Source organism: Saimiri boliviensis, chromosome 3 (genome assembly GCF_048565385.1).
Source record: "Saimiri boliviensis isolate mSaiBol1 chromosome 3, mSaiBol1.pri, whole genome shotgun sequence".
Lineage (NCBI taxonomy): Eukaryota > Metazoa > Chordata > Mammalia > Primates > Cebidae > Saimiri > Saimiri boliviensis.
Window position 1 is genome coordinate 53,592,433 of NC_133451.1, and position 72,089 is coordinate 53,664,521.

Below are 72,089 nucleotides of genomic sequence, written 5' to 3' on the forward strand. Positions count from 1 at the left end.
AATAAAATGTTTTCTTCATACTTTACTTTCTAACATTCTAAACTAATTGCATTATTCAGATTAAGCACTTTAGGATTGGCTCTACTTAAAATCCCATTGCATTACATGCTTTACTATTAAAAAGTTCCACTATTAGTTCAAGTACAGTGGGGAAGCTTTTATGTCATTTTCTTACCTGGCATTTCCTTTGAAGTCCCCTTGTATATTTAAAAAATTCTACTTTTACCCCAAATCTGCAATATTAATACAGGAAATCCTTTATATAATAGACACATAATTAGTAAGAGAAAATCATGAAGAGAAATACATTCATTTGTTCACACAGCTTTGTTTTAACTTACTTTACATCCTCACACAGACTCATCTACTTACTCAATATTTCCTTTGACAAACATTGAGTAAGCACACCATGTGGGTTTTAACATAGAGATAAACACACAGAAGTTGTCCATAGGAAAAAGAATGTTACATGGACATCTGTGGAGGAAACTGTGGGAGACAGAGAATCTCTCTTTCTGTCTCTTTATTTTATTTTATTTTTTTTAAGAGATAGGAGTATTGCTATGTTACCAAAGTTATCCTTCTGGCCTCAAGTTATCCTCCTGCCTGAGCCACCAGAGTAGCTGTGAAAGACTGGCTAATTTATAATAAAGATAAATTAATTCAGCTTATGGTTCTGGAGGCTAGGGAGTTCAAGAACATGGTGCTGGCATCAGGTGAAGTCATCATGGGGCATCAATTCTTGGCAGAAAGCAGGAAGGCAAGAGAGGATGAGATCTTATTAGGAAATGGCTATCACCAGTTTTAGGTGTTTTCTATGTAATGGGAGACTGCCTTTCTCTGGAGCCAGCTGTGACTAATTACTATTTTAGAGACACAGTTAATAACCATCTGACCATCACCTGATGATCACCTGACATCCTGGGGTGTGTGTGTGGAGGTGGGCCCTTTCCTGCCCAGCTCATGCCTGATTAGCTATCTACTGTAACAAAGCTTTGACTCCATTTCAATATTTTTATTATCATTTCAGTGGAATGAAAAAAATGAATTAAATAAGTAACATGACAAGTATTTTAATGCTTCTGTCAATTAATATATTTTTAAGGTTTTGTAAGAATGATAGACTTCTTTCCAGTATGTCAGTTATATGTTTTACCTATCAAACTCTGTATAATCACCGCTGCATTACAGTTTCTATCAGGTTTATTAAACAGGTGGCTAAGTGAGAAGGAAAGCTCTTAGATGAGATCCACTATTTCTTTCTATGTCTTTCATTAGAAGTAGATTAGAGCATGTTTTACTGAAAAAGCATTGCCGTACTCAAAGGCAGATTTCCTTGTGATATGATTTGGTTTCAATTAAACCCATACTACATTTTTTTTTTTAATTTCTGATTTCGATATCCTTTTTAAAAACTTTTAAGTTTTTTTTTTTATTAAGCACAGATGCAGGTTTGTTACATAGGTAAACGCCCATGTGTCATGAAGGTTTGTTGTGATTATTTCATCATCTAGGTATTAAGCCTTGTACCCATTAGTTATTTTTCTTGATTCTCTCCCTCCTCCTCTGAAAGATCCCAGTGTGTGTTGTTCCTCATGTGGATGTGTTCTCATCATTTAGCTTCCATTCATAAGTAATAACATGTGGTATTTGGTTGTATAGCTTCTTAAAACTGCTGATATTAACAATGTATTTTTATTTATATGTACATATACACACACACATATATATATATATATACATATATATGTATATATATATGAAAGTATGAAAAATATGTGCAGGTGATTTTCTGTGTGCCAATCATGGTCCTGTCTATAGACAGCATGCACTGCTGAAAGTAGAATCAAATCACAGTAAGAAAATATAAAATTTCTAACAGTCCTAAATTGTACAATGTTTTTCTTTGTTATTCTGTAAGTGTGCCTATCTAAATAAAGAAATGATGGCATAGAACTATATTTAGGAATTCTTAGTTTTTTTCTTTTTTTAACCTGAGCCTATTTCTAAACTCTGTGTCTTCCAGTTTTAATAGTAAGTCATTTTCACTGTATACACTTCTGTGTCACCTTCCATAGCCTTATTAGTCTCTGAGTTGCTTTCTATTTGCAGAAGACATTCACTGTTTTAACGTTCAGTACTTGATTCCTTTCTTTTCTCTATGGAAAACAGACCACCTGTCATTTATTGAGCAACTCTTTTTTTTTTTTTTTTTTTTTTTTTTGAGCTGGGGTATCGCTCTGCCGCCCAGGCTGGAGTGCAAGGGCCCCATCTTGGCTCACTGCAACCTCCACCTCCCGAGTTAAAGCAATTCCCTGCCTTAGTCCCCCAAGTAACTTAGATTACAGGAACCTGCCACCACACCTGGCTAATTTTTAGTAGGTACAGGGTTTCAGCATCTTGGCCAGGCTGGTCTTGAACTCCTGACCTCATGATCCACCTGGCTAGGCCTCCCAAAGTGCTGAGATTACAGGTATGAGCCATCATGCCTGGCCTGAGCAAAAATTCTATTTCTAGTAGTGAGCTAAATTACATTTTATTCAGCATATTATTTAATCCTCACAGCAACTCTGAGTTTGCTATTATTTTAACTAATTGACTTAGAAGATAAATGGTAATGGACCGAAGTGTCTGACTACATAAGTAGGTGTCAGAACCAGGATTTGCATTCAGACCTAGACTCATATGAATGCAAAGCATTTACACTTAACCTCTTTTAAACTATGCAACTTTTCAATATCTCTTGACTGTCAAGGGTAAGACTCTTAGATTGAGTCAATATTCTGTTCAAGTTTGCATTCAGTGATACTCAGAGAATTTGAAAGTGGGTCCATCAGAAATCTATTTATATAATACATCTTTGGTAATTAGTTATACTAAGGAAAAAGTCAAAATTCATGCATCTGGGTTCAGAGCAATAGGTAAATATAGAAAAACATTATCGTTAAGATAGGTGTATAACTTGGTTCTGTAAGAAGCTCCTATAAATACAAAAGGGGCTTAAAGGGAAATGAACTTTACTTCTCTATACATTTTGGTAGATAATGCAAACAGAATTCTCAAGTAGTTCTGGTAAAGGTAATAATGGCTGGAGTCATTTTGGAAATGCTATTGGTTATGGTATTCCTGAAGGATATCAAATCTGGCAGCGGGAGCACTGGCAGTTGTCAGGCAAAGAACAGCAGGTGGCTAAGAACAATGTCAGGCTAAGCCTTTGGTAGCTCATTTAGCATTTGTATCACTGGACACGGGTATTGTTGGATAAACACTGCAGTTGTGCGGTTTTCAACTTCTATGACCATTCTTGAAATTGCTGCCTCCTTTGACTAAGTTTGCCTACAAGGGTCATCTAATTTTTCTCGAATTTCTCTCTTTTTACTTCATTTATGTTCCTTTTTTTTCTTATGTCTACCCTTACTTGGATAGGAGACACAAGGAACAATATCATTCCTGCTTTTAAGAACTTAGAGCTGAGAATATGCCAGAAGTCAAATTCAAAGTCATGATTTCAGCCCTATTAACTAAACTCAACTCATTCTAAGATAAAGTACAATGCTGCCTATTGGGCAAAGGTCTACCCTACCATTCAGTAAATATTAGGATCAATTTTTAATAATGCCAGGGGAACTCTCTGGATGCTACTTCCTTTGATTGCAGCTCACTTATTAGCTTTTTCACCACAAAATTTGGGAAACATGCTATACGCATAATGCCATGCAAGGCCATGTATCCCAAAAGTGCTACTATTAATCTTTTGTTTGTTTTATTTTTAAAAATTATCATATTTCTGTCATCTCAATTCTGGATATCACCATACATTTTTAACTCATCACATTCTGTACAATGTCCCTGCACAAACATTAAATCTAGAGAATCAACCATGTTTAATCCACTAAGAATCACTGATTCTTTTCTGGCTGTATTTTTATTTTTTCTGGCCATATTTCTGTATTAAAAATCTTAAAGTTTACTTTGCCACGCCTTAGTATCCATATTGAAGATGAAGGTAAAGTTTCTAAAACTGGGATTGAAGGCACTTCACAACAGGCGACTGATGACTAACTTTTAAATCATATTCTTTTCTATTGTTTTCATTAACTTTCAAGTAAGTAAGTTCTTAAAGAAGACTTGATAAATTGCCATCTCCAGCCATTTGATGTTACCATTTTCTCACCAACTGGCCATTTTTCACTTTTAATTTAACATGCAGTCTAAGATTGATCTCCTCTACAAAGTCTTTCTCTAGTCCACAATTACCTTCCTCCTTCACTTCTGCAATTCTTCTCACATTTTATGTTGGCCATTCTTTCAAGACTTAAATAATCTGCAAGTGTCATATGTGTACTTTTCCATGTCTCCTATAACACCTCAATAGTACTCATATATAGTAGATTTTCATTTTATGTTTATTGGTTGATTGACTAGTTGATTTACAAAAGCAATATGAGTACTATGTACTGATCTTTAAGAGCAACTATACTATTATACTACTGCATTTTTTTTTTTTTTTTGCTGGATGTTTCTCAAGGGATATACAAGTATTCTTATGATAATTCATAGGGTGAGTCATGGTTAACACGCAGAATCTTTTTCCCTCAAAATGAAAGTGTTACTCTATAGTAGCCACCAGAGTTTTCTCTGCTTTTGTATTATGTTCTAAAGAAATGCAGATAAATAATATATCAACTTGGAGAAGATGAGACTTCTTTTAAGATCTTGAGGAATTTAAAAGGACACAGAGGAAAAAGAAGGGATTCTAGGTGGTGAGATCCCCAAAATAAAAAACTGAGACTAATTCATGAATAGTCTATATTTAGGGTATTATAAGGAAGGTAATCTGGTGTTAATACAGCTTTCTGAGTTGGCATGATGGGACAGAAGCCTGGGGAAGTCAGGTTGGGACAGATCCATATACTGCTTCCATCAAAGACATGTAAAACGGGACTACTTAACTTGTAAAGATGAAGGAATAAAAGGGAAAGATTATTTCTTGGTCACAGTGCTGCTGCCACTTAGGGAAAAAAAAAGCTTCAGAAATCATTGTGTGGCTCTCTGCTTTGCAAGTCTGCTATATGTGGGTTTTATATGCCTCTCAATATAATTTTAACAGTCAGATTTCTTTTCTTTTTCTCTATTGAAGTTCTCCAACTTAAAAAAATTCACAACTTATTTTAGAACGTACACAATATATCAAAGTTTCCCAGAATTGACTCAAGGAAAGCTCTGAACATGACTTCAGATAAAAGAGAAAAATTTCAAATATTTTATAAATGCTTGCTATATCACCGATATCAGTAACACAGCTGGAGAAAATTACTGCAGACACAGGGTAAGACCTGGTGGTACAGTGAATGGTCTGAAGCTGATCGTCCAATAGTTCATGCAAGTCATATCATCTATGCCAGGATGAACTTGCAGTGGTAAGAAGAATATTATTGAATGCCAACAAACTTGTTATATCCATTTCTGTGAAAAATGGAATATTCAGATGTGGGGCCCATCAGGAATGGCTAAAAACTGAAACATGAAGTTTGCCTCCTAAAGCTGCTTACTGACCAAATATGAATAAAAATATTGAAAAGGTGGCAGGCTTTACTGATGCCATGACTTAAACAGTAACACATTCAATGGGCAGAATTCGTTAAATCATTTTCACAATTTTACTTCCTTAGAGAGAAAGAAAAGATCTATGTTTTCAGATAAATAAACATTTGTTAATATTCGTTGAGTAAATGTTTTTGTGCTCATGTAATGCCTGAGGAATATCAGTGCTTCTTAGATTGCTCTAAGGAAATGCTTAAAAGAAAATTCTCTTTGAAAAAGAAGATAAAATTGTACATTTAGTTTCTTTGCCTAAGCATGTCCCTCTTCAATTTACTTGCTTTCCCCAAATGGTTGTTCACAGCATCCAAGCACAGTTAATCTCTCTGTTTAGTGAGCATGGCTATTTTTGCAGTGCCTTAAGAGTTTTGTTGGTTGCCAGATCATTAATGGGCTATGAATTATGCAATAAACTTCTCCTGCACCAATAAAGAAGAAGCCAGCAGTGAAGTCTGGCCTGAGAATAGATGAAATAGAACAATAAAAACCATAAACACATTTTTTCATTTGGAAGTCCTATTAAGAATTAGAAATAATTCATGTTCAAATGGTTTTGTATGGCAGAGATGCTGCAGTGAAAGAGTTTGCAGGACTTTTACAAAATTAAGAAAAAAGAGAAGATCCCTGGACTTGAAACAGAGGCTGTGACTAGGAATGGGGGACTTCACTATCTTTGTTTCCTTCTTCCTATTCAAGTTTCAGGCTAGTAAAAGTTACATCTGTATCACAAGATTATGAGGCGATATGCAATGTACCAGGCAGTTATTCTTCAGGAAGAAAATAACCACTTTCTGTTTTATAAAGCACTTTCATGTAATGTAATTTTAAATTCATGTTAAAGATCTAAAACTGTTTTTTGTGTTTGAAACTACTTCTCTTAATAATAAATATAGTTCTTCCTAGGTCTGAGAGTAAAGCATGAGAAGTGAACAGCATTTCTTCCTTAGAAAAATAACAATTAGGGATGCTTTAGCTAGGAGTTGCAGTTTATTTTAAGTGTGTCTGGCATTATGTGAAATTTGGTTATTTACTTTGGGTTTTATGTAGTGGAAAAGGTACTTAAAATAAGTATGTATAGGGTTTAGAAGCATGACATAAAATGTGAGACATGCATGGTTCATGTACTCTGGTTTTCCCTTTTCCTAATTGAGCATGGGAGAAACGAGTCTTTTTTATTTCATTTTTATTTTTTTGGACTCCCCTTACTCTCCCAATATGGTTGGAATGTCCCTGTTCTCCCAATCATTTGCTTTTAATCAATTATTTGTTTTAACCCCCAGCACTACACAATGTGACTTTACTTCCAAACAGGATTAGTGGGGATGTCAATAGTTAAGATTAAGTGATGAGGGTGGGCCCTAATATAAATTCTGCCATTATAAAAGGGGGAAATTTGAATATAGAAACAAAATACAATCTTCCAGTTTGGAAAACCTCTTCACAGAGGCAGTAGGGAAAGGAAACAGTTTTATTATTGAATAAGCATTTAGCCAGAATGTGATATATGTAACAGGCAATCTGCTAATACATTTCAAAGATAAAAATAAATCTTAACCTTTTACATAGCCAATGACGTAGAACCGATTACACGTATGTTCTCAAGGAAAACAGTAACTGGTGCTCAAGAGAACTTGACAGCACTGTTTGACGTACGTAATTCATTCTACTTTTACCTGGTATTTGGGATGACCATCTGTGTTAACTAATTGGCTTTATCTGTGGAAAAAAACAAATTTCTCAGGTCTTTATGGGAGAAGGTAGTTTTGCAGCCTGGAGCAAGGTACTCACTGAAGTTAAGCCCTTTCCCTCTCACAGAAAGTGGGAGACAGACAGGGGTGCTCTTTCTTTTTTTGGGGGGTGTGGGGGACGGAGTTTCGCTCTTGTTACCCAGGCTGGAGTGCAATGGCGCGATCTCGGCTCACCGCAACCTCCGCCTCCTGGGTTCAGGCAAATTCTCCTGCCTCAGCCTCCTGAGTAGCTGGGATTACAGGCACGTGCCACCATGCCCAGCTATTTTTTTTTTTTTTTTTTTTGTATTTTTAGTAGAGACGGGGTTTCACCATGTTGACCAGGATGCTCTTGATCTCTTGACCTCGTGATCCACCCGCCTCGGCCTCCCAAAGTGCTGGGATTACAGGCTTGAGCCACCGCGCCCGGCGGGTGCTCTTTCTTTACATTTACATTTTAGAGGGATGGCTCTGTTGTCCTTAAGAAAGATATTGCTGAGTGAAGAGAGTTGACAAATTGCCTATATAGTTTTCAAAAGGATTTATACAGCCTTCAAAGAGAGGGTAAATGAAAAGTTTTCTAAGGTCGGTGCCCTAAGAAACAGGAAGAGAGGGAAATTATCTATTTCAATATAGAAAATAAAATTCTTATTTTAAATATGTATTTTTCCCTTTGACTTGCAAACTGGAAGAACACCCTGTGAAGAGGAAGGCAGAGAATGGAATGATATAGAAGCTAAAGAATGCCAGATTGCCAGAAAACCACCAGAAGCTAGGAGAGAGGCATGAAATTCCCCTTCATAGTCCTTGTAAGGAGCCAACCGTGCGGCACCTTTATCTCAAATGTCCAGCTTCCAGAACTGCAACACAGTACATTTCTACTGCTTAAGACACTCAGGTTTTGGTACTTCGTTAAAGCAGCCCTAGCAAACTAGTGTATCCTTAATATCTCATTTTCCTCTTGGGGTGAGTGGAATTTGGGAAGGCATAGGAACTGTAAAATGAATATTGTAATGTTGTCTACTTCAGAGAGTTATTAAGAAAATTAAATAAGTGAGGGAAGTGGTCTCTAACCTTTTTGGCACCAGGGACTGGTTTAGTGGAATAAAATTTCTCCACGGAGCGTCATGGGGGAGTGGTTTCAGAATGATTCAGTGCATTACATTTATCATGCACTTTATTATTCTTGTACTGTGATATATAATGAAATAATTATACAACTCACCATAATGTATAATCAGTGGGAGCCCTGAACTTGTTTACATGAAACTAGACAGTCCCACCTGGGGGTGATGGAAGACATGACAACTTATCAGGCATTAGATTCTCATAAGGAGAGTACAACCTAGATTTCTTTCATGTGCAGCTCGCAATAGGGTTCAGGTTCCTATGAGAATCTAATGCTGCCACTGATCTGACTAGAGGTGGAGTTCAGATGGTAATGCAGGTGGCGGGGAGTGGATGTGGATACGAGTGAAACTTCCCTAGCTCGATCGCCAGTCACCTCCTTCTGTGAGGCCCAGTTCCTAACAAGCCACTGACCAGTACCAGTGTATGGCTTGGGGGTTGGGGACCCCTGACTTAAAGCACATAAAGTGCTTGGTAAAACGTCTGGAGCATAATACTCAATATGTCTTAGTTGTCATTACTATTATTTTTCCATTGAACAAGTTACATGGTGTTTTTGGATCTAAAATCAGAGGGTTAGACAAAAGCCTCCCACATCCTTTCTTTCTCAGAAATTCAATTATTCCATTTTTTTTTTCTATTTTAAGATTATAAAACTCTTTCATTCATGTCACTACAAATCAATCCATAAAACTATATTACCTTCCATTCAATTCAACAAAGCACAGGAGAGGGAGAAATCAAATCTAGAGAAAAGATGAAAAATTGAAGACTTCACAGCCTACATCATGGCTGGAGTAAAATTTGGAGGTTGAATTTATCACCCAGGAAAGAGCAGAGATAACCATTCCAGGCCTTGAAAGCACCAGCACACACACACACACACACACACACAAATACAGTTAAGATAGAATGTTGCTTGTTGCTGCAAATATTTCTGGAGCCTAAAATTATAGGGTAAGCAAAAGGAGATATAGATAACAGGAAAGATATGGGCCAGATTATGCCAGAACAAATGGAGACCATTGAGTTAGAGATGAAAGCTTCAAAGAAGAACAGAGAAAAATGCAATATGTAATATAATTTTGAATTCTAATGATCTGTAACATGTAACGAGAGCTTACCATTTGCCAGGCCCTATTCTAAATACTTTTACATATATCAAATTTAAAACTCATGGAAACACCATTAGATGAATAGTATTTTAGCTTCACTTTACAAGAATAGAAACTCTGGCACTTAGAGCTCAAGTAAGATTTGAAAGATTGTATAAACTAGTAACCAAGCTATAGTTTGATATAGTTTCGATATAGTTTTATAGTTGCGTGTAGTTTGGGTTCCAAAAACTAAACATGTGTTCACATCCATTATGCTACAGCAAAGTTTATCAGGTACTAAATACAGGCTAGATGGGGGGACGTATATCAGAGCAGACACTAATTACAATGTAGGAATCCTATACTGTGTTTTTCATTTTACAGTTCAAATGCCACATTTGTTTTGAAATTTTTTTCCCCAATACCCTCACCAGAAGTAATCTCCCCTCTTGTATATTCATTTACTATGTTTTTTGGTGAATAGTGTATAGTTTATATCGTTTTTGAAATTTGTACCGGGAAGGACTCCACTACCTTAACTTTTAAACTTTTTTACGTGGGCTAACATTTTAATGTTGAAACTGTATATAAACAGTGTTTTGTAAATAAGAAGTGCAAAACAAGCATCGAATGAATGATTACCAAGAAAGAAGAGAATGTATGATAACAGTGATATATTTTTGGAAGTCAGTAGTCAACAAAAGAGATGATAACTGAGTGACCTGAAGCAATTTCTAAATCAGCAAAGAAAGGTGGAAAGTGAACTGTTTCTAGGAAACATTTTCTAAAGATTTAGACACTGGTAGCCTTGGGTTTTGGGATTAAGGAAGGATGGCTACAGTAGGCAGGGAAGACAAGGTCCAGTAGCTTATACCTGACATCTTACTATCTAGATTATTCTGTTCTCATATTCCTATAAAGAAATACCCGAGATTGGGTAATTTATAAAGGAAAGGGGTTTAACTGACTCACAGTTCCCCAGGCTGTACAGGAAACTGCCTGGACATCTGCTCAGCTTTTATAAAGGCCTCGGGAATCTTACAAACATGGCAGAAGGCCCAGTGGAAGCAGACTTGTCTTACATGGTGTGGGCAGGAGGAAGACTGAGGGGGAAGGTGCAACACAATTTTAAAACAGCACTGAGGGGAACGATGCTAACCCACTCATGAGAACTCTGCCCCCATGATCCAGTCACCTCCCACCAGGTCCCACCTCCAACACCGGGGACTGCAATTCGACCTGAGATTTGGTAGGGAAACACATCCAAACCATATTCCTATCCTTTGCTAAAAATCTAAATGTCTCATTTTGCTGGAAACCGTGTATTGACATTTCCATAGCACATTTTTGGGTACCACATTGTTTAGCTTCATCCCAGGTTAGCAATTCAGTCTAAGCATTTAAGGTGCATAGAGTCCTTGGTCTCACTTCTCCTTGGTACACTGTCCTGTATTCCCACATTTGGTCTTCACTAGTACAATCGTTCCTGTTATCTGCATCTTCTACAGAACTTGACCCAAATTGTAAAAAGAAATCTTGTATGTGAGATGATACTGACCAAATTTGCTTTATATGAAAAAACAGTTCAAGATGCTTACATAACTTGGGATTTCTACTTACCATTTCCTTATTTTATAATTCAATTTTAATGATATAAACGAAGCCCTTGAGAAAATTCACTGAGTGACTCTTTCCCAATTAAACAAAATACACTATCAGATCTGCATCCTCAATGGTCAAATAAAACCTATCCCTTAACTAGGGGGTTTTATTCTTTTTTTTTTTTTTTTTTTTTTTTTTTTTGAGACGGAGTTTCGCTCTTGTTACCCAGGCTGGAGTGCAATGGCGTGATCTCGGCTCACCGCAACCTCTGCCTCCTGGGTTCAGGCAATTCTCCTGCCTCAGCCTCCTGAGTAGCTGGGATTATAGGCACGCACCACCATGCCCAGCTGATTTTTTGTATTTTTAGTAGAGACGGGGTTTCACCATGTTGACCATGGTTGGTCTCGATCTATCGACCTCGTGATCCACCCGCCTCGGCCTCCCAAAGTGCTGGGATTACAGGCTTGAGCCACCGCGCCCGGCCAAGGGGTTTTTATTCTTTACCTCTCCTTAGCTATACTTAAAAGAATTTCCTGGTGTTCACACATTTCTTTCCTAAGTTCTATTTTTGAAGGTTTTTTTTTTTTTCTTGGCTGTTATTTTATTTGAAAAAATGAGAATGAAATTGAAGAAAATATTATTATATATTTGAATTGAACCATTATTTTAATTTAAAACTTTTCAATATCAAAATAAACTCATACAAAGGAAAGGTATAGAATTATCATTTTTCATATGCTAGCTGCTTTATGACTATTATCTAGTAAATCAGCATCTCTATAAGGTACTTTGTACTTTATGTCTCTACAGATAAAGAAGCTGAGAGTGATAGAGATTAAATTGTGTATTCTGTTCAAAGCTATCCAAGTAAGTGGCATGGGTATATTTTGGACTCAATTTTGTCTGACTTCAAAGCTATGTTGTTGTTTTTTTTTAATAGTATACCATCTTGCTTTTGTTTTAATGAAGAATAATGACCAGTATTCACAGGTACTGTTGTAAAAGGGAATTTGATGGCTATTGTATTAGAAGAATTTTAAGCTATTGAAAATGTCATGAAGTTAGAAGATTTGGTTTTATATAATTTCCTTCTCCATTACCAACATTGGTGTGACCTTGAACAATGTATTTTGTTATAAAATAAAAATAGTATTAATACATGTTCTTTTGATGTAAAAATTTAATAAGGGGATGCATATAATCATGGTTTATAAATTCTAAGGTGTTATAGGAATTGAAATAACATGATTTATAAATTATAAGGTGTTATATGAATTGTAATGTCATGATTTATAAATTATAAGGTATTATATGAATCATAATTTTTACCATTATTGTACATATTTTAATATAGGATAATTCTGAGAAAATCAAACTATAATAATAAAAGATGTAAAAATTTATATTTAAATCTGATTATAATTTATGCTCTATTCAAACAATCATGAAACACGTGATTTCAAATCGCTCTTGCTATACTTTAGAACTCTTCCCTACAACTTTTTTTAAAGTATTACTATAAGAATTTTACTATATCTTGAGGTATGTGTTTATGTTTTGCACACATTTTCTCATTTTGAATTTATATTTTCTTTTTCTCAATTAGAGACAATTAAATGCTTAATGTTTTCAGTATTTTTCAATTTAATTTAGGCAATGGATGTACAGGATAAATTTTAATGAATATAATAAAAATAGTTTTAGTTAATATCATTGCACTTTAGGTACTGGTCAATCCATTTTTTCAGGAATAGGTGATGACCAAGAAATAACCCATAAAGGATAATGCACTGTGTCATCTATACATAAGAATAATGTTAAATGAGCTTCTATTGCACTGGCAGAGGAATCTTCATTGGAAAATAATTTTCAAAGCAAAATGGGAAGGAAAGCAATGAAGAGAGGTGGCTATTTTGGTCATGTTCAATGTACTGTTTAAAACTATCAGAGACCCATACAGATAATGTCTTGTTTCAAGTATATTCTTTGTTATAACTAATTCTTTGTACCACAGGGAACCACTCAGGTTTTATTGATAGTATTTTTCAAATAAACTTATGGTCATTTTATTATGCCAGCCCTTAGGCCCTCTGAGTTTGGCTTAAACTTTTGGGTTTTCATCTAGCATACAAAATACTATATGCTGGCATATGCTTCCAACAGCTACTTCCAGTCCGGGGTCACTAGTACAATCTTCAAACTTTATCATTAATTACATTTAGACATAATTGGCACTTTTATTTATAATGCAAAATATCTCCAATAAAAAAATGAAAAGCAAAAATCATAAAAAGTGGGATTAGAAAAATATCTTTATGTAGTTTACCATTTATTGGTATAAAGCAAAACATAGTAGCATAGAAAAAAATGACACTGGCTGAATCTCTGCCTTTCTGAGAAACTGATTTTGTGTTAACTCATTTATGTTCATTTACGTTAATAGTGAGTTATAGAGAACTAGAAGATATTTCTGAGAAATATAATTTCTTTCTTATTTTCTAACATATTTTTAAATAATTGTTAGGCTAGATTCAGAATAATTTGGAAAAATGAGACTGAGAGAGTGAAAGTCATTATCTCCAAGGCCCTCTTTTGACTAGTTTTGAAAACTGGTCAAAATAATAACTTTTATCCTGATGGTTTTAACCAACTCTAGAAACAATAGTGTTTCCTGACATAGACATTCTGATCTTATTCTTTCAATCTGAGATTAATAGATGAATTCAATTAACTTAGTTTTTTGGGAGATTACTGTACAATAAAGTTCAAAATTCTGCATAGACTTGGTGTGTTAACTATCTCTGTAATGCTTCTGAATTGAGATATTTTAGGGTGGAGTGAGACACCTGCCAAAAGCTCCTATTTCTGCCTCATCGCATCTCTTGGGTTTTATCCACCTATCTCAGTTGTGACTTTTGTATAATGTCACAGAGTTTCTGTTTGCTAGAGTTCACTGGCACTATGGTATACAAAAATTTTCTTTTAAAAGGGTAATAGAAGTAATCATCTGTGAGAGCCGTTAAGATCCAAATTATTAATATTTTAAATTTTCATCTCATATCTTTTTTGTTACCAAATTCTTTTTTCATCATGTGCAGTTTTTGTTAGATGAATTGATAATGTGATTTTTAGTTTAATCATTTATGAAATTTAATCAGTTTAAGATTTTCATAGCTCAGGAAGATGCTGATGTTTAAATTTATTTATTCATGAATAATATGGTTAATACCATTTTACTATTAATCAATATTGCTTATTTTCTCTGTACAATATGCCATGCATTGAATCAGATATACATTGCTTTTAATTCTTATGTCTGTACTGTGAGATAGGTATTACTATATTCCCTAACTCATTTCACATATTAGATAACTGAGGCTGAGTGAGGGAAAAGAACTTTCACACTTAATTAATTTTCTGATGACCGGGTAGGTATAAGAACTTGGGGATATATTTAGTGCTTAGGTTATGCTACTACAAACAAGACATCATGCCAATATTCAAAGATCTGAAACTTTTTTTTCACTGTTCTGAAGGAGCAGCTAAGATGTTTGAATCTTTACTTTTGTTACCTGCAAATGTCTATGTTGTCTACTTTAAAAACAGTATTAGTTTCCTTTCAGTTGAAGTAACAGAAATCCAGCTCATTCTATTTAAGGAAGAAAGAAAATAAATAGATTCCAGTTGTATTTGAAGACTCTTGGAACTGTTCAGATAATTGAAAGAAGAATTATAGAAACCTGGAAAATTGTGAGGCCAGGAAGCTATTGATAAGCAAGAAGTAGGCTTATAACGACATACACGAGTCAGTAGTTAAGGGTCTTCTCTGAATTCAGGATACTTTCTGAACTCAAATATCAATCCTGACTCAAAAATGTCTTTTTTTTTCCTGTAGAATTAAATGGATTCAATGATAAGAAGCAGTAAAAAGGAAGCCACACAAAATATATACGTAACATGGTACATTATCATTGTATCTCAAAAAAATAAATGAGCTCTCCACTCTGGCAAAATATTAAGTCACCTACAAAGGGAAAGAGTTTAAGTTAGTTTCAAGGCTTCTATACAGCAGCTATCACATACTAGAGTATGATTACCACCATATCTAAAAAAAGTCTTTAAGGAAAGAAAGTATGGTGTATTTAATAAAAGATAAGAAATAGGCCAGGTATGGTGGCTCACGCTTGTAATTCCAGCACTCTGAGAGGTTGAGATCACTCTGAGTCTAGGAGTTTGAGACCAGCCTGGGCAACATGGTGAAATCCTTTCTTTACTAAAAATGTAAAAAGTAGCTGGGCTTAATGGCACATGTCTGTAATCCCAGCTACTTGGGAGGCTAAGGCTGGAGAGTTACTTGAACCCTGGAGGTGGAGATTGTAGTGAGCTGAGATCAGACCACTGCACTCCAGTCTGTGTAACAGAGCAAGATTCTGTGTCAAAAAAAAAAAAGAAAGAAAGAAAGAAAGAAAAAGAAAAAGAAAAAGAAAAGAAAGGAAATAATAAGAAATGAAAACTTATTTAGAGTAGACATTCTAATACAAACCAATTCATCAGGACTTAGATGAAATACTTTATAGTAGATAGAGAATCTTTTCCTCGTTGCCTTTTTTTTGGTCAGGCTTGTTGAAGATCAGATGGCTGTAGGTGTGAGGTTGTATTTCTGGGTTCTCTGTTCTGTTCCATTGGTCTATGCATCTTTTCTTGTGTGAGTACCATGCTGTTTTGGTTACTGTAGCCCTAGCATGTAGTTTGAAGTCAGGTAACATGATGCCTCCAGCTTTGTTATTTTTGCTTGGAATTTCCTTGGATATAAGGACTCTTTTGTGGTTCCACATGGATTTCAAAATTGTTTTTCTAATTATTTGAAGAATGTTAATGGTAGTTTACTAAAATACCATTGAATCTATAAATTGCTTTGGGCAGTATGGTCATTTTCACAATATTGATTCTTCTTATCTGTGAGCATGGAATGTTTTTCCATTTGTTTGTGTCCTCTCTGATTTCTTTGAACAGTGGTTTGTAGTTCTTTGTGAAGAGCTCTTTCATTTTCCTTGTTTGCTGTATTTCTATGTATTTTATTCTTTTTGTGGCAATTGTGAATAAGAATTCACTTGTGATTTGGCTCTTAGCTTGCCTCTCGTTGGTGTACATGAATCACAGTAATTTTTGCACATTGATTTTGTACCTGAGATTTTGCTAAAGTTGCTCATCAGCTTAAGAAGCTTTTGGACTGAAGTCATGGGTTTTCTTGATGTAGGATCATGTCATCTGCAAACAGAGATATTTGACATCCTTTCTTCCTATTTGAATATTCTTTATTTCTTTCTCTTGCCTTACTGCACTGACCAGAACTTCCAATACTATGTTGAATAGGAGTGGTGAGAGAGGGCAATTTTGCCTTTTGCTAGTTTTCCTGGGAAATTCTAGCTTTTGCCCAGTCAGTACAATGTGGGCTGTGGGTTTGTCACAGATGGGTCTTATTATTTTTAGGTACATTCCTTCAATACATAGTTTATTGAGACTTTTTAATATGAAAGAATGTTAAATTTTACCGAAGGCCTTTTCTGCATTTATTGAGATAATCATATAGTTTTTGTCCTTAGTTCTGTTTATGTAACAAATTACATTTATTGATTTGCATATGTTGAACCAACAACTAACCTTGCATCCAAAGGATGAAACCTACTTGATCGTGGTGGATAAGCTTTCGGATATGCTGCTGGATTTGGTTTGCCAGTATTTTGTTGAGGATTTTTGCATCAATGTTCATCAAGGATATTGACCTGAAATTTTCTTTTCTTTCATTGTTGTTGTTGTTGTTGTTGTTATTGTTGTTATTGTTGTTCATCTCTACCAGGTTTTGGTATCAGGATGATCCTGCCATTTTATAACGAATTTGGGAGGAGTCTCTCATTTTCAATTTTTTCGAAAAGTTTTAGTAGGAATGGTGCTAGCTCCTCTTTGTAACTCTTGCAGAATTCAACTGTGAGTCTGTCTGGTTGTGGGCTTTTTTTGTTGGCAGGATATTTATTACTGCCTCAATTTGAGAACTCAATTCAAGGTCTATTCAAGGACTCAATTTCTTCCTGGTCCAGTTATGGGAGGTAATATGTGTTCAGGAATGTAACCATTTTTCTAGATTTTCTATTTTATGTGCATAGAGGTGTTTTTAGTATTCTCTGATGGTTGTTTGAATTTCTTCAATTTGACAAGTCAGATGAAAACTAGCCTACAATGGCTGTAGTAGGTCGCTGATCAGTGTATGTCTCATAGTCAAACACTTCATCTCTACTGGGACATTAACGTGGCAGAAACAGTTTCTCAAATGCTGTGTTGAAGATGCCCTGTCCTTGTTCCAAGGTTCCATAGACTTGCATTGTGATTCTCCTACTGGGGCTTGCCATAGGTCCACAAGACATCTTTTCCCACTACTGCCACCGCCAATCCATAGGGACTGCTAGATTGTATAACTCAAGCAATAAAGTTGCTTGTAACACAGTCTGAATTTGTTGCACAGTCTTATCCTCTGGGACTGACTCAAAGTAGTCCAGTACATGGTCTTGCTTATTATGTATGAATATAAAATGTGTTAACTTCAGAAGTCAAAGACTGTTATGCTTCCCTAACTGTGGTAGGAAATGAATGACACGACAACTTTTCTTTTCCTTTGTCATGTACCTGATGATCGAACCTCTAAAACCTTCACAAGAGTGGCATGTCTTGAGCATTCGTGGGATTTATTTTTTACCCTCCAGTGTGCATTTGACTTTTAAACCTTCCACATCCTGGCCACCTCTTCCTCATTTTATCATTGATTGTGATATTGATGTAATGAGTCAGCATGATGTTTTCTTGAATGTTCAGACTGTCTAGGTTTCTTCATAGTATATTATGACTACAGGGCAGGAGAGTTAAAAAGCCCTAAGCCAAATATGTAAATAAATATTGTTTGCTGACATATTGGATACAAAGTTTTTCAGACTCTCTCTTTTAATTGGAATGGAAAAGAATGCATTCACTAAATCAATAGCCATATGCCACTTATCTAAAGTCAAATTAATCTACTCTAGTGATGATACTACACTTAGCAAAGCAGCTATAATAGGGGCTACTATGTGGTATAGTCTGAGATAGTCCGCAATCATTTTTCAGGATCCATTCAGTTTGCTAAAGGGTCAGGCTTTTTATCTACCATATTCCAGAGCAACTCGAATATTTAAGGTTTTCTGAATGTTTCCTATCATTTTGCTGTGTTTCTAAGTCATTCTAGAAGTGAGTTAGGCCCATTCCCTGATATCCTTGCTGTTAAATTCTGTGTCCTAAGAAAATGCCCTAATCAATGAACCCTTATCCAATCTGATATTCCAAACAGCTTGATCAAGCACTCTAGAAATTTACTCCTAGAAATACTTCCTTGGGTCCTGCTGGTACAAGCCACTTAGTTTCAACAATTATTTTTGGTTTATAGGCTATTTTCTTTCTTATCAATCACAGAATGCCTCAGCCATTTTCTGCTGTTATTTAATCACTTTTATTGGTCTGACAGCTAAGAAAGAAGGTAGAGGTAGCTTCTGAGAGGCCATGTGCAGCATTCTAAGGTAGAGGCCTCTGTAGTGACTTCCAGAACAGTGGAAATGCTGTGTCTCACTAGGGAAGTGGGGCTAACTCTGCAAGCCTCAAGAGTTTGAGGGGTGACAATGCAGAGTCAACGTATAAAGGGAAATGCAACCTCTTCTCATGACCAGGGTTCTGGGCTTTCTTCACCAGGGTCCCAGCCTTTGTATAACAGGTCTGCTTTGTTTGAGAATTTAAATGTCTGCAGCTTCGAGATGCTAACAAGTAGATCAATGGCCTGTGTCTCAAATGGGTCTGTCCTCCTACCAGAGGAGATAAAGACCTGTATAAAACTTACAGCAAAGACCCTCCGGCTGTTGTCTGGAGATAATGCTTCATCAGTTTTGACACTTATAGGAGTGGAACAGTGGATCCACAAGAATTGCAGAAGGCCCTGACAATAATGGGACTTAGGTTGAGTCCCCAAACTGTGAATTCAATTGCAAAATGATACACTACAAACAGAAAGATCACCTTCGATGACTATATTGCCTGCTGTGTCAAGTTCAGGGCTCTGACAGACAGCTTTGGAAGATGGAATACTGCTCAGGAAGGTATTGTAATTTCCCATATGGTGATTTCATTCAATGTGTCATGAGTGTTTAAATCAAGAGGAAGCCACATGAACGTAATCAACATTCCAACTGGAGCTCTCCTTTGCTCTTCCTTTTTGCCTTCAGTAATGTTTGTAAACTGACATCACCACTTTCCTTCAACAGTTATTATAAAGGTTTATTACTTTATGTACAACTGAAGTTTGGTTTTTAGTTTTGATAATAAAGTCTTTGGAACTTTGATTAAAAATCTGTAATTCCTAGAAATATCTCCTTGAATCCTGCTGGTACATGCCACTTAATTCTTAATTAGTTGCTCACACTGAGCGCCCAGTTACATTTTAGAATGTATTGGCCACTGTGGGTCGGTCCAAAATCCCCATCTAACTGCATGTTTTCTCTGACCTCTCTGGGTACACATATGATAGTTTAAGTCTGAGTTGTAAACAACAAGACAGCATCAGACATGGAAGATATTTATTAGGGGAAATGACCATGAAATAGAAGGGGAAGTGACACAAGGGAGGCTGGTGGAGCCATCAGACTAGACTGCCTTATGTGTCTGACCCTTAGGAAGAAGAGAAGGAAGGAAAAAGCTCTTGGGGAGGATGAGTCTTAAATTTCAGCACAGTCCTAAGGAAATTCAGCAAGGTCCATGGGGAGTCTGAGAGAAAATCACTTATCCAGGCCACACTCAGTTATTAGCTGGCAGCAGTCTATGGGATGCTTGGCACTGGAGCAAATGATGGATGTGCGAATGTAGCAACTGGGGCCATGAGTTACTTACAATCTTAATGTTAAAGATTTGAGAGACACATTTTCAAGACTGGGACAGTGTCATCATGTGTTTATATCTACACAGATACATACATCCTCTCATATAAAAAAATACACATATGAAAATTTCTTTAATAAAATATGGGCTGGGCACAAGGGCTCAAGACTGTAATTCCAGCACTTTGTGAGGCTGCGGCAGGTGGATCACTTGAGCCCAGGAATTTGAGACCCTGTTGCTACTAAAAATACAAGAAGTAGCTGGGCATGGTGACAGTGTGTACCTGTTGTCCCAGCTATTTCGGGGACTGAAGCAGGAGGATCACCACCTGAGCCTCTGGAGATCGAGGCTGTAGTAAGTTGTGATCGTGCCACTGCACTCCAGCCTGGGTGACAGAGTAATACCCTGTCTCAAAAAACAAAAACAAAATCAAATCTATTCACTCATATACTCATGTTACCATGATATACCAAAATGTATTGTACAATAATATTATGACACAACATTAGTAATTCTTGTCCAAATGGGCAAACAGGCATGTAATCATGTTTTAACAACAGAAAATCTGTTAATAATGATATGAAATCAAATTAAAAAATCATATGATTGCCAGAAATGCTAAACATATATTTCATATATTTGCTAAATATTTTTTTAGCTGTTTTAGATACATATAATTTTTTTTTTTTTTTTTTTTTTTTTTTTTTTTTTTTTTTTTTTTTTTTGAGATGGAGTCTTGCTCTGCAGCCCAGGCTGAAGTGCAGTGGCGTGATCTCGGCTCACTGCAAGCTTAACCTCCCAGGTCCTGATTCAAGCAATTCTGCTACCTCAGCCTCCCAAGTAGCTGGGATTACAGGCACGAGCCACCATGCCTAGCTAATTTTTGCATTTTTTAGTAGAGACGGGGTTTTACCATGTTGGCCAGTCTGGTCTTGAACTCCTGATCTCATGATCTGCCCACCTTGGCCTCCCAAAATGCTGGGATTACAGGCATGAGGCACTGTGCTTGGCCTAGATACATATAAATTTTAAAGCTATTTTAGATTTTAGAATGTTTAGTAAACCGGAATATATGGATAGCTTTTAAATGTGATTATACCTATATTTAGCATTAAATCTTATAATAAAATACCAACATTTCATAATCAAGACAAGCAAACATGTTCAATTTAATTGTAGCTTAATAAATTAATTAAAAATTGTTCTAGAGTTAACTAGTGCTACAATTAGTTGTGAAAAAGTAAAATAAAGGAGAAAATAAAAATTTATCATTGCAGATAACATAATCACACAACTCAAGACAATGAAATAGAATATTATTATTACTTACATGAATATTCAGTAACGGAGCTGCATCCATTTTTTATATTTAAAAGTATTTCTCTTCCTATATATGAAAAATTTTAATGACTAAATCAAATGAAAAAAAAACTTTGCATTAGGCATATAATGTGTAAAATACTTAGAAATGAACTTAACATAAAGAGTGGATGATCCATGTGAGAAAACAAATTATAAAGCTATGTAGGGTTGTAGAAGAGGGCTTTAAATGATAGAAAGACATAATTTACTATGAAATTTGGCTGCTAAATATAAATATGTTGCTTCTCTCAAAATAATATATTAATTTAACAGCATACCCTCCAGATATTGTCATATTTTTGTCAGATTATCTCACATTTAAAGTTTTATTAAAAAAGAACAACTGCCTATATAACCAAGGAATTTCTGAAAACGGAGAGTCATGGGGATAATATATAATAGGTCTTATAGCTTGTCTGAAAGCTAATTAACATAATTCCCAGTGACAAAACTGAACCTTGTTCCATTTCTACAATTATAAGCCTTGCCAACCTGAGTTAGCTCAAGACATTGAGAGTGATGCATAAAGAGTTGTTTCCAGTTGAAGTATGTTGTGTACTTTAACCCAGAGAATTCTTTCCGTCTGTGTACTCTTCAATGAGCAATTGTTCATTATTTTCCTATTCTATGTGAGGCTCAGTTCTTAATCCTGGGGATATAGAACAATTGCTCTATATCCCCAGGATTCACCTCATGCCATGAACATTCTAATTGGAGTTGTGCAATGTACTGTATAAGTGTAAAGTTGGGTTGAGAGATACCCAGCCCAGTGGTGTGGTCTCCAGGAAGGGTTCAGGCAGGACTGCAGTGCTATCATGTCACACTTTTAAGTTTGCACCTAGAAAGAGGACATTTGAGTTTCCTGTGAAGTTCTGACTTGGATCTTTCTGACTTATATTTATAATCTCCCACTATGTGTCTGTTCTGGAGACTGAGAAGCTAATGCTTCATCTATTTACTTGATCATGTTTCTGATTTCTCTACTATCAAAATTACTGACCTGCTATCTTTATCTTAAGTAAAACTTGCTTGGTATGCCCATGTATCTCGTTTCCTTTTTGAACTGAGCTTACCATCATCATTTACCAATTAAATGATTTAGGTAGAAAACTATTCTTAATAAATGTTAAAACAAATTATAAAGTTAAATAAATGTTAAAATAAATTATACCTACAATGCTATAATGCTGAATCATTTGTCTGTGTCCTCACCCAAATCTCATCTTGAATTGTAGCTCCCATAATTCTCACGGGTTGTGGGAGGGACCTGGTGGGAGATAATTAATTAAATCATGGGGGCAGTTTCCCCTGTATTGTTCTTGTGGTATTGAATAAGTCTCAGGACATCTGATAAGGGAAACCCCTTTCACTTGGCTCTCATTCCCTCTTGCCTGCTGCCATGTAAGATGTGCCTTTCACCTTTTCCCATGATTGTGAAGCCTCCCCAGACATGTGGAACTGTGAGTCCATTAAATCCTTTTTTCTTTATATATTATTCAGTCTCGAGTATGACTTTATCAGCAGCATGAGAACAGACTAATGCAAGTGCTGATTCAAAAATTAAGTCACATCAAAGAAACACAATAGAGTTTAAAATATATTTATATAAATATAAGAATTAGTATTACACAGATTCTCATATTTATGTAAATAGCTCATAGTGGGTCATTTAATTAGAGTTGCTGAACAGAATGGAAAAGCACACAGGAAACAAAAAAGAAAGTTTAATTTTCATGTTAATTATTATCCTAATAGGTTTTTTAATGAGCCAAGTATGTTAATATAAAATAGAACCATTTTTTTTCTTTTATTTTTTATTATTTTATTATTATTGCAGTTTAAGTTCTAGGGTGCAAGTGCAGAATGTGCAGATTTGTTACATAGGTATACGTGTGCCATGGTGGTTTGCTACACCCAGCAAGCCGTCATCTACATTAGGTATTTCTTTTAATGCTGTCCCTCACCTAGCCCCTCAACCTGCAAAAAGTCCCAGTATGTGATGTTCCCCTTCCTGTGTCCATGTGTTCTCATTGTTCAACTCCTACTTATGAGTGAGAACATGCAGTGTTTGGTTTTCTGTTCTTGTGTTAGTTTGCTGAGAATGATGGTTTCCAGCTTCATCCATGTCCCTGCAAAGGACATGCACTTATCCTTTTTTTAAAATTTATTTTTATTGTTTTAAAATATATATTTTATTGCATTTTAGATTTTGGGGTACATGTGAAGAACATGAAAGATTGTTGCATAGGTACATACATGGCAATGTGGTTTGCCGCCTTCCTCCCCATCACCTATATCTGGCATTTCTCCCCATGTTATCCCTCCCCAACTCCCCACCCGCCGCTGTCCCTTCCGTAGTTCCCAACTACAGACCCCAGTGTGTGATGCTCCCCTCCCTGTGTCCATATGTTCTCACTGTTTAACACCCGCATGAGTGAGAATATGCAGTGTTTGAACCATCATTCTCAGCAAATTGACACAAGAACAGAACCATTTTTAAAAAAGAAATCACAAGAAGAAAACATGGGAGGCTATATTTGTACTTATTTCTAAGCATTTCACAAAATTCTCATGCAACACTAGAGACTGTTGTTGAATTCAATTGAAACATAAAATGTCTCCATAGAAAATATATTCTTAAATAAAATCAAAATACAAAGGAAAGTAAAAAATCAAAGTATTTGCAACATTTGCAACCGATATCATAAAAAAGGTACTAAAAAAGGACACTGTGATTGTTATTTCTTTTGTTTTCCTTCCTGACTTTTTTTTTTAATCTAATGTTTGCCCTTTAGAGAATTTAAGAATATTTTACTGTTATGTCTACTTTGATATTTTAAAAAATGACATATTGGCACAAAATGAATATTTGCTCCTTCCTTTTAAGTAATTTAATGATAGTAAATTCAACTTTGGTTCATGTGACACAAGCCTTTAAATTTTTTTTAGAAGTTTAAAAGGTTAGGTAAAAGTCACTATTGCGTATTTAAATAATCTATCGGTGATACATTAATATGTGAATCTGCACAATATTTAATCATGCTCAGGAGAAGATAAATCTTTAGTGAGAAACATTATGCAAAGTTATGATATATTTAAATGTCAATTTTGTATCTAAAATATGTTTAGATTATTTTGACAATTGAGATATGGGACAGTATGTATTTCACTCTCCTTTCCATCCAGTCAATATTGAATCGAAATGTTCTTTTTTTTTACATAACCTGGATATTTTATACATTTCTAATTTTACGTCAAAATTCCAAGGTAAGAACAAACACTGGGAAATTATGTAGTAATAAGTAAAGGAATATTTAGTTATAACCAAAACAATATACCCATTTTTCCAACCTGAGAACAAAGTTACAGGTATTGTTGGCATGCCAAAACCAGCATGTTCTAGACAGACACAATACATTTTGATTAGGTAAGATTATGACACCTTCTAAGACTTTCTTGCCTCTCCCTTCTTAGATAACTATATTGCCACTGCTAGGAAATAATCTTTTGATATATCTGAATGCCGGGCCATTGCTTTATTTTTGTCACAAATTGCTTTGCATTGCTAACAATCATAGACATAGCTAACCTGCCTGCATATACTTAATAGTATTACAATGTAGAAGAATGCATGGTTAATTATTAAAATAGAAATTCTGCCTTCTTTTTGAGTAACTTGAAAAAAATATATTCAAATTCACTTTAGTTATCTTGTTAAAAAGAAAGCATGCTGACACATTCTGAGTGGTGACACATTTATGCAGAAAGACTTGGTACAATGTATATAACAGGTTTAATTAGTAATTTTCTTACCTGTGTCAACTGAGCTTTCGGGCAGATCTTTCAAAAATGTTAAGCAGATCATGTATTACTTACGTTTAAAACTTCCTACTCTTGTTCAGACAAAATTTCAATTATTTAACCTGACTTAAAAAGCTCATACTAACTGGCTTCTCCTTACTTCTCCAGTCGTGGCAGTTAATACTTTCTCTTTCTTACTCTCTCACTTCCTAACTTCTTAAACTCTAGTTATATTGGTTTTTATATTTTAAATTCTTTTAACTGGTCATAGATTCTTTCACCTGAAGACACTCACAAATCCTTTCTTTTGAGAAAAATGTCTAAAATAAGCCCTACTCTTGATTTTTGATGAGTCACCTTGTTATTCTCTCTTTGATCACACAGATTTGAAAACTTTAAGTCTTCCGGTTCTCTGCCTTCTTTGCAAATTTCTAATCCTATCCCACTCCAACTGCTTTCTCTCAATCATCTTTTTACCTTTGTCTCCATTATTCTCACCCAGTCAGAGGGCATGTCTTATTCAATTATCTGAACAACCTTCTAGCTAGAATGCTTGCCTCAGAGACTCTGCCGTTCCTTTCCATCCTATATACCCAGCAAAATTATTTTCCGCCCACTTCACTACTTTGACTACTTTAATCATTGGTTCAAAAGTCTTTAAGATTCCACAGAACCCTTTGAATTAAAACTAAATATTCTTTTTAAAAACATTCTTAAATTCCCTATCTCCCACTACTTTCCTTAAAAAAATTGTTCTACATCTGACCATTCCCTCAATTATTCTTTTTAACTTTTACTCATGCCCTACACAACTCTAAGAATATCTATCTTCCTCCATCCCTATGTCCTTAATTATAGTCCTTTCCACCTGTTAAAGCCAATTCAGATACCACAAGTTCAGACACTATGCTGCTGCACTGAAAACTGTGAGTAGTGATGTCTAATTACAATCTGTGATGGTATTTGTTTTAAGGAGCATTTAATAACATGACAGTAATTTTTATTTCATATAACTTGAATAATTCTGATTCCCTGCTAAGCTAACTTTTTCCCTCTAAGCCAACTGCTAATACTCTAGTTAGAATTTACACTTACTTCCCATTGTGTTTGTTCGCCTTATTTGTGCCAGTTTTTCTCCTTTAGTCATATCATTTGCCATGTGAGTTTTCATTTCTTCTGGGTTGGAGTCAAGTGTGTATTTATCCTTTTTGCCTTTGGCACTGAGGTTGGCCAAAGGAATAAGGTGAATGTGACAAGGTCCTTTTTCTGAGCCTGCCCTTTGGAGGCCTTCCATATTTTCACCTGTTCTCTTGCACTTATGATGCTGCTGTAAAAATAACATGTGAGGGCTAGCTAGCAGCCCATGCACATGCAGTAACCAGAGCCACTCAGCTGCTGTAGCCTGAGGCCAAGCTGCTTGGCTGAGCATAGCTTAGGTCACCATTGAGTTCTGAGGGGTGTTGTTACACAGCAATGAAAATCAGATACATTCACACAAATATAATTTTAATTTATATGTCTGTTACTGCAGTTCTTATCTTATTCTGAGGATATTTGACAAAAATAATTCTTTCAAAAATATCGATGATGTGCTACATTATTATTTTGAATGAATTATCAGACAAATATTTTATATATGTCTTATTATGTGTGCTTATATATTATTTATCTTATTTATTTAACTTCAAAAGTAAACTTCAGCTTAGCTCCTGGGCCCTATCTGGTTAAGGGTCATCTTTTAATCATCACTAAATCACTTAAGTCACCTGTTTATTCAAAGTACTCTGCACAAAATAAGCATTCTTTAGTGATTATGAAATAAATAGACTTTAAACTTATAATATTCTCAATGGTACCATGGGGGAGGCAAAATTTTCTTTTTCTTTTTTTTTCGGCTAGGGCTAAAGATTAAAATGTCTTAAGACAGATTAACAAGACGAAAACATATAAATTTATTGAATACATGTTTTCTGTGGCACAGGAGCCCCCACAAAGAAATAAAAATCCCCATATTGAATAGGAGTGGTGAGAGAGGGCATCCTTGTCGAGTGCCAGATTTCAAAGGAAATGCTTCCAGTTATTGCCCATTCAGTATGATATTGGCTGTTGGTTTGTCATAAATAGCTTTTATTGTTTTGAGATACGTTCCATCAATACCTAGTTTATTGAGTGTTTTTAGCATAAAGCGCTGTTGAATTTTGTCAAAGGTCTTCTCTGCATCAATTGAGATAATCATGTGGTTTTTGTCTTTGGTTCTGTTTATGTGGTGAATTACGTTTATGGACTTGCGTATGTTGAACCAGCCTTGCATCCCTGGGATGAATCCTACTTGATCATGGTGGATACGCTTTTTGATATGCTGTTGCAATCGGCTTGCCAGTATTTTATTGAAGATTTTTGCATCTATGTTCATCATGGATATTGGCCTGAAGTGTTTTCTTTTCTGGTTGAGTTTCTGCTGGGTTTTGGTATCAGGATGATGTTGGTCTCATAAAATGATTTGGGAAGGATTCCCTCTTTTTGGATTGTCTGGAATAGTTTCAGCAGGAATGGTACCAACTCCTCTTCATATGTCTGGTAAAATTCGGCTGTGAACCCATCTGGACCTGGGCTTTTTTTTGGGTGGTAGGCTCTTAATTGCTACCTCGACTTCAGACCTTGTTATTGATCTATTCAGGGTTTTGATTTCTTCCAGGTTTAGTCTTGGGAGGAGGAATCAACATCGTGAAAATCGCCATACTGACCAAAGTAATTTACAAATTCAACGCTATTCCCATCAAGCTACCAATGACCTTCTTCACAGAACTGTAAAAAACCACCTTAAACTTCATATGGAACCAAAAGAGAGCCCACATAGCCAAGTCAATTCTAAGCAAAAAGAACAAAGCAGGAGGCATCACACTACTGGACTTTAAACTATACTACAAGTCTACAGTAATCAAAACAGCATGGTACTGGTACCAAAACAGAGATATAGATCAATGGAACAGAACACAGGCCTCAGAGGAAATACAACATATCTACAACCATCTGATCTTCAACAAACCTGACAAAAACAAGCAACGGGGAAAGGACCCCCTGTTTAATAAATGGTGTTGGGAAAACTGGCTAGCCATGTGCAGAAAGCAGAAAGAGAACCCCTTCCTGACAACTTACACCAAAATTAACTCCAGATGGATTAAAGACTTAAACATCAGACTTAACACCATAAAAACCCTAGAAGAAAATCTAGGCAAAACCATTCAGGACATAGGCGTAGGCAAGGACTTCATGACCAAAATGCCAAAAGCAATGGCAACAAAAGCCAAAGTAGACAAATGGGACCTAATCAAACTCCACAGCTTCTGTAAGGCAAAAGAAATAGTCAGTAGGGTGAATCGGCAACCAACAGAATGGGAAAAAATTTTTGCAGTCTATCCATCTGACAAGGGGCTGATATCCAGAATTTACAAAGAATTAAAACAGATCTACAAGAAAAAAACAAACAAGCCCATTCAAAAATGGGCAAAGGATATGAACAGACACTTTACAAAAGAAGACATATAGGAGGCCAACAAACATATGAAAAAATGCTCATCATCACTGGTCATCAGAGAAATGCAAATCAAAACCACATTGAGATACCATCTCACACCAGTTAGAATGGCGATCATTAAAAAATCTGGAGACAACAGATGTTGGAGAGGATGTGGAGAAATAGGAACACTTTTACACTGTTGGTGGGAGTGTAAATTAGTTCAACCATTATGGAAGACAGTGTGGCGATTCCTCAATAACCTAAAAATAGAAATCCCATTTGACCCAGCAATCCCATTACTGGGTATATATCCAGAGGATTATAAATCATTCTACTATAAGGACACGTGCACACGAATGTTCATTGCAGCACTGTTTACAATAGCAAAGACCTGGAACCAACCCAAATGCCCATCGATGATAGACTGGATAGGGAAAATGTGGTACATATACACCATGGAATATTATGCAGCCATCAAAAACGATGAGTTCATGTCCTTTGTAGGGACATGGATGAAGCTGGAAACCATCATTCTCAGCAAACTGACACAAGAGCAGAAAATCAAACACCACATGTTCTCACTCATAGGTAGGTGTTGAACAAAGAGAACACATGGACACAGGGAGGGGAGCACTACACACTGGGGTCCGTTCGGGGGAAATGGGGGATGGACGGAGGGTGGGGAGGTGGGAAGAGATAGCATGGGGAGAAATGACAGATACAGGTGAGGGGAAGGAAGGCAGCAAACCACACTGCCATGTGTGTACCTATGCAACAATCTTGCATGTCCTTCGCATGTACCCCAAAACCTAAAATTCAATAAAAAATAAATAAAAAATAAAAAAAGAAATAAAAATCCCCAAACACAGCTAGAGCTGAACATTTATATACTAAGTTGGACAAAATATTTACATACTATGTAGACGAAGAGTAGTAAACAGTGAAACTGTGACAAGGCAAGGGGGCTTACACTAGAGTAATTAATCATCAGGGAGTAACAAAAAGATAGGTGTTAACAAGGTTTGTTTAAGCAGAGTTCTCCCAGCTTTCACTCTCCATCTCTGGTGATCAGAATGTATTTCTTCCTTCAGACTCAGTGAGCACACTCTCCATGTGGAAGAGTTTTTCCCCAGCTTTTAGGAAATCCAGAGTATCCTTCTTGGTTCTGCATTTTTTTGTTGTTGTTTGTTTGTTTGTTTTTGGGGTGTGTGTGTGTGTGTGTGTGTGTGTTTGTGTGTGTGTGTGTCTTTAACTCAAAACAATATGTGTGCCCGAATGACATATTTTGGGGTAATGTGTTCTGAACTCCTTCAGTACATATACATATAAATTAAAGCAAACATCTTTGAAGATAAGCTGGCATAATAGTTTCATAACTTAATCACCAATTTAAAAATTTAATTAAAATTACCATTTTTGATATTTTGAGTAGTAAGTTTTGAGAAGTATCTTTTGTGCTTACTGAGTAGGAGATAACCTCCATGTTCTTAGCAGCATCTTTCACAACAGCTAAAAGATAGAACAACTGAGTATTGATGGATGAATGGATAAACAAAATGAGATATCTACATATGAGGGAATATTCTTCATCCTTAAAAAGGAGGTGAATTCTGATATATGCTACAACAAGGGTTAACCTTAAAGACATTATGCTAGATGGAATAAACCAGTCTCAAAAAGACAAGTACTATGTGATCCCAGTTACATAAGGCACCCAGAGTAGTCAAATTGATAGAGACAGAAAATAGAATGAGTGATTGCCAGGGGTTGTGAGAGAAAAGAAGAGAGGGTTGTCAGATACAGATTTTCAGTTTTGCAAGATAAAAAAGGTGGTTGGAGATAGATGGTAGTGAAGGTTGCCCAAGAATACTGATGTGCTTAATGCCACTGAGTTGCATACTCAAAAGTGATTAAAATCGAAAAATTTTATGTTACGTGTATCTTACCATAAAAAAAAAAAAAAACTGGATAAAATGAGTGGATGTAATACATTTCAGTAGCTCTTCCTAATGTGTAAATTATAGCATATGAAAAGGTTTTATTAGGTATTTGAATCTTGACATAAGTCTTATGGCATGGTTACTATTTGTCAAAGAGGCCATGTGGTGAATGAGTAAAAAGAAGCTGTATATTTCCTTACAGTGACACTACCTGTCGATGGTTTGGATGGTGGTCTATTGTTGCCATATAAATAAGTGTGCTGATCACTAAATAAGTATTTTAGCAGGATGATTAGTCAGAGTTCAGGGATTCTGATTCCAATTTGAATACATATCAGCTGCATGAACTTCAGGAAATTATTTACTCTCAGTTTCCTCATCTGTACATGAGTCAATATATACAAAGCACTCAGAATACCACCTGGCACATTGCCCATATTACAATGTTAGCTCTTACTATTCTACCGATAAATCTTGAGATGAAAATCAAAATTCTATCACCTTTCAGGAAAGCTTGTCAATAAGAATATTTTAGTAAATATGACCTGATACTAACATTACACTCTGAGGAAGATGTGGACTTTAAGAAAACATATACTTTGCAGAAGATAGGCAGAATCTCCCTCTCTTTGACTTAATTGAATTCTGTACCTCAGCAACTGGTTCTTCTAGGTGCTTATTCAGCCAAGCCTGTGGAAAGTAAAGGTACAAGAATTTATAGCTCAAGGCTCTTTGGTTTCTATATTGAATGTACACATATATGTGAATTAAGGGGAAGATAATCTATTATTACCACCTAGGGGTATTTTGGCCTTTTTCTCTCTTTTTAAGTGCACTTCCAGTAGTCATCTCTTCCTTGTTCAATTAAATAATCAGCAGTATGTGCAGCCCTTAGGATAAGGTGGGAGCATACTTGTGTCTCCTATTAGTCCATAAAGACAAAAGATAAGAATCTGATCAAGGAGTAGTTTTTATAATTTCTCTAGAGAAATCAAGAAGTTTCCTCCCTCTATGCTCATATTTCTTGTGAAGCCCTAATGAAGACACTAGTCATTTCATGGCCTGGAGTTCCCTTGGATATTTCTAAAGCTGTCTTAGACTGTATTCTCTTGCTATAACAGAATACCACAGAGTGGATAATTTATAAGGAAAACAAATTTGTTTCCATAGTTCTGGAGATTGGGATGTTCAATATCAAGGTGTTGGCATCTGGCAAGGGCCTTTCTGATGCATAATCTCATGGCAGAAGGCAGAAAGGTCAGAGAGCCCAAGAGCGTGAAAGCATTGGTGCAGGACTTTTTCTTAGTTCTACTAAAGATGGGGTCCTCGTTTCATGGCCATGAAAATTTAGGCTCGCAGATTATTTGAAAGGTGAGTAAAGAAGGGTTTTATTGGGTGAAAAGATAAAAGGGGGAACAGGGACTCTCTGCAAGGCCAGAGTTCCTTTAGTGTGCTTCCTGCCTCACAACTTGAATTACAGTTTCCACCCAGGAAGAGGAGGAATGGACTATTCCTCACTGCAAATGGCACAAATTTCCATGGCTCCACCCCAGTGTGAACTCTTCCCAGTGCACAGGTTGGTTAGAGGCTCTGGTAGGGAACCCTTCCCACCTGGCTGTCTCAGAATGGGGACTGAATTCATCCCTTCGTCAGGAACTTACTCTGGTGTTAAATAAACCGATCCTGTCATGGTAGTATTAATCCCTCATGACCTAATCACCCATCTCTCAACATAGTTGCATTGGGGATTAAGTTTTTAACACATGGACTTCAGTGGATACATTCAAACCATAGCAAAGACCTACTTCTTTCCATTTTGCCTGTGCTTCTCTAGTACATACCCTGTTGCTCATTCATAAATTCTGTCTGTGAATTTAGGAATTAATTCCTAAATTCATTCCTAAAATCTGTGAGATGAAAGAGGAAATCAAGGCAGGAGAATCCTCTTTTTTCTTTTCAGATTCATTGTGTCTAAAAGTTTATATTGAATGTATGTCAAAGTAAATTTACTCTAGTCAGACAAACGCTAAATTTGCAACTCATCAGATAAAAACAAAATGGCACTAAGTACAATAAAACACAAAAATTAGAAGTTCAGATCTGATACTTGTTCTGGCTAGTATATATGTGCTTCTCATTAGCATATTGCAATACTGAGGGCAAAAAGGGATGTGACAAAGAAAGTTCTCTCTAGTGGTTAGTACCAAACCTATGCTTCCCAATAGCTTTAACTTTCTAACTTTGAATTGCAGTAGATATAGCATTGGTTTCATTAGATTCCCTGATTTCATTTATTAGAAGATATTTACAATGTTTTCACCATTCAATATAATAATGTAAATGTCACTACAGGTGAAAATTTATCAAAGTCATCAAACTAAATGATAAATCTATTCAATGACAAAGTTATCAGAAATTATTTTGGATGACTGGATAAATGGATTCAATCTAGCAATGAGAATATCGAAATGAAAAAAATATATAAGGACCTACACATGTACAGTTTCAGAGCATTCTAGGATTTTATCCTACTCCATACTCATTTTGAGTCAGTCATATGGTCAGTAACCAAACAAGTATTAACCAAATAGTAAAGTAAAAGCAAAAGTCAGCTGAGCCTTAAGATGTAATCACAGAGTTGCAGAAGAATATGCTTCTGAAGAAGCATTAACAGAGTGGAAAGTATTCATAGAAGAACAAGGACTGAGGAATCTGACTAATAGCTTGAAAAAAGAAAGTGTTCAGTTTTAAAAACTGAAATCTTAGTACAACAGCCATTTTTCAGTTTTGGAATTATTCTACATGGCCCCAGAGATTATCTATCAGTTTACTTATTCATACATTAGTTTATAATTTTATTTATTCAGAAATATTTTCTGGGCATATATAATAGTCCACACACTTTCTGTGTAATATGAATGCAATGTTGAACAAAAGAAAATGGCCCCTTGAGTATTCAAGGTTATAGAATAAAAGGAGAAAGACTATTGGTCAATGTAAAGTCAATACAAGCCTGATTTTAGATCAATATAGGGAAACCTTTTTCTTAAACAAAAATGCCTTCAAATGGAATGAATTACTTAAAGTTGGTGTGTTTCTGTTACTGGAGGGATAATACAGACTAAATAGCCATGTGTTTGGAAATTTAAGGACTGAGCAAAGTCCTAAACAGTCACTATCTCCTTAATGTCTTATCAATCTATCTCTATTTTAATTTTTTCATTTGAGAACAAGATAATATTTAGTCAGGTACAATACAAAGGAAATGTTATGATAATAATATAAGCAAACAGGAAGTATTTTTCTATGCAAAAGCTTAGACTAAATGCAATCAACATGGAATCCTAAATTTCAGGTTTCATATTAGTCACTCAAACTTATGCTAAATTATTTCAGGTTCTTAGAAAAATTATATCCATAAAGCTTCCAAATTACAGTGAATACTATTGGGTTTGTTGCTATGGAATGGAGGAGCATGGAAATGGGACAGAAGATTCATGTTCTATAGTAGGTAGAGCTTATAAGAATGCATTATTCAGGTGCAAGTTATAGAAACTCATGTCAAATTTATTTAAGACACAGATGATGTATTTATGTATAACTATGTGGAAGTCCAATGGTGGACAATTACTGCATTAACAAATGTTTGCACTCCTCCAACCATGTCATTAGACATCTGCCTCTTTCTCTCTCCGTCTTTCAGCTCTGTTTTCTACTGTGGTGACCTTAATCTTAGCCTCTGTCTATATGCAATGATGAGATCCAGTAGTTGATCTAAGCTGTCAATGTTCATGAGATTTGCAGTATTCCATTGAAGGAATTCTTTTTCCATGTAATGCATTTATTGGTTTTCCTGCCGTGCTTCTGATTGGCCTTCCTTGAGTCACATATACATGTATATGCCCCACCTTATGTGAGGCATATATTATATATTATATATAATATTATATATTATACTCCCACCTTTACTACAATCTTCACCTTATGAAGATTGTAGTAAAGGTGGGAATATAATCAATAATCTTATACTGTAAAGGGGGGATAATTCACCTAATAAATTGATTGCTGCTTAGATAAAATATGCCAGAGGACCATTAGAAATACTATAATGCTGGCTTCATTAATTCTGGAATTTGCATATTACAACTGGAAACAGATAATATTGACAGCAAATTTTCATCATGGGTGAAAAAAATTTATATGGTATTAATGCAAGCTTTATACCCATCTCCAAGATCCAAAAATAGGTAAGAACTCAGAGACTTCCCAGAATTACTAAGCTAGTGAAACAGGTGCAGTTAATCACAAAAATTTTATCTTGCAACTTTCTTCTATGTGTTTTTATCCACCCTAATAGATTTTTGTATAGTTTAATTAGGCCTTAATTATATCACTTGCAGCTCTGTGCTTAAAGTGTCCAGGAATCAAATGAGAATGCTTCATATTTATTAAGCTTTTTTAAAAGTCGAGATGGTATACAATCTTCATGGCATCCTCTTGAAGATAACAGGCATTATCCATATTCTCTAGATGGAGAATTGGGAAGTTTTCAAATGACTCAAAATTACTTGCTGGTTGAGAGCTAAGTACAGTAATTCTAACTAGCACTTCAGTGTTCTATCTGCCTCTAACTAGCACTTCAGTATTCTATCTGCCAAACCCAGAAGGCAAAATGTTATGAAAGTTTCTTCTTTGATTCGTTTCAATTCCATTCAGCTCAATTTGATTCACTAAACAGTAAGAAGAACTACAATGTGCTCGATGCCATCCTAAACGCTCTGGGCAATGAAAAATATGAATAAGGCAAAATCCCTTAACCTTAAGTATTACATAATTTAATTGAAAGTACAACACATAAACTTAAGAAATAGCAGCATAAAACTTGAGTTAATATATGCTATGCTATAAATTCTTAACTGCAAAAGGAGTGATAGAGATAATAAGTACAATCGTAGTTAGGATATTATATAATGAAGCTTGTCATTGAGTCTCTCACATACTGACAGTTTTCTATAACAAAATTTCTAAATATATTTTTAGAATTTATCCACTTCAAATTAGTTTTTATATACTACAGTAAGCCAGCTAGGGTCTTTAGTGCTGCAACTAAAAAGTGCCAATCTGGTCCTTATGGAATTATATTTTAGAGAGGAAGAATATTAAACAAACATGCATACCAACAAATAACATAACTTGTTATGTGTGTTTAAAGCAAAAGTAAAACTTGCTACAGAAAATATAACAGGGAAATCGATTTGGATTTGGATAAGGATGATCAAGGCTGAGGCACTGAGGCTGAGACCTGAGTAGGAGAGAAGGATAGTCAAATAAGGGCTCAGGTGAAGAGCATCCCTGAAAGCAGAAAGAGCAAGAAGACATGCCATCTTAATGAACAGCTCAGAAGGGGTAAATAAAACAAGGAAACATATGTAGATATACAGCATTCTGATTTCCCTTAACTTGTTTTTTATATTTGTGGGGCAAATGAAAATTTGGCATTTACGTCTATATAGAAAATTAGTGTATGTTCAGGGACTAACAACTGTAAGAAGAAAGCTCAAAGGCAGGAAACAGATGACTTTATGAACATTGCCTTTAACAAAAATGCTTGGGCAGGTTTGAGGGAGGGCTCCAGAAATCAGAATAAAGGAATTAGCATTATCTGTAAAGCTTGTGCCCCAGTAAAAAGCTTTAAGGTAACATGTGAATTTTTTAGACTCAATCCACTGGATAACAAGAATGCATTACAGGTTGTCTAAATATCTTTCTATTTGCTGATATTCTATGTCACTAGCAATTTAAGTCTAAAAACAAATCTTTATAATTTTGTGTTTTTCCATCAGTTCTTAGAATACTGCCTTGTACAAAATGAGTATTCAGATATATTTTATGGATCTACTGAAATAATGATTTCAAAATATAAGTTCAGTAAAACTAAATCAAGATAATTACAATACTTGGAGTAGGTACATGATTGTATGAAGATGGTGAAATGGTTTCCCATTAATTGCTCTTTTTTTACCTCAACAGTAACTTTTGTATTACAGCACTCATCCCTCTGCAGCAGAGTAAGTACACACACACACACACACACACACACACACACACACACATTTTGTATGTATAAATACATAAATAAATATATATATATATATATATATATATATATGTATATATATATTTCACCTACATCGGAAAAGTGGTATCCATTTATTTTTAACGTATTTTTAATCTTTTATTACATACATTTATGTAAACCGTTTTAAATCTGTTACAAAATAAAGTGGGGTACAGAGTAACAAATATGAATACAGAACTTCACATTATATTTCAAACACTTAGATCTAATACAGAACTTCACATTATATTTCATACACTTAGATATAATACAGAGCTTCACATTACACTTTACGCCTAGAATTACCTGGTAAGCTTAATACATATCTTTATATCCTTGTTCTGTTTCTCTGAGATCAATTTTGGATGTGGTTTGAAATCAGTGTCCCATAGTCACAGACACCCATCTTGCTCACCAGAGGCAAAGCCTTCTTCGCAAGCATACATGCCAAAGATTCCAGCACTGTGTGTGTCTTCAATACTGCAGACCAAATTGAGTCCTTTCCAGACATATATGTCACTATTTAAAGCACCAGAGTAGGTGGTGTCTTCTTTGACACATGCAAGGAGGGCAAAGGATGGTCTGAAGAGCCTCTCTTTTTGCAGTCAGGGAGTTTCCACACAGTTCCAGCCATTGCCCTTGTATTATGAGCATAGGCAGGGGCTATATGTTTTGTTTATTTTTATTCACAGTAACTACAAAGCATGTAGCATGAAACAAGTGCTTTATATTTTTTGAATGGCAGAGTGAGCAGATACATGAAATGAGGAAATGAAGTGATCCCGTCATCTTGAATGATTATTTAGCTACAACTCAGGTGATTGAAGGGAATGACAAAGGAGAAGCATACTGGCAATAGATATTAGTCACTCAACAAGCGTGTGCTGCTGGACATGTTGGTATGCACCTGTAGTCCTAGGTACTTGAGAGGCTGAAGCAGGAGACTGTGTGAACCCAGGAATTCAAGACCGGCTTGGGCAACATAGGGAGACTGTCTCAAGAAAAAGAAGTGTGTGCTGAATGGATGAAGTGGAAGTGAAAAAAAAATACTGATAAAATTTGACAGTGTACTAGGTATGTAAAAAGCAGTGATGAGCTGAAATATACAGAACATTTATACTTTCAATGGTTTTTGAACTTGAATCACTTGATGTATTTTTTTTTTACAAGTACAGATATACCGAGGCCAACTTCTAAAGGTCCAATTCAATAGATTTAACAAAAATAGCAACACTTGTATTGCCAGTGGACCAAGACAATATATAGGAAAATTCTGCATTAGATATAAATGGTAGTATTGTTAACTGTGCTTAAAAAATTGAAAGGAAAGTAATTTTTTTTTCCACTTTGAGTTGCTAAAGGGCCAGTCTAAACAACTCAGAATTGCTTTTTTATAACAACAATTCTTGAAAAAGGAAAGAAATAGCATATGCTGCTAACTTCTCGCTTTGACTCCTGACCCAAGGAAAAGCAGGGTGAATTGTAAACTGTCCGTCAGCATTATGCATTGCTTAAACATCTTTACCCAAGCATTCCAGGTAAGTTGGGCAGGCTGAAAAACTAATGCTCACTACCAAATTCTGCTGGGAGCTTTCTTCACAGCTATGGCTTCACAAACTGCTGTGCTGTTCAAACTAAGCAGGGAGGAGCTGGACAATCAGAAAGCAAGCTATGGAACCCACTGTAAGCAGCAAGGCTAAAGGTATATCTAGTGTGGCCAATGGTTAACAGTTTCCATGGGGGTTCTTATTCCCCTTTGAAATGAAATATGAGATAGAGCCATAGGAAAAAAGCACCGTGGATCTGCTTGACATTCATTTTCATCTCTTCCGGAAGAACTATTTCACTTCAACCATGTGGTTTTAGGGGGCGTCCATGTTCTCATAGGACCCTGTGATTCTGGCAACTTTTCATTTCAATGAAAGAGAGTACACAAATCAGCTCAAATGTTCCGAGCATGACATAGGGCTTTCAAACTCAAGAATACATAAATGTGTTCCTATTCCACATCTAATGGTGAAATGGGTGTACGGCAGCAGTTGTTTTCTGCATTGGAAACTGGCTTAGACAAAGAAAACTAACACAACAGCATGGGTATCTGGGGTGGGGAGTGAGGACAGAAGAAATGAAGAGTGGGAGGAGAGAGATGAAGGCTTGGCAGGGGAGAGTGGGAGAGTTTGGTAAACAGTCCTGCCCCTTGTTCCTGGTGTTACTGAGACCATTTGCCTTTTAACTATTTTAATTTTAGTTTAATTTTATTTATTTATTTATTTATTTATTTATTTATTTATTTATTTATTTATCTGAGGCAGGGTCTCACTCTATCACCCAGGTTGCAGTGCAGTGGTGTAATCTGGGCTCACTGCAGCCTTGACCACCTGGGCTTAAGCCATCCTTCCACTTCAGCCCTTCAAGTAGCTGGGACTACAGAAGCATGCCAGCATACCCAGCTAATTTTTGTAGTTTTTGTAGATATAGGGTTTCACAATGTTTTCCCAGGCTGGTCTTGAACTCCTGGCCTCAAGTGATCCTCCTGTCTCGACCTCCCAAAGTGCTGGGATTACAAGTGTGAGCCACCATGCCTGGCTATCATTTACCTTCCTCTTGGCTACCTGAACTCTACAATCACTCTGCTAATTTGTCTAAATCAATTTGAGTTGGACTTTTGACATTACAACCAAGAATTTTTAACAACTTTGGGTGTGGGAGTTTTCAGCATTAATTCTGTTAAATTGAGCTTACTGGATGAGTTGTGGAGAGTCAATTCTTTGGAGGGCTAATTTCTTATATTGTGAAACTAATTTAAAATGTGACACAGCTATGCAATATATTATAAAAGAAATTCCTCGAATGAAGAAACAAAAACAAAAACAAAAAATTTTCCTCTGCTACCTACTCATACTTCTCTCTCAAAGGTAAATACTCAGGAAAGACATTTAGAGACATCTTGGATATGGAGGACAACATATTATTATATAATATTATTTAAGAAAATGTGTTTCTGTTAGACTTCACTGATCAAAAATTATGGTTTTAATTCTGATGCCTCTTGACCAAGGTCTATTTAAAATGTCTGCTTTATGTGGCAGATAAATTTTGCCTCAAATATTGTTTGAATTATGTATATATAAGTTTTTCATGTTTTCCTGTCTCAGTAACAAATGGTCCAATTTTTTCTAATAAACTTTCATAAATAATCTGTTGACTAAATTACCAAAATTTGCAAAATTCAGTTCCTCACATTTCATTGTCTTAAATTTAAAACTCACCAATGCAATTGTCTGAAGTCTATATATCATCTTTGATTTTGTTCTGGTTCCCCTGCCACTTGGTGAATGATGATTATTAATTTTCCAGAGTCTTTCTTCTTTTCCTATTGTTTTAATCTTTTTTTTTACTTCAGATTTGAGGTTTCTGTTTTCTCATAAATTCCTAGCTATTGTTCTTTAATATTGTCTTAATTTTGAATCTTGGACCGCTGTTACGTTGTGTGTTTTTGCTTTAATAACTTAAAGTTACTTAAATTTTCAAAGTTTAGGGAGAAAGGATATGCCAGAAAACATCATATATTATGCAAACTCAAGATACAAAAGCAGATTAGATTACCCCCAGTATTCTAGGGAATAAAAACCTTTATTTATATGCAGACTTCATGCAATAAACACGTAATACAAAATCACTGGAGATAATAAGGACAATTCTCACAGAAACGTTTGTTAAAGAATAGAGAATTTGGCTTTGCCTCTGTCCTCCCAGAATTTGGCAATTGCTGGAAATAGGGTGATGGAGGAATTGAAGCAGCAGCTTCAAATGCCATGTAAGCTTAACAGGTAAAACTTCCAGATCCATCAATATATGTATTTTTAATGTCCTGTATGAAAAGCACAGCTGTTTTGCAGAAAGGTATTTAATCCTCTGAAAAATGAAAACATGAGATATCTAAGACAATTTCGTAGTTTCACAATGCTAGGAAAGGGTCAAAAGAGAGACCTATTTTTTTCATGTAAAGCTCATTACACGTGAACTTGTTTTATCTTTAGAATAAAAAACAGAATAAAATAGAAGCTTTCATCATGACTTTCCAGATGCTATGACTGTCAGTTGCTCACTTGTATTGGTCTTGAGGTATTCTCCTGTCCAATTCCAGAACACCAGAAATCTAACAAGTTTGTCCTACAAGTTAATTAAGATTCTGGAAAAGATAAGATTTACATGATTTGTTGAGTTTTAGCTGCCAGTTATTGAGCATTCTCTAAATGAAGACTTGTTGCATAATATGGTTAAACTTTATAATAGAAATCTACAATTATTCTCATTTTGTTAGGATAATTTTGACACTTTGGAAAGTTACATAAGTTGTCCTAGGATTTGAAATTTTTGAAAACAGAGGCAACTTATTGAAGCACAAATTTCTTTATTAGCTCATGAGCATCCCAAAGGCAGATTCTAAATCTTGTGTCTGCAGAGTTGAATTTAGTGGCCTCTCATTTGTTGACTATATGGGCAAACAAGAGTAAATATGAAATTCGGGATCACTTTTCCTTGACATACAGCCTTTCTATTTTCCATAGATTATAGGTCAATTATTAGAAGGGATTTTCAGAAAGTATATATACCAGATTACAGCTGAAGTGGCATTTTATTAAAATTAAATCTATTTAGAATACATTCATGTATATTAAAGCATTTGGGACAATTCTGGCTCAGTTTGAAAATATGTATTTTTTGCAATTATTATTATGAAGCATCTATGTGTGTTTCATATTCAAGCTAATATACCCAGTATAGAAGGAAAAGCAAAAATTTGAAAAAAAGAATTGAACCAGTTGCTTAACTCTAAAAGCCGATTTTCTCCTGTAAGATCACACTTTGTAATTCATATTATAGATTATGAATTTATTCATTCCTGTTTGATTAAAGAAACATCACTTTCTGTTTCTGAACATGATAAATGGTTCCTGCTCACTTGAAAGGTGACAATGGAACATTAGTTTGATTTTTTGTGTAGGGCTGTAATGTTCTTTGCTAATGGCCTAAAGCAATAGATTCACATGAAAAATTAAAATGTTTACTATCTTTTCTCTGTATTATGTAAGAAGAATTCCTCAGAGAAATTGTTTCCATTATTGAGGATGATTTATCCTTTGTGATTTATCTTGCTGTAAAATTTGGAGGGCAGACACATTTCTGACTGTATATACAGTTTCATCTCTTCATGAGGTAGCAAGGAGTGAAATAACCTCTCAGAAAATGTTGAAAGCAGACACTTACCACATTAAACAGTTTGAACTATTCAATAGCCACAGCTAATTTTGCCCTCCTTTGCTGAAATAGTGCAGCATTTAAACACTGAAGAAGCAATATACTGATAATGAAACCATTTCCAGGCAAACAACTTAAAACAGGTATTTAGTCTGGATAGTTTCAGGATAAATGTCTATGTATCCTGAAATCAGTTTAGGTTAATGCAATGCAAAGAGCTGCATCAGGTGGTGAAGGTATATATCTGTTTTAATCAGAACTTACTATTGGAAGAACCTTTTTAAATGCAGATTCCCTTCAGTGGCAAAACAACTCATTGTTGGATTATGAACACACATATAATTAATTCAACTGTCAGTCTTATTATTCAAATAAATTTTCAAATATTATTCAAATATGTTTATTTGCCTTTCTACAATAAAAAGTAAAATGTTAATTTCTGATACTAGCTGAGTATTTTTACTGACTACAACAAAAATGAGTGTGTTATTTAGAATGCCTTCTTGTTTCTTTTGTTATGTGTGGGTTTTCCACATGACTAAGCATGTGGAAGCATTTCCGTTTGCATACTACAGGACTGTAATGACCAAAACAGTATGGTACTGGTACAGAAATAGAAAGATAGACCAATGGAACAGAATAGGAGGAAGCCCAGAAATAATTCTTCATATCTACCACCACCTGACCGTTGACAAAATCAACAAAGACAAAGCAATGGGAAAAGGACTCATTATTCAATAAATAGTGCTGGGAGAAATAGCTAGCCATACGCAGAAGACTAAAACTGGACCCCTTCCTTACACAATATACAAAAAGCCACTCAAGATGGAATAAAGACTTAAATGTAAAACCTCAAACTATAAAAATCCCGGAAGATAACCTAGAAAATACTACTCTGGACATAGGACCTGGCAAAGATTTCATGTCAAAGATGATGAAAAGCATTGCAAAATTTTTAACAGATGGGGCATAATTAAACTAAAGACCTTCTGCAGAGCAAAAAACACTATGAAGAGAGTAAACAGACAACCTACAGAATGGGAGGAAAGTTTCACAAACTATGCATTTGACAAAGATCTAATATCAAGAATCTATAAAGAACCTAATGTACAAGAAAAAGACAAACAAACCCATTAAAAAGTGGGCAAAGGACATGAAAACTTTTCAAAAGAAGACATACACATGGCCAAAAAGCATATAAAAAGGCTCATCTGTAATCACTAGAGAAATGAAAATGAAAAACACAATGAGATACCATCTCCACCAGTTAGAATGGCTATTACTAAATAATAATAGAAATAATAATGTTCTGGTGAGGCTGCAGATAAAAGGGAATGCTTATACGCTGCTAGTGGGAATGTATATTAGCTCAACCATTATGGAAAGCAGTTTGGTGAATTCTCAAATAACCTAAGAAAGAATAACCATTTGACCTAGCAATTCCATTATTGGGTATATACCCGAAGGACTATAAATGGTTCTACTATAAAGACACATCCTTGCAGCACTATTCACAAAAGCAAAGAAATGACATCACCCTAAATGCCCATCAATGGTAAACTGGATAAAGAAAATGTGGTAGATATACACTGTGGAATACTTTGCAGCTATACAAAAAAAAAAAAAAAAAAAAAAATGAGACCATGTCCTTTGCAGGGACATGGCTGGAGCTGAAGGTCATTATCCTAAGCCAACACACACAGGAACAGAAAATCAAATACCTCATGTTCTCACCTGTTAGTGGGAAATGAACATTGAGTACATATGGGCACAAAGAAGGGAACAGCAGACACTGAGGTCTGCTTGAGGGTGGAGGTGGGGGAGGAGAGCAAGGTGCCGTGCTGACTACCTGCGTGAGTAGATAATCTGACACCAAGCCCTGGTGACACACTATTTACCTATACAGCAAACCTGAAAATGTATTCCTGGACCTAAAATAAAATTAAAAGGTAAAGAAATGCAATATGTTGCCAGTTTAAAATGAAGAAAGGTAAAGGGAAATAGCTCATTTACATGAATCAACTCTCCCCAATTTGGTGGCAGAAGGCTGCTGGCAGAACTATAACTAAATCAAGAAAAAAAATAGTTTGTATATTTTAAAAATGTGTTTATATTATATATATATATATTTTTTTTCTTTTCCCCTGTCAGTTTTGGTAACTTAACCAGAAAAAAAGTGATTATTTTAGTAGAGTTTACCAATTTTTCTTCTTTGCCTTTAATCTTTAGGTTGGCAAATTAAATCACACAGATCTTCAAATTCTGCTACTTAATAGCAATGGGACCAGGGGCAAGTTACTTAAAAATTCTAAACTTTGGTTTTCTCATCTGTACATAGGGATAAACAAAGTATCTCTCTCATATTGTGAGAATTCAGTAGCACAATGTACATAAACTCTTAGTACAATTGAAGTATTCAATATATATTATCTACTGAAAATCTTTGATTTGCAAATTGTGCAGACTCAAACTGAATTTTAGGAAAAGGTCATTTTCACAGGTGTTACACTGGCTTTATCAGCTCTATTAATGATCAAACTGCTTTGAAGTCTGTCCTTAAGGGAATTACGTTTTATTCTGTGAACAAAGTACAGATGGACCATTGTAGGCAAAGACAGGAAGAAAGGCTACTTTTACTCAGTCATGGGTTCTCAAGAATTTTCACTCAAGGATCCACTGTATTGCTTTCCCAGCAATGGAAGATGGGTTTGTGAAGTAGTGAACTCCTCATCCAAGCTGTTCCCTTTATTGACTACAATTAAGGCTGTTGAGACAGTTGATAAAGGTTTAAAGTTGGTAGTGTTTCAGGGCCTGTTACAAATTGAAAGGCTTTTATCAGAAAGTATAGGAGAAGGGTGGGTGAATTCTCATATTGGAATTGTCTTTTTTCATTGGAGAATGCTATATAGAGGTTGCAATCATTGGGTACAGATTGCAGCATCAAGCTAAATGTCTATGTGCAGGACAATCAGAAAAACTTCCTGATTGTGTCAGTAGGTTACATAGAAATCAGAGCATCAATAATTTTCAAGAACTCATGGTAAGATTCTTTACCCAGGGACAAGATGCTTCCATGAATCACAGGACCTCCACCAGGTGGGTTAATTTGGAAGCCTGCCAAAGATGACCTGCAGGTTTTCAACTTCTTAGGAAGGTGGGGTGGGATTTTTCCTTCTCACGTACATGTGCATTTGACAAAGTTTGCTTAGGGCAGTTGAGGGTGAGAAGTAACTGGGGAAGGCAAAAGACTATAATTTTATTCATTTCTCCTGAGCATTCTTAGATCAAAAGTGGAGAAAATTTAAAATGGATGTCTGAGCACTACATTTTTAAATAATCTCCCTTCTGTAAATGTATATGATAGAGACAAAAGTAAAATTTTTGTTTCTACATAATAATAGTATCATATTTTTAAAATTTTTTGTCAGTTTAACTTCAAGACTGTTCATATAATATTAGTAAAACTTATAAACCACATTGCATCTACAACTCAACAATTTTGACAAATATTGGGGGTGTCTACTGAGTGAATAACCAGAAATAAACTCTGCTATGGATGGAAAAGCATTTGGTTTTCCTTAAATGTTTATCTGTGAATGCTTCCTATGACTCCCTCAAAATCTGGTTTTGGGAGTTCTCTTAGACAAGCATTTGAGTCCTTGAACTCACAATTTACAGAGACGACCAGATGACATATGTGTTTTCCTTTACAAATTCTGCAATATGAATTGTTTGTTTCTATAAATAGCTGCTCATTGTTTGAATATAAGTTAAAGAAGATTTGACAGATACATGAGTTGATTACTAATAGAGCCTATGTCCTCAGAGTTCAGACACTATGGAAAATAGTAAGTTTCATTATATATGTCAAAAATGTAAGTAGTTCAGAGCCTTCATTCAGATTGTGCTAGAGTGCAAACCTATAATCAAGATTGTGAGGTATACTGTCTGGTTTGTGGTGCTCTCAGTGATATCTCAAGAATATAAAATTAGCTTGCCTTTATCATATTTGACTAGAAAATAACTTTATGAAAATAAACAATAATACGTATTTTTGGTCAAATAGTAGGATCCCAAGACTGAATTAATATTCTTAGGAAAAACTGGGTATTTGAAAATTAGTGCTTATTTGATAAATTAAATTACTATTTAAGCTAGCGCATGCATCAAATAAGGTAAAATAGCATACAAGCTATAAAGTAAAATTGTACTTATATCTGCTACATTTGTTTCCTTATGTACAATAATGTGCTGTTTCTAGTTTGACAGGATGACATACTGCTTCTAGTATGATAGGATGGTGCTACCCATTGTCAGTAATGTTAAAGTACTTATTTTCAACTAATTTACCAGAACCTAAGCTATGCTTGTTGCAGCTAAGCTCTGCTGGTCTGGACATATGTGGCATGTCCATGAATGAACAACTGCCAGTAGAAATGCTTTAAAACTGGGCAGGTGGGTCAGGAGATCTAAAACAATTTAATTCTACCAGTCCATACTTTATTGCTATCCATCAAAGTATAGCATATAGTATAAAAAGTCTATTTTATAAAACATATGTATCAGAATATGAACTGGTAGTAATTTTATGATAATTAAATTGTTCTAGATTTTTCTGTTATTGAAATACATATATTTATTAAACTAATTATTTCAATATACATATATTTAATATTAAATATATTTTAATATACATATAGAGACATATATAAATAAATATAAATTTACATCTGTATCTATATCTACCTATATATTTATATCTATTCCTTCTACATCTCTCTATATATAGAGAGAGGAATATCTATATATATTCCTTTCTGAGTAATTTGTGTGTGAGCATGGGATATGGATATGTCACAGACACTTGTAAATGCAAAGTTAATCAGGCAAATTATTTAGTGGGTTGCAAAACTGAATCTCAGCTGCAATACAATAGTGCAGAGAAAATATAATTTATTTATTTGGGGTACAAGCAATCTGTTCTCCCTTTTTAAAAAGCCCTTTTGCTCATTAACTGCAAAATCAAAAAACAAAAAAAATTCTAATCCTGTTTAAACCTTAGTTCACTTCAGTCATTTACAAATATTGTCAAGTAATGTCAGAAACTTGAAAAATTTCATAGGCATGTCTTTTAGAAGATTTTGTTTAGGGCGGTGATAATCTTGGCACGAAAGAGATAGATCAATGAGTGCTTTGACTCCTGGTTTTTCTGATCCCCAGAAGCTGTTTCTTGTCCACTTTGCGGCTAAGTAGACTGCTGGCTGCTGAAGTCAGAGCCTACACCTGGCCAGTCAGTTTTGTTTATTTGCTTGGTCGCCATCCTGCAGTGTTGTCTGGCTCATCAGGTTTCATTTTATCTCTGGCTGGGGCTAGAGACTCCTTGCATTTGTTTGACAGTGAGTTTCATATTGTCCTGATGTGGATATCTCTTTGGTAGCTTGTAATACAGCCATCTGCTCCTCTAGTAAGTCTTCCATCTGAACTTTACACTCCTTCTGGACACAGCTTAGTCACAGAAGTAAAGTGCTGACCCAGAAAGGTGAAAACTCAGTGTTCATCTGGATGTAATGACCAGACTACAATAACCACACTGATAGGTCTGTGCCCGACCTGGGTGGGGAGGTTGTCTGCAACACAATCTGTTGGAAGTTGTAGTGGATGACAATAGATAGAGGTAAGGCGAGGATGACAAAAGAGCTCATCATCTTTGTTCTTGGAATTACTGCACTTATCCAATACAACTTATTATCACTTGGCCAAAGTCCTGCAATGGGAAAATGGGGCTACAGATGAGTAACCGTTTGACATTCTTCCTAGAAAATGCAAAGTTTGAAGTGGACATGCCAAAGGCACATCTTTACCTTGGAGGCTTTCATTAGAGAAACCTCTATAAGCATACCTCTTTCAGCCTTCATTATTTAGGTACTGATGAGGAAATAAAGGAATTTAGGCAATTTTCTTTCAAGACAGTAGCCCGCCATGCACAGTATATGCTGCAATAAGCACTAGTGAAACAGCACTCAGCAAGTGCTTCACCCTGCTGATTGCTGTCCTCCTCATACTTCCGAGGAGTTGAGCAGAGGCCTATTAAATAATCTAGTAAGGAGCTGGAGTTTCTTTATTCACAGTTTAATCTTAATTGCCAGAATTACCCTACAACGAATGAGAAGTCACATTCATAACCAGAGACTAATTTTCCTCATCTTAAATCTCAGAGACACATATGAACATTAACAATGATATTTTGTTCTATCTCATGCCTGTTTGCCTTTTATCTTGTTTATACATCATAAAGAAAAAAAATTATTGCAGATGCAATGACTTTTGACATTAAGTACCCAATCTTGGGACAAACTACACATGTGAAGGACACAGTTTTCCACAAGACTGGCCTGACTACAGACAGTGGCCACAAGGTCATCAGTTCCCAGGTTACTCCTTACTTCTGACCAGCTGGCTACAAATTTGTGGGTTCCCAGAAACTTCCTGGTCTGATAATTTGTGACAAATATGCACAGAGCTACGAGAGCACTAAATTTACAGTGATAAATAAACTTTTTTTTTTTTTTTTCTGAAATGGCATCTTGCTCTGTCCCCAGGCTGGAGTGCAATGGCACCATCTCGGCTCACTGTGACCTCTGGCTCCCAGGTTCAAGCAATTCTCCTGCCTCAGCCTCCTGAGTTGCTGGGATTATAAGTGCATACCACCATGCCTAGCTAATTTTTGATTCTTAGTAGAGATGGGGTTTCACCATATTGGCCAGCCTGGTTTGAACTCTTAACCTCGTGATCTGCCTGCCCTAGCCTCCCAAAGTGCTGGGATTACAGGTGTGAGCCACCATGCCAGGCCCAGCTGTGAGTAAGCTTACACCAAACTTATTGTAGTGAAGGGATACAAATCAGAACCAACCAGAAAGAGACTCATAGGGCAAGGTCTCAAATTGGTCCAAACATAAAGCTTTTGTTCTTCCTCCCGCTGTGGGGTCCTGGACAGTATTACCTCCTTCCAGCTACCTTGTGTGACAGTACTCAAAGAATACTGTGAATTGGGGAAGCTCACTCAAGCCTCTGATGTCCAGAGTTTTTACTGCAGTTTAATCACATGGTGTTCATGTGGCTGGCTTTTAGTTTTTAGTACCTTCTGGAGGTTTGTTCTCTAGTTGCTCTGAAGATCATAACTGATAAGTCATGTTCCAAAGACCCCATTATGAGTTGAATTGTAAGATTATCCATTGATCAAAGCACCAGGGCAGACACAGACACTTTTTCAGATAGGTCATTTCAAGGGCCTGGAGATCACATCCCAATAGCTTAAGGCAAATGCCGTATCTCCCTTTGAATAAAGTCAATTCTTTAATACACAGCAGAATCATTTTACATGCCCAGGTACTTGGATACATGTTTGTACTTGTAGATAGTCCTGAACTTGAACCCAAGCCTGTAATTGTAAACACACCTGAACTTGTGCACAAGTCTGCACTAGCCTTCAAGAATTTCAAATAAGTTTGTAGTTAACATTTATCTGTATCTTTCACTTTTACTTCTCTGTGAAGAGAGTACTTCTTTATAAAGTTTGTTTGGAAAAACCCATTTTGTTAATCTGACAACATCATTTGTGAAATATGTTTTAATTTCAATTTGTTAATGTAAACACTGGCATCTTTTTTTTTTTTTTTTAGATGGAGTTTTGCTTTTATTGCCCAGGCTGGAGTGCAATGGTGCAATCTCAACTCAATGCAGCCTCTGCCTCCTGGGTTCAAGTGATTATCCTGCCTCAGCCTCCCGAGTAGCTGGCATTGCAGGTGCTCACCAGCATGCACAACTAATTTTGTGTATTTTTAGTAGAGATGGGGTTTCTCCACGTTGGTCAGGCTAATCTTGAATGCCTGACATCAGATAATGCACCCACCTTGGCCTCCCAAGATGCTGGGATTACAGGTGTGAGCCACCACACTCAACCAAGTACAGGCGTCTTTAAAGTAGTTTAAGTATATTTTTTGAATATAGTTTTTTACAAAATTATAAGCTATTTGAGGATAGGAATTATATGTCTTTCCATTTTTATTCCTAAGATCTTCAAGATTATGTGTTTTGTATTATTGTTATTAGTAAACGTTGGTTTGAGTGAGTGTCTGCAAATTCAGCCAATCAGCAGAGGGTCACATTATAGCCTATAAAGGCATTGAAATGTAAAACAGTGTTTAAAGAACCTTTATGGGTCAAATTAACCAAATTATTATAGTGACCACAAGTCATAACAGAATGGGAATTCAACTGCAGATGTAAACAGTGACAATTCTTATCACCACAAACGTGTCACTAGCATCCAAAATCTGACAACACTTAATGTTATTTATATGGTGTAATATGACCGCTTCCAATAAAGCTAGAAACATTCCAGTATGTTTTTTTTATCACCTTTTTCTGATATATTCTTCATGTAGTGGAAGTTTTAGCTTTAGTCCAAACTATACTCAACATATCAGACATGTATTGGTCTTTCCAGGAATTACATTCCCATAAGGATATTTGAAAGAAAGGCTTACACATCTCTGAGGAATGGGCATTTGGGAGCTGCACGGAGAAATGTATCTTCAGACTCCAGCCTTGCAAAGAGAGCTGTGGTAGACAGAAGCTGAATGACCTCTTCTCCCGGGAAGCTTCGGTGGTTTGTAGCATAAGAAGCCCTGCTTTATATAGTGATGTGTGAAACAAGAAGGAGCAGAAACGGATTTCTGCCCTTTATTCCCCCACTACCATTTTGTGAAGATGAACCATGACATCTCTGCTTCAGGAAATACAGGGCAACTTAAGGACGTCAAGGGTCTGCGATAGCAGCAGCAACAGCAGCAGGGGGCCAGGAATGCTTTAAAAGAAGGCATCAGAGTCTGCCAGGAGATGGCTCCTGGGTGGATGCTCAAGATAGCATCAAAGAACCCTGACCCTGCTTTAGGGCAGCGGAGGGTGTGGGAATAAGAAAGTACCACGGCTGATGCTTTTGTGATAGAGAGGACTTGTGTTCAGCAGCTGTGACGCATGGCTTAGGGAGTCTCGGCAACTCTTGTTGATGAAGGGTTGAAGGCCCCTCATTTCCTGGTTTAGAAAAGAGCCAGGGAAAATGCATCACTTATTATTAAAATGTTCCTAATTTACTCTTTTGATGAAATCTTTGGAAATATGGGTTATTTTTTCTAGCTTGTATTGTCTGTGAAAAATGATACAGATATAGTCTATTTTGAAAATTATACCAGGTTAATGGTAGTTTTTATGCCATAATTGTCACTGGAAAATCATCAGTGTGCTAGGTAGCTCATTGCCACCTCTGGTGTACAACTTTCCCAGTCACATCCTCATCCACTTCTTAAAAAACTCATCCACCCACGGTTCATGATGTTTAACCATCCTTTCAGAAAGGTCTGTGCTTTCTGAAGTCAGGAGTAATGGGAGGTGAAAAGGCAAGAAGAGTAGAGAGCAAAGGAAGTGGCCTGGCCCTGGCCCAAGGAGGAAGCTTTTTGAATTGTAAATTTTTCCTTTGATCCATATAGTAACAGGTCACAGTGGGGATTTTAAGTACAGGAACTATGGGATGAGCTCTGGGTCCATATTCTGGGTTTAAGTGGAAGGTGTTGGTAAATGGTGGTAAAGAAGGTTTTGACAAAAAGCACAAGATGACAGAGGAAATGCTGTTGTCACCTATTGAGGCACTTGGAAGACTTGTAATGGGATCATGAGGAGGTCACCACAGACAGCTTCTTACGCCTTTTTTTTTTTCCCAAACTTGCTCCATATTCTACCCCAATCCTGACCTTTCAGTTCAAGAATTTAGAGGTTTTGAATTTTGTACTAGTCATTCAAAGTAAATTCTGCAAACGTCTTTTGTTACTAGATTTTGCCTATTTATTCATGTAATGGATTTTTGAGGTAGATATTTATTTAAACAGATTTTGTGAATTAATCTATGGGCATAGATAGCATGTACGACAGCTTTTCCATGGAGATACGCTTTTTGAAATCCAATCAAGTAACAGCTATACATTTGTAATCCCAGAAATTTGGGAGGCTGAGGCGGGTGAGTCACTGCAGGCCAGGAGCTCGAGACCAGCCTGGCCAACATGGCAAATTCCCGTCTCTACTGAAAATACAAAAATTAGCTGGGTGTGGTGGCACACACCTGTGCTTCCAACTATTTGGGAGGCTGAGGCATGAGAATCACTTTAACCAGGGAGGCAGAGGTTGCAATGAGCTGAGATTATGCCATTGCACTCCAGCCTGGACAACAGAGTAAGACTCTGTCTCAAAACAAAACCAAAACCAAAACAAAACACTGTATTTTCACCCAGGTTCTGTCCACTGACCTATACACAGGTGCATACCTACAAATAACATGCGCATTCTACCATTTTGTGACTCTGTTTAGGCACAGAGCTAAAGATTTAAGGTCTCTTGTCTCATTTAGTCATCATCCAATGCCATTTGATAAAAGGCCTATTGCTGCTCTTCACAGACAGCAAGTTGTATAAAAGTGGTGATTTTTTTTAAAGATTATACTGCTAGTAAGTGAAGAAACTGAATTAATCAGGCCTGTTTGGCTCCCAACTATGCTTTCTTTACTGTCACACAATGCATTCGAAACTAAAACTGTTAGACAGGGTGTTATTTGTGCCTTATTTAAATCTATTATGTAAACTAGAATAGTATAAATCATGAAAGATACATAAAGTGATAAAATGAAGTGATGTAAACATAATAAAATCCCCATGGCACAGTGATTTTCTGAGCTCAAAAGTTTCTATTACAATCTTAAGATGACTTTTTATAGAAAAAAAGAATCTGCTGTCTTTCTAGAAGGGAATCTGTTCTCTTTCTAGAAGAGAATTGCCAAAGCATTACACTCTTATGCATCATTTTGATATGTGCAATCTTAGATATAAGAAACATTGTAGATTTTGGACATGCTTATGAGGAGCTGTATCTCAGATGTAAATGAATGTAATCTTTAATCCTTGTCGTATGCTCCTTTCCCAAGACTGTCTGCTCTACGTCTGGTTTCAGTTCATTGCCACAATTCACACGGACAGACATACTGGGCTTGGAGTTTGTTTCTCACTTTGAGATTTTGTACCTAGTCCTTCTGAGATAAAGGCTTAGAAAATAGGATGCCCAGCTAAGATTTGTGGGCATTGCGTGTGAAGAAAGAGAGAAGCACCAGGACTAAAATAGTTATAAACTAAAAACAGGGTGATTATAGTGGGAATGATGGTGTGTGTGTGTGTGTGTGTGTGTGTGTGTGTGTGTGTGTGTTCCTGATCCTTATCCTACGCTGCAGAACAGCATCATGAGAAAGATTGTAAAGGCAAAGAATTGAGATATATAACTGAAAGACTGAACTATGAAGCCCTTGTTAATACTTGTAAAAGCACTCTGCTTCCAAACCCACATGAGAAAGAAAAATTGAGTCATTATCATTCTATAAATTAGTCATTTTGAGAATGACCTCATTCTTTGATTGCCCTTCTAATAATAAAATGTTTTGCTACCACCTAATAAATCTTTATTTTAAAGCAAAACAATGTCCAACTTGAGATTTCTGCTGTCAAGAAAAAAATCCCATCAACTCAAAAGGTCCCAGCATTGTGGCAACCGAATCCGAAGAGAATATAGTTTAACCCAGTGGAGTACATTTGACGTCTTTGTTTTTATTTTTTTTGAAGTTTATTAAGGTAGACCAGTTGGTACCTGTGGAGTGCCAAGCATGAGCTAGACATGGAACAACGCGGGTCTGAAAGACTGCTTCTCGCCCCATGGGCTCATCTTTCAGTGCACACTGATATGATTGGGGGCTGATGAATGAATAAGATACAAACAAGATAAAAGGGCCTTTGTCATAAATAGAATTTTTTTTTCTCCTTTGAGGTTTAATTATATTTTGCTTAATAAAATCCCTCAAAATAGTACAACTTGGAAATTTATACTCCAGTGGATTTTATCAGGGTAGTTGTCAAAGAATAAACATGAAAAACAGTGTCTAGAGGAAAGCAAAAACATTAGGAATAAGAAAATACACTCAAATACAGATATATCTCTAAGGTCTGGGATTTATTGTTCTTTAAATTTTCAGAAACAATAATCATTCCTAACAGAGGAATTTCAAGAGTTTTCCAAAGCATGTTAAGAAGATAAAAATAGAAACTAGAAGAAAATTGAATTGATATCAGGAAATACAGGCCTGATCAGAGTCTACTTTAGTTGTATATAATTTGAACTTTTTCCTAGAAAGAATTTCTTGTGACTGGTGAATATTTTGTTTTCCTCATTTCTGTGGGTTCATTTGTGTTAATTTATCTCAAGCTTTGTGGAGTTAATATCTTTATCTGATTCACCTCTTTTATCCCTCGACTGTATTAGTTCAGTGTAGACACACAGTAGGTACAGAATATTAATAACTATTTCTCTTGCAATAATACAAGAGTGAGGAAAGACTTGGACAAAGTAGCTCCTTAGAGCCAAAGACCAAAAACTGTAAGTCTTCCTATGAGTTTAAAAACTCTCTTATTATGAAAGTCATTCTTATTATGAAATACTTTAAACAGTTTGGATGACATTTAAATGAAATGGAAGAAAGTTTCTTTTAAAACTCCACATATTGAGGTTTGTGACCTGACCTACTCGCTGGCAATATTTTTATGTACACCTCCCATTCATTTATAATGTCGGCTGCCATTGTTCTCTGTGTTGTGTCTGCCCGAATGGATTTAGGTCATCCAGAGAGAGATAGATATTAGAACCAGCAAAAAGTGTTTATAGGTGGCATCTGGCAGGAGTCATTTTCTCTTAAGGCTTTGACATGTCATTCCTGGTAAATCGGTTCTATTACCTATCTAAAGGCACCAGATGTACCATAAGAGATTATGCCAATACATCTTTTGTGAATTACATGTATTTTTTACTATTGCTGATCCATTGCCCTTCACATAAGTTCAAACATGTTTGTGTAGGAATGGATTCCAGTTTAAGCTTCTTAGGCACTTCCTTACTGAAAAAATGTTTCTGAAAGTTGTTCTTGCATGATATGACCTAATACCAGAGATAAAACTCTTATAGCAGATATTGGTTTATTGATAAGCGATTTTATCTGTTTGACTTCCGGATTTCTTACTGGATTATTATCTTGGTGAATTCACCAGAAACCGAAAATATATTTATAGTAAAATATTTTCTGTAAGATCTAGCATTCATTAATTCCATCTGTGTAAAATGGTGATTGCTAGATAGTGCAAAATATTTAAAAATAAAGTGAGTGTCTCAAAGATGATATTTGGCAACTGATGATCATTTGATGACAGATGTGAATTTACTGAAGTTAGGTTTTTATGTAGTTCTGCATATAATTTTTTTGGATTGCCTTTCTTCACTTTATGAAAAACGCCCACAGTCAACCTCATTCATAAACAAGATTCTTATTCCTTAGAGCCATGTGTAGTTTGTACTTCTACATTTATTTAAATTGTACACATCTTTCTGACTTCAGTTTATCCTTGAAAATTCTTATTAATTTCTAGTAATCATTAATACATTCTCTATCTTAATTTCTACTGCAACACATAGAGCCAGAAATAACTATCACACTTGGATTTTTTTTTTCCATATAGTGGTTGAATTTCTATTCATGTCTCAAGACCCAGATCAAGAATTTCCTCTCTGATCCATCTGAGAAAATTGATCACTGCATCCTTTCTGCCACTCTGATGCCTGGCATATACCATTATCTTTGTATTTGTTACACTCTATTGCTGTTTTCTATTTTTATTTTGGTGTTACCTATGCTTCTTTTCTAAACTCTTTTGGTTTTTGCTTCTCACAATAAAGTATAACATAAGCAAAATTAAAATGAAATATTACAGAAATATGAACTTTTCTCTATCTTCATTTTTCATTGTATCTAAGAAGACTAAAATCTATTAATATATTCATGTGCTTTAGACATTTGCTTCTGCTCTTAAGCAATTCTGCCACTGAGTTTTCACTGGTTTTGCAAGTATTTATGAAATAGCTACCATTGGGCTCGTTCCTCTGCTTGGTGCAATGGGCAGGGGAACACATAGTATTAAATAGAGGATTTACCTCAAAATAATTTATTTCTCTTTAGGGAAACAAAAGATATATTCCAAAAACATCAACACCAGACTAGACAGAATCTAGGATTCTTGGAAGTGAAGAAGTATATGTAAGGAAAAATATAATAAACTGAGTGGGGATATGTGATGTGCAGTGCTGTCTCACATGTAGGTATCTTCAAGCAAAATAATGGACAGCCTTCAGAGAGCTAACGTTAGCATTTTATATTCTTTTACACCAGTATTAATTCTTTTGCACAACATTTTTAGTAACTTGTCTTTTTCTGAAAATTGAAAATAGATTCTTCCACCAAAAATTAGGAGTAGAAAATTAGACCTTATGGAACATTTTGGCCATGCCACTATGTATCTCTAGCTTTTGGTCAGTCTGTGAGATTTAATACTCAAGAACCAGTGAATCCGCTTACTGAAAGTTGTCCCACCTGCAGTGAAGTCATCATTTTTAAGTCTGATTTGCTCTTCCAAGAAAAGGACAGATAAAACAAAACCAAAAACCAAAAACCAAAACCCTCTCTCATGATTATCCTCAAATATTTTACTTAATAGGATCAAGAGTCTCTCATATTTTTTTATTTTAAGGTGCCAATGCATGAATAAAGTGGTTGATCGTGATTTTATGATGTCAGAGAAACTTCCATAATACTAAGTCTGACACTGTGAATTTCTCTCCTATAATTGTGTCAATAGCATTTTGTAGTTTAATATTAAATCATTTTTTATAAATAACAGATTGGGCATCAGTCTGCCTTACTCTGATGTCTGTGGGAGGCTAGCCAAGGATATGGCTGATGAAATACAACCTTAGACAAGCTCCATCTGTCCCATTTAGACGATATACAGTGTCAGATCTCAGTGGTGGAAGTAATAACTGCAAGCTGCTCTCCAGGGCAGACAGCAAGAGAGGGCTACTGATCACACTGATTAAAATAAACAGACCCTTTGGGTGGGTTGTAGTAAGTATAAATTTAAACTACATAACTATTTTCAAACAGACGTCTGCATTTAGGGCCAGTGGCGTGTGGAAAAATGAGGTCAGCTCATTTCAAATCTATGTAATTTTTATTTGGCCACTAAGAAAATATTTTGGAAGGAACATTGCTTTCTCTCTTAGAAAATAATATTGAAAAGACACAGAACTGTACAAAATGTTTCCGAAAACTATCAGGACTCAGGGGAATCTTTAAGCTGGATCAGGAGCCTATAATTCAGCCAGGCTTTACAGAGAAGTTTCCAAAAATAAGGTCAGCAATGGAGGAATGTGTTTTATCCAGGGTCTAATGGAAGCCTATCATTCCACTCTGAGTTTTAATGGGAGTCTCAATGATCACATAAAGCCATTAATGCAGATGGACCTCCTGGAAGCAGAAAACTTCTAAAAATCCTAAAATGTATAGAATGATGGGGTAATTATTCCAGAAAACATTTCCATTTGAGGTTATAAGTATGTAGAAATATTTCAAGGTTAAATGTTTTTAATGCTTATCTCCAAAAAATATTAAACCAGTTTATACACTAATCATTTAGTTAGTCCTTACAAGCAAAATCTGAAGCACTTTTGAGAACACTGAAAATAAGCAAAGGTGATTAAGTCTAAAATGGAGTGAATTTCCTTTTGTAGTCACAAAATGAAGCTTGATTATCCATATGTGTATAATTGACTTCTATGATCAAAGTTTATCTTAGCCTGCCCTTTTTATATTTCACTGAAAATTTGATGAAGAAGAACATATGATGATTTTTAATTCAATAGTAATAGTTTATTTTTATAATTTTCAAGCAACGTTTATTGAAAAACAGCCAAGTATGTATTTTCTCTTGAACTCCAATGAGAATGTTATCATGTAGAAGATAAGTAATCTTTTTTTCTGAAACAGGAAGCTATCCAGTAAATTGAATTGTGGTTACGCAAGATACCAACATAACTCTAGAAATGGAAAGGATTTTCATAAAGTGTCAAGTAGATTAGGTGAGCAAATAACAATATAAATATCGTGTTTTCTTTTCTTTTTCTTTTCTTTTTTCTTTTCTTTCTTTTTTTTTTTTTTTTGAGACAGACTCTCACTCCGTTACCAGGTACAGGCTGGAGTGCAATGGCACCACCTTGGCTCACTGCAACCTCCGCCTCCCGGGTTCAAGAAATTCTCCTGCTTCAGCCTCCTGAGTAGCTGGTACTACAGGCGCTAGCCACCATGCCCAGCTAATTTTTTTTTTTTTTTAGTAGAGACAGGGTTTCACCATGTTGTCCAGGATGGTCTCGATCCCTTGATCTCGTGATCGGCCCGCCTCGGCCTCCCAAAGTGGTGGGATTACAGATGTGAGCCACCGTGCCCGGCCTAATATCATATTTTCTTAATCATCAGATAAGAAGGTCAAGTTACATGATTTCTAAAATTCTTACTGCTTCATCCTCTTTGATTGATGAATTATATTTCTAAATCAAACTAGCGCAAATTTATTGTCACCTATATGTACAGCATGTAATATTTTGGAAATCTTTGAAATCTTTGAGTGCCCTCTAGGTCAGAGTTTTTCAACATCAGCACTGTGGACATTTGGGGCCAGATAAATATTTGTTGTGGAGCTGTCCTGTGATTTATAGAATATTTAGCAACATCTCTGTTTTCTGACTACTAGAAACCATTAACAACCTATCCTCTTTCAGTAGTAATTAGGGAAATAACAAGATAAAACAACGATGGGATACTGTTATACATCCAACTAATATGGTTAAAATACAAAAGTAGATATTATCAAGTGTTAACAAGAATATCAAGTGCTGAACAATAGAAATTCTGTTAAAAATATTGGTGAAATATAAGTCAATTACTTTGAACCAGTTTGATGTTATTTACTAATGTTGAAGATAGTCTTCCTTGTGACTCTCAGTTTTTCTCATTTTATAAATTCCAGAAATGAGTATTTAGTTTCACTAGAATGCATGTAGAAGAACGTTTATAGCATCTTTTTCTGTAGTAGACCCATACTGGAAATGTTTTATATCATGGGGGAATGATTTTAAAAAATAGATTATATTTATAAATTAGAACAGATATGAAAATGAGTTAAAATAGATAGGCAACAACATTAATAGGTATTAAAAACATAGCTTTCAGAAAAATAATTTATACACAAAAGAAAACACACTCTATAATTTTATTTATACAAAGTTTAAAGCAGAAAAAAATAAACCATATTATTTGGAGATATGCCATTAAGGGCTAAAACTACAAAGATAAATTTAGGTTAACTCTGAGAGGAAGAATGGGTATTATCACCAGTAAGGGGCATTTGAGGACCTTTTAAGGAACTAGTAAGGGTTTTTTCTCTTTCCTGACAGATATATAAGTGTTCACAGCATAGTAACTCATTACATTGTACATTTATATTTTAGCATTTTTATGCATGTGTGCTATGTTTCCAAAAACATAAAAACTGAAAGTTATTTTATTTGCACTAAAACCATGAAACTGACACACTGGTAAAATGTTTCGAATTTTTTTACGGTCTTCAAGTAGAAGAAAACACTTCAAATAAAGGATCCAGCTAGAAAGCATCTTTGAATTTTAAGTTGTTAGTGGATTTAATAGAGATTTTGAAGAAAGAGGCATTCTCATTTGAAAAAAGAATAGATTAAGAAACAGCGTGACATAACAAATTACAATTTCAAGCCCTTCAAAAGGAGTCCAAGGTCTTCATACTATGTATCTAAGTGTCTTTGAAATATTTCTACTTTTTCTTTCACATTAACTTTAGAGTTGCTCTTTTTAACAAGTATCAAAGATGAAGTAATGTAAGGCCAGTTATAAGTATTTCACAGGTAGCTGGACCACTGCCCTTTCTTCCTATCATCCTAATCATCTCATTTTCTAACAATTCCAATTTTATCCTTTAAAAATAGCATTCCTTATCAAAGATTCTTTTACTCTAGATTTCATAATTTTCAGCAATTAGAGTACACCTTTTTCATCCTTCATTATTTCGGATATGTAAGTTAAAACCTGTATCTCTAACCATTTTCTGTGTGTTCTTTCTTGTTTCAATGGAAGAAATTTTCCTGTTGATATAAAATCCAAATCTTTATACCCCTCATGCTTTTATTGACTCTCTTCTTTCTGAAAATATTTTTTTCTTCCTGATTTCCAGTATTTTTTCTCCAGAAATCAACAGTTGTTTTTTTTAATCAGCGTAAAACATATATTAGCAGTTCCCATCTTTAAAAAATCATTTATTTCTTTACAAGCCCCTTCAGTCACAAACCTATTTCTATGCATCCTTTCATAATACATTTTTCAAATATGTTATTTACACTGATATGTTCATATTTCTTCAATTCTTATTTGTTCTTAATCTATCTATCTGTTCCTGGTTGTCATCTGTATATTCCTCTGAATCTCCGAATTGATTCCTGTCAGAGAGCATCAAAACCACCTATTTTTTTAAAAAAATATAATTTACTTCTCGACATCCTTATTTTTCTCCAAACCTAAGCAGTCTTGCTTGAAACATTCTCTTTACTTGGCTTCTTTTCCGTATTTACACTCCTTATTCAGATAAGCTTGCCCATTGTCAAGGCTCAAAATTCTATCTATATGCTGATGCCACCCAATTATATATCTTCTCTGGAATTATCTCCTGATATTGAAATTTTTATTTTCAAGTGACTACTTAATGTCTCCGCTGAGATGTTGAGTAGAAACATCTTTAAAAAGACATGGAGTTCTCTACTCTTTTCTCTCCACCTCTCTACGTTCCCTGGTCTTTCCCATTATATCATTAATTATTAAATTAAAAGTCTAGTTAATTTCTCTGCTTATCTCAACTCCCTATCCATATTCCAAATATCAATAGACTTTTTAATTTAACTCCCAAAATATTCTACATTTGTCCACTTGTCTTCACTACTACCACAAAATTTCCAAGCCGCCATCATTTCTTGCCTAGATTTGTCAGTGTCTGACTTATTTTTCATAATTTTATTCTTACTTATTTCCAATACATTGTAGACACAGAGAATAAGCTTTTTAAATTAATATTTAATTTAAATTAATATTTAATTTAATCACATCATGTCCTACTTAAAATCTCAGTGGCTTAATAGCTTTTATACATAAGTTAAAATTTCTTATCAGACTACATGAACCTACATAACCCAAATTCTGCCTTCCTTTCCAAATTCTTGTTTTGCTAATTACTCACTGAGCTTCATTAGCAATGATTATTTCCTGTCACCTTCTTGAACACCCAAGTCTCTACCTACTCAGAGCCTTTGCACCTGCTCTTCCTTATGCTTGGTTCTTTTTCCAACTCTTCCTGACAGCTTATTTTTATTTTTGAAACCTAAAATGCAATAAAAAAAATAAAAAACAAAAAATAAATATGAAAACTCAACTCTTTAAAACAGCTTCCAAATCTGCACAAATATTTCAGTTACTTTCGGTGACAGTACATAGCTCATATCCTTCATAGAAACAATCACAAACTGTAATTCTCTTGTTTGATTCATGTATTGGTTTAACATATATTTACCTAGTGATGTAAGCTCCAAGAGACAAGGACTTAACCTGCTGCTGTACCACTACCCAGGAACTGCCATCAACATACTAGATTCTCAGCGAATACCTGTTATATCTGTAACAGCATGGTTGATTGAAGTAGTTAGCTATGTACCCAATTAAGTAATGAATGAGATAAGCAAAGCTGTTATTTCTAGAAACATGGTATCTATCAGTTTTTAAAAATTTTTGTTGGATGCAATTTTTAAGAGGCTAGATCCCAGGAAGATGTTAATCTAGGAACTTCCTGATCTGAGTTTAATGCTTTTGCTTATTTTGGATACAGATATTTAGTTTTGAGAGAACAGCAGGAAAGATGAAACTTTTTACTTTTGAGATGTTATTAAAAGCAAATAAAAGAAAGGTGAAGTTTAGGGAATTTTTCTGAAAGAAACGTAGATTATCATATATTTAATGAAATAGTTTGATCAACAATAATTGAAGTGAAATGTTGATAGTAATATCTTTCTGATACAGTCATTTTTTTCTCATCCAATATGGGATCTGGTTTCACACATAATTAAGGCTGTCAGAGCATTGATTTTCTGTGAATCAAATCAATTTTATTTTAAAAAATTATTTTGGTTTCATATTTGTTTCTGGAAATTCAAGATAAAAAAAGAAAAATGTTTGTTTTAACTAAGTTTTTGAGTGAATATTGTAAAGCCTCCATATTATAAGTACATAAAATTTTTAAAATAAAAATTATATATCTGATAACTGATTATTTTTTCCTGGTGAATTACCATCTTACTAAGCATTTTTAAATTTTATTATATTTATTTGCTAAACAAAACCAAAATACTTGAAACTTTCTCTGTAAATATAAAACTATTTTTAACCCTCCAACTATAACATATTTCTGAAATTTCTGCACAAGCTTGTCAGTTTATACAATCAAATAGACTTAAGAATTTTGAAAATAAATATGAGAGGTGCTATAGTTATTTCTATTTCACAAATGTGGAAACTAAGGTACAGAGAAATTAATTAACTTGTCACAAAGGTTGTAAGTGACAGAGCCAGGGTTTAAAGCTCTACAGTCTGACTCCACAATTTGCTTCTCAACTTCTGTACTACAACACATTTATTGGTCCCTGATTTGCTTTTCTGAGTGAATTTAATATAATAAAAAAGTAGGATTTAGTGTTACATTTCATATAATTGAATTTTGCAGATTCAGTGTTTTGAAGTTTTTCTTATCACTTAAATGGGTCAGTGTATACAGTGTGAGATTTTGATTCTGATATTTTTTGGTATAAAATGAGAATAAGGCTACTTCTAGTACTGAGTAGAATATTGTAGACATTTAAAAATGTAACATTTCTTCCAACCCCTTGAACCAGAAATATGAATTTTTACATTCTAGAATAAAAATCTGAGATGGGATTCAAGTGCTATTGACTGAAGATGTCCTTTGGAAGAAGGCAACAGAAGGAAACAGAATAGATTAGAGGAAGAAGCTGAGCAAAAATGTAAGTTTAACCTTATCTTGATTGCACTGGAAGCTCTAGAGCACCAATTACGCTGGAGATTTGTTACTTGATACAAAGGGAAGAGCCGTTTTAATCTGTCATTGGCTACTGACTCTGAAGAAAGAGGGATAGAGATGAGGAATAGTGTGCATATTCCACAAGACAAATAGCTCCTATTTAGTCAGTGGTAGCTCCCTGGAGAAGAGGTAGCTGTGACCCTTAATCAACTAGCTTATAGAAGATGGAGGATGCCTGTACCTGGCCTGGTAAAGGGATTTGGGTGAGGGCTGAACAGTACATACTATATTACTGGTGTCCAGAATTTGAAATCTCAATTCACATGTGCTGCAGGCCTCCTTAAGTCTTGAATAATATGATTGAGATGTTAAATTAACCACTGACTATGTGCATTTGTTCCTCAACATGATGATACTGCTGAGATTTACATGACTTAATTCAAAAGTGGATGAGGTTTTCTAAAAAAATTAAAACTTAGTGCTTTTAAGGCCTGACCTTTATTTTTTGCACTCAGTGAATTATAAAATAATCAGCAAAATGTTCCATGACACCATGACATGAGTTGCTGGTACTATTATCAGCCTAACATGCAGCACAATTGACATTAAATACACTACAAGAAGTCAGAAAATTATAAGAAAATCAAAATGTAGGTATAATTTTGGTAGTGAGTCCAATTTTATAAAATTTTATATTGCTTACATATTTCTTCAATCACTAATCCTTAAGCATAAATGAATTTGTCCCATGATGGAATAATTAATCTCTGAGATCATCCTTTACTCAGTCTGACTTTCTGGCATGTTTCCACTTCCCATGATAACCACATGTTCTCCCTTTTGTCATTCCTCAGTTCAGTCTTGCCAGAAAGCTCTTTGAGAATGCAGTGAGCATATTCTCCTTTCTCTCTGACATGCATTCCATAGCATCTTTTGATGGAAACGTATGTTTTGTTGTTGTTATACGACATGCTCTGCACGTCTGTCAGGTCAAGTTCACTTACAGTGTCATTTCAGCCTCCTATTTCTCCATTGATCTTCTGCCTAGTTGCTCTTCCCTTGTTGAAAGTGGAATATCTAGGCTTCCAGTTATTATTATTGAATTTTCTATTTATCTCTACAATTGCATCACTTTTTACTTGACGTATTTTGGGGCTCTGTTGTTAGATTCACATATGTTTGGAATTGTTATATTTTTCTAATAGTTTCCTCTATAATTGTAGAATGTCTTCTTTTCTTAGTAACATTTTTTGTTTCAAAGTATCTTTTGTCATATAGCCACTTCAACTCCCTTTTGATTAGCATTTGCATGGCATATAATTTTCTGTCCTTTTATTTACTTGAATATAAGTTGGCCTTTTGTAAAGTTGAAACATTTTTCCTATCAAGTGCACATGAGGAATTCTTCAGGATAAACCATATGTTAGGCCATAACAGTGTCTTACTACATTCAAAATAATTAAACTCATACACAGTATGTCTTTCAACTATAGTGAATTAAACTAAAAATTAATAAAAGAAACTGTGAACATTCACAAATATGTGGAAATTAAATGACACATTTCTAAATAGTCAACAGGCCACAGTAAAAAATACAAAAAAAAAATAGAAATTATTTTGAGATGAATGAATACAATACAACACATCAAAACTTACGGAGTCTAGTGACAGAAAAGCTTAAAGAAAATTTCATACATATAAATGCATATGTTAAAAAATAAAAAAAAAATTCACATCAATAACCTAACATTTCAATTTAAGACTAGAAAAAGAAAACTAAGCCCCAATAATGTATGAGGCAGGAAATAATAAAATTAGAGAAGAAATACATAAAGCAGACAACATAGAAATAATAAAGAAAATCCTCAAAAGCTAAGGTTTGTTCTTTGAAAGAATCAATAACATTAACAAACCTATAGCTAAAGTGAAGAAGATAAAAGGAGAGAGGATGTAAGCTAATAACAGAAATGAAAGAAGGAGACTACTGTTGACTTTAGGAAAATAAAGATATAATGTACATTATTGGGTAATTATATGAACAATTATATGCAACAAATTACATAGCCTAGATTAAATAGAAATATGTATAGAAATACACAAACTATCAGAATTGACTCAACAATAAAATTTTAAAATATAACCTTTAATAAGTAAAGACATTTATTTTGTATTTACAAACCTCTCAATGAAGAGCCCAGACGAAGCTGGCTTGAATGGTCAATTCTACCAAACATGTAAAGAAGAATTAATATCATTATTTTAAAATCTCCTATAAAAATACAGGAGGATGGAGTACTTCCCAACTTATTCTAAGAAGCAAGTATTAATTACCCTGATACCAAATCCAGACAAACACAATACAAAAGAATAAACACAGCCCAGTAACTGTTACTCATATGGTTGCAAAAATTCTCAAGAACAAAAAAAGTTAGCAAACAAAATCCAGCAACATATAAAAAGACTTAACTTCCCACATCACACCTACTCTAAAACTGACCACATAATTGGAAGTAAATCACTCCTCAGCAAATGCAAAAGAATGGAAATCATAACAAACAGTCTCTCAGACCACTGTGCCATCAAATTAGGACTCAGGATTCAGAAACTAACTCAGAACCACACAACTTCATGGAAACAGCACAACTGGCTCTTGAATGTTGACTGGATAAACAATGAAATGAAGGCAGAAATAAAGACATTCTTGGAAACCAATGAGAACGAAGACACAACGTACCAGAATCTCTGGGACACATTTAAAGCAGTGTCTAAAGGAAAATATATAGCAATAAATGCCCAAATGTGAAGCAAGGGAGGGTCTAAAATCGACACCCTCCTATTAAAATTGAAAGAGCTAGGGGGGCAAGATCAAAAAAACACAAAAGCTAGCAGAAGACAAGAAATAAGATCAGAGCTGAATTGAAGGAGACAGAGACACAAAAGATCCTGCAAAAAATTAATAAATCCAGGAGCTGTTTTTTTTTTTTTTGAAAAGATCTACAAAATAGACCCCTAGCCAGACTAATAAAAAAGAAAAGAGAGAAGAATCAAATAGACGCAATAAAAAACAATAAAGGGTATATCATCACCGATTCCACGGAAATACAAACTACTATCAGAGATTACTACAAACAATTCTTTGCACATAAACCAGTAAACCTGGAAGAAATGGATAAATTCCTGGGCACTTGCACCCTCCCAAGCCTAAACCAGGAAGAAGTCGAAACCCCGAATAGACTAATAACAAGGGCTGAAGTTGAGGCAGCAATTAATAGCCTATCAACCATAAAAAGCCCAGGTCCAGATGAGTTTACAATCGAATTCTACCAGACATACAAAGAGAAGCCAGTATCCCTCCTGAAACTATTCCAAACAATACAAAAAGAGGGAATCCTTCCCAAATCATTTTATGAGACCAACATCATCCTGATACCAAAACCCAGCAAAGACTCAATAAAAAAAGAAAACTTCCAGTCTATATCCATGATGAACATAGATGCAAAAATATTGAATAAAATACTGGCTAACCGATTGCAACGGCACATAAAAAAGCTTATCCATCACCATCAAGTAGGCTTCATCCCAGGGGCGCAAGGCTCATTCAACATGCGCAAGTCTATAAATATAATCCATCACATAAGCAGAAACAAAGACAAAAACCACATGATCATCTCAATAGATGCTGAGAAAGCCTTCAACAAAATTCAACAGCTCTTTATGCTAAAATCTCTCAATAAGCTAGATATCGACAGAATGTATCTCAAAATAATAAAAGTTATTTATGATAAACCAACAGCCAATATCATACTGAATGAGCAAAAATTGGAAGCATTCTGTTTGAAATCTGGCAGTAAACAAGGATGTCCTCTCTCACCACTCCTATTCAATAAAGTATTGGAAGTTCTAGCTAGAGCAATCAGGCAAGAAAAAGAAATAAAGGGTATTCAATTAGGAAAGGAGGAAGTTAAATTGTCTCTATTTGCAGAAGACATGACTGTATGTTTAGAAGACTCCATCATCTCAGCCCAAAATCTCCTGAAACTGATAAGCAATTTAACTAAAATCTCAGCATACAAAATCATTAGGCAAAAATCACAAGCATTCCTATACACCAATAACAGATTTAAAGAGAATCTAATGAAGAATTAACTGCCATTCACAATTGTTACAAAGAGAATAAAATACCTAGGAATACAACTAACAAAGAATGTAAAGGACCTCTTCAAGGAAAACTACAAACCACTGCTCAACAAAATAAGAGAGGACACAAACAGATGGAGAAACATTCCATGCTCATGGTTAGGAAGAATCAGTATTGTGAAAATGGCCATACTGCCCAGAGTAATTTATAGATTCATTGTTATCCCCATCAAGCTACTAATGACCTTCTTCACAGAACTGGAAAAAACCACCTTAAACTTCATATGGAACCAAAAGAGAGTGAGCATAGCCAAGTCAATTCTAAGCAAAAAGAACAAAGCTGGTGGCATCACACTACTTCACTTCAAACTATACTACAAGGCTACAGTAATGAAAACAGCATGGTACTGGTACCAAAACAGAGATAAAGAACGATGGAACAGAACAGAGGCCTTGGAGGCAACCCCATACCTCTACAACCATCTGTTCTTTGACAAACCTCACAGAAACAAGCAATGGGGAAAGGATTTCCTGTTTAATAAATGATGTTGGAAAAACTGGCTAGCCATGTGCAGAAAGCAGAAACTGGACCCCTTCCTAACACCTTACACTGCAATTAACTCCAGATGAATTAAAGACTTAAGCATAAGACCTAACACCATAAAAACCCTCGAAGTAAACCTAGGCAAAACCATTCATGACATACGCATAGGCAAAGACTTCATGACTAAAACACCAAAAGCATTGGCAACAAAAGCCAAAATAGACAAATGGGATCTAATTAAATGCCAGAGCTTCTGTACAGCAGAAGAAACAATCATTAGAGTAAACCAGCAACCAATAGAACGGGAAAAAATTTTTCCAGTCTACCCATCTGACAAAGGGCTAATATCTAAAATCTACAAAGAACTAAAACAGATTTACAAGACAAAAACAACCAAGCCCATTCAAAAGTGGGCAAAGGATATGACCAGACCCTTTTAAAAAAGAACATTTATGAGGCCAATAAATATATGAAAAAATGCTCATCATCACTAGTCATTAGAGAAATGCAAATCAAAACCACACTGAGATTTCATCTCATGCCAATTAGAATGGCGATCATCAAAAAATCTGGAGACAACAGGTGCTGGAGAGGATGTTGAGAAATAGGAACACTTTTACACTGTTGGTGGGAGTGTAAATTAGTTCAACCATTGTGGAAGACAGTGTGGCTATTTCTCAAGGATCTAGAAATAGAAATTCCATTAGACTCAGCATCCCATTACTGGTTATATACTCAAAGGATTATAAATCGTTCTATTATAATGACACAGGTACATGTATGTTCATTGTGGCACTGTTTACAATAGCAAAGACATGGGACCAACCCAAATGCCAACCAGTGATAGACTGGACAAAGAAAATGTGGCACATATACACCATGGAATACTACGCAGCCATAAAAAAGATGAGTTTGTGTCCTTTGTAGGGACATGGATGAATCTGGAAACCATCATTCTCAGTAAACTGACACAAGAACAGATAATCAAACACAGCATGTTCTCACTCATAGGTGGGTATTGAACAATTAGAACACGTGGACACAGGGAGGGGAGCATCACATATTGAGGTCGGTTGGGGGGGGATTAGAGGAGGGACAGCAGGGAGTAGGAAGGTTGGGGAGGGATGACATGGGGAGTAATGCCAGATATAGATGGTGGGGGGATGGAGGCAGCAAACCACATTGCCATGTATGTACCTATGCAACAATCCTGCATGTTCTGCACATGTACTCCAGAACCTAAAGTGCAATATAACATATATATATATATATATGTATATATATGTAATATTTAATGTCATAATTGAGTGGGATTTATCTCAGGAATGCTAGGTTTGTTTAACATCTGTAAAATTCATTAACATAATATAGTTTATCAATAGAATATAAAACAAAAATTGCATGATCACCTCAATAGACACAGAAAAAACATTTGACAAGTTCCAACACCACTTCATAATAAACAAAGTAAACAAAGTAGGAATAGAAATCAATTTCTTTAATATGATAAAGGGCACCTATGAAAAACCCTCAGATAACATCAAGCTTACTTCTGAAAGAATGGATGCTTTCTGTTGTTGCAAAGATCAAGAGCAAGTCAAGGATGTCTGCTCTTGCCCTGTCTATTCAACATCATACTAGTGGTTCTAGCCAGGTCTATTCATCAAGAAAAAGGAATGAAAGATATTCATATTGGAAATGAAGAAAGTAAAACAATGTATATGAAATGTCAGATGAGACAGTCTTGTATATAGAAATCCTAAGGAATCCACTAAAAATCTGCTAGAACCTACCAATGACCTCAGCTAGATTGCAAGATGTAAGATCAATATACAAAAATCAATTGTATTTTTATACACTTGTAATTCCTAATGTGAAAATGAAATCAAATTCCCACTTGCAGTAATATCACAAATGATAAAATAATTTGGAATAAATTGAACAAAGTAAGTACAACAGTTATATTATAAAACTACGTAATATTATTGAAAGAAATTTTAGAAGGCCTAAATAAATGGAAAGACATATTGTGTTCATAGATTGAAAGACAATTTTGTTAGGAGAGCAATAGTCCCCAAATCGATCTATGGATTTCATATAATCTCTATTTAGACTCTCAGATGACTCCTTTGCAAAAATTGATTAATTAATTCAAAATGTTGTATGTGACCTAGGAGACAAGGGACTTAAGAGAGTCAAAGCATTACTGCAAATGAACAAAGTTAGAGGACTTCACAATTTTAAAACTTGTTGCAAAGTTAGAGAAATTAAGGACAGTGTGCTACTGGCATAGGAATATACATATAAATCAATGTAATATACTTAAGAGTCCAGAAATAAACCCATATGTTAACTGATTTTTGACAAAGATTCAGAGACCATACAAAGGGGAAAGAATAGTCTTTTAAACAAATGGATAGACATATGCAAATGAATGAAACTGTACAGGTACCTTGCACCATATACCAAAATTAATTCAAACGGAATAAGCACCTATATGTAAGAGCGAAGACTAAAAATCTTGGAAGACCACATGTGCATACCTGTTTATGTTCTTGGATTTACAAAACGTTTTTGAATATGACACCAAAAGTACAGACAACAGAAGAATAAGAATAAATTGAACTTTGTCAAAATTAAAACATCTTGTGCATCAAAAATTACCATCAAGAATGTAGAAAGGTAACCCACAGAATAGGGGAAAATATTTGCCAATTATGTATTTGATAGTAGACTTGTATTTAGAATATGTATAGAAATAACTCTTACAACTCAACAATTTAAAAGTTAACAATAAAAATGGTCATGTTACTTGAATAGCCATTTCTCCAAAGAAGACATACAAATATTCTTAAAGTAAATAAAAAGGTCCTCAATATTTTTCATCATTAGAAAATGTAAGTCAAAGTCATAATGAGCAAGAATTTCATATCCACTCGAATGGCTAAAATGAAAAAGATAAACAATTACAATTGTTGATGATGGTATGGTAACATTAAAACTCACATGCATTATGGGTTGGATTATAAAATAATTCAGCTACTTTGGAAACTGCTATGACAGTTTCTCAAAATTAAATATGCAGTTACTACATGTTCCAGGATTTCTACTTCTAAGTATACACTCAAGAGGAATGAAAATCTACATACATTTTCATAGCTGCGTTATTAATAATAATGAAAAATGCAAACAACTCAAATATTCTTCAACTAATTAATGAACAAAATGTAGATAGAGTAAAATATTATTCAGCAACAAAAATTAATGAAGTACTGGTACATGTTACAACACCAAATCTTAAAGACTTTATGCTAAGTGAATGAAGTCAGTCACAAAAACTATGTATTGTATGATTCCATTTATGTGAAATGTTTAAAATAGGCAACTTTACTGACAAAACACAGAATAGTGGCCGCCAGGCACTGGGGGATGGTAGAGCAAGAAGGATGGGAAATGATTGTTAATGAATAAGAGATTTATAAATAATAAAAAAAATATAAAATTACTTAGTGGTGATGTTTGTACAACTCTAAATATACTAAACACCATTGAATTGTATACTTAAAAGAGTGATTTTTATTGTGTATATATTATATTTCAATAACAGCATAATTTTAAAAATTATTTTGGACTTTGATCAAAATCTATAAGTTATTGGTAATGAAAACCGTTTTCTTGAAGTAGGGATATCATGATGACTATGTTCCTTCCCTCTAAAGTCTATAATCTCATAGCCCCCATATCTTACCACAATCCTTTCCCTCTCTGATAAATAGTATATGATAACAAAGTGTAAAATATACTTGTATCACATTATATTGCAGTAGGAATCAACCTGCAAATCTCAATAGCTTAAAACCTGTTCAAATTAAGCCCTGCTCTTATCTGTGTAAATAATATTTTACTAGAACACTGTCACATACGTTTGTTTCCATATTCTTTATGGATGCTTTCACCCTGAATGGACAGAATGCATTGTTGACAGAGAGATATTTTGATGGATGAACAGCCAGCAAAAGAAAGAGAAATAATAATAATAAAAAAAACCCAAAACAAAAATCTGAGAATGAAGGAAGGCATTATTTTAGACATAATTCATTTTGTGATTTCTAAAGGAGCTATGTTTTGTTT